Source organism: Myotis nattereri (genome assembly GCF_964212035.1).
Source record: "Myotis nattereri genome assembly, chromosome: 3".
Lineage (NCBI taxonomy): Eukaryota > Metazoa > Chordata > Mammalia > Chiroptera > Vespertilionidae > Myotis > Myotis nattereri.
The window spans coordinates 203,080,975-203,153,063 of record NC_138077.1 but is presented as its reverse complement, the minus strand read 5'-3'; the positions used below and the strand labels follow the sequence as shown (position 1 = coordinate 203,153,063).

At 44.8% G+C, this 72,089-nt stretch overlaps 1 protein-coding gene across 1 annotated transcript; it reads left to right on the top strand.

Annotated features, from left to right (window-relative positions):
• Positions 1 to 38,343: 38,343 nt before the first annotated feature.
• ZBTB40 (zinc finger and BTB domain containing 40) lies at positions 38,344 to 71,123 on the top strand (the record flags this gene model as incomplete). The annotated part of the gene is made up of 17 exons (XM_081085515.1): positions 38,344 to 39,028; positions 39,483 to 39,616; positions 46,510 to 46,702; positions 47,326 to 47,468; positions 51,753 to 51,945; positions 53,653 to 53,789; positions 54,147 to 54,348; positions 54,687 to 54,820; positions 56,590 to 56,758; positions 57,524 to 57,988; positions 58,767 to 58,973; positions 61,006 to 61,170; positions 61,988 to 62,202; positions 63,267 to 63,429; positions 64,319 to 64,405; positions 65,538 to 65,764; positions 67,375 to 71,123. 17 exons carry the CDS (start codon positions 38,344 to 38,346, stop codon positions 67,567 to 67,569), a joined length of 3,714 nt encoding a protein of 1,237 aa, XP_080941641.1. The 3' UTR covers positions 67,570 to 71,123.
• Between the last annotated feature and the right edge of the window lie 966 nt (positions 71,124 to 72,089).

Sequence of the window (72,089 nt, the reverse complement as noted above, 5' to 3'; positions counted from 1 at the left end):
ATTGGGTTCATTATAAGAAATGTATTGAACTGAGTAGGAATATAATGGAGAGACTTTTACAAAATTTGTCAGGAAAGTCCTTATTCCTGCAGATGTTGCATATTTAGTGAGCACAGTCTCTGTTCCAGGTGCTTTTCCCAGTGCGGGGATGGGGCAGTGAGCAGAGGAGACCAGGTCTCTGTTCTCAGGGAGCTCACATTCTAATGTGGGGAGACAGATAAACAAATAAACAGAATGTGATATAATCATAAGTGCCATGAAGTAAAATAAAGCAGAAGAAAGGAGGTAGGGAGTAATGGAGGTGCTCTTACAAAGAGAGAAGGCCTCTCCAAAACATGACATTTGAACATTCACACGGGGAATGTGGATATCTGCGGGAAGAGATTGCCACATTTGGAAACAGCTAAAAAGAGAAGAAATGCATTCCACCCAGTACCTCGGCCTCATTTTCAATCGACTGAAACAAAAAATAAAGACTCTTTGTAGTGCATCGCCTGAAAGTTGAACAGAGACACACTCAATATGAAAGGCAAGCCTTTAGTTAATCTGTTTTTGTTGTTATTGAAATCCTAAGTACCTCCTTTATCGCAGATGGCTCAAAACCTGCAGGGAAAGCGATGCTTTAGAAACACAATGCCAAATGAGAAACAAAAAAACCCCAGCAATGATAATGGCCTCACAAGAAATAACTTGAAATTGTGAGAGCAGCGCTCGATGAGATTAAACAGTCGGAGGCAAAGGATGCTAGCCCCTAAGAGGAAAGTATTCGCATGAATCGTCATACTGTTCCCACAAGGCTTCACATCAGACTCAGCGATTTTCCGTTTGGGGAGTTGTCAGCCAGTCAGTCAAGTAACACTAGGGAGTATCGATTATTTGTAAAACCAGGAGTTTTGTGGCTTTAAAGATGAACTGAGCCCAGATTTACACGTAAGGAGCTTCAGTCTTGCCCCAGGTTGACACATATTTATCATTTCTTTTTGTTTTATTTACTAGAGGCCCAGTGCACAAAATTCGTGCACTTGGGGGGAGGGGTCCCTCAGCCCAGCCTGTGCCCTCTCGCAGTCTGGGAGCCCTTGGGGGATGTCCGACTGGCTGCTTAGGCCTGCTCCCCCCGTTAGTTGTCAGTTGGACATCCTTAGCACTGCCACGGAGGCAGGAGAGGCTTCTGCTTCCTGCTGTGCTTGCCAGCAGCTTCTGGCTGAGTGGCGCTCCCCCTGTGGAAGTGCACTGACCACCAGGTGGCAGCTCCTGCATTGAGCATCTGCCCCCTGGTGGTCAGTGCACGTCATAGTGACCGGTCATTCTGCTATCTGGTTAATTTGCATATTAGCCTTTTATTATATAGGATTATTACTTCATTTTTTAATTGAACATTTTCTGTTCATCTTCAATTTCCAGTCACATTCCCCTCGTCCCATAGGCACTGTTCTCAGGTTCTCTGTCCATTTTATTTATACTTATAGCTTATAAATACACTTACATTTTAAATACATAGATATGCATTTATATGAACAACATATGATGTGCACTATATTTAATGTACTTAAGTGATACATTGCTGCATGTCTCATTCTGTTTCTTTGAAATCTATTAATATTCATTAATGTAGGTCTAGTCCTCTTGACTGTTGCATTCTATTCCATTCTTTCCATATATTCTATTTTATTTAGCAATTCCTTATTGAAGAATGGTTATTTCCAGCTCTATTATTATAAACAAGGCTGCAATAAACATCCTTGAACATCTCTCTTTGTATACTTAAAGAAGAATTTCTCTGGGGTTTATATACAAGGGTTTGCAGTATAAAGTGAGAATGCCCTTTGTCCCTACCATTAAATACCTCCAATTGGTCCCCCAAATTTGCCTACCCCTGCCAGTGATGTGTAAGGGTTCCCTTTTCCCCACATCTTTGGCAGTTTGATATTATCCCATATTGTATCTTTGGATTTAAAGTTGTATCCATTTCTCACTTTATTTTGCATTTCTCTGATTATTAGTCGTTCTGGTTTCTGGTTTCCTGGTTCTGTGAATTGTTTGCCCACATCTTTTCCTTTTCACATATTTACATAGAATTCTCCCCCTCCTTTTTTTCTTATTTGCCGTACATTTCCGATATTAAAGTCAGTCACGTATATTGAAAATGTATTCTCCCAGTCTGATACAGAACTATTATCAAAATACACAAAGAACTCTTAAAATTCAACAATAGGAAAGCAAACAACCTGCTTTTAAAATGGGCCAGAGAGTTTAACAAACCCCGCACCGAAGATACACAGATGGCCAGTAAGCATCTGAAAAGATGCTCCGCATAATATGCCGTCAGGGAAATGCAAATGAAGACAACAATGAGAGATACCACAATGCACCTATCAGGAAGGCCCAGATCCAAAACCCTGACAACACCCAATGCAGATGAGCATGTGCGGCAGCCGGAACTCCGATTCATTGCCGCCGGTGAGAACGCAACACGGTGCCGCCGCTTTGGAAGACAGATGAACCGTTTCTTATAAAAACTAAACATTCCCTCACAATAGGACCCAGCAATTGCGTTCCTTGTTATTTACCCAAGTGAACTGAAAACTTATGTCCACACACAAAAAAAATACCCTGCACACAGATGTTTAAGCAGCTGTAGGCATAATTGCCAAAACTTACAAGCAACCAAAATACGTTTCAGTCGGCGAATGGATAACCTGTGGAATAGTATTCAGCACTAAAGAGCAATGAGCTGTCCAGTCATGCAAAGACACGGAGGGAACGTACATGCATGTGACTACGTGAAAGACGTCAATCTGAAAAGGCTGCCTACTGTGTGAGTCCAACTACAGGACATTCTGGAAACGGCAACACGATGGAGACAGTCAGGACATCAGGGGTTGCCAGTGGTCGGGGCTGGGGGAGGGAGCGGTGAATAGGCAGAATACAGAGGATTTTAGGCAGTGACACTATCTGTATGGCACTATGATAGTGGACACACTTGCCCAGACCCATAGATATACAACACCAAGAGCAAACCCTCGTGTAAATGATGGGCTTTGGGGGGACAATGGTCTGTGAACGGAGGTACAGCAGTTGTAACACATGGTTGTAACATATCATTCTGGTGGGGGGTTTGATGGTAGGGAAGGCTATGCATGGGTAGGGGCAGGAGGCTATGGAAAATCTTTGTACCTTTCTCTCCATTTTGCTGTGAACCTAAAACTGCTCTAAACAAGTAAAAATGCCCTGTTTCAATTTGTTACACAAGGTGTGTACACGGCCCCAAATTCCACTTTAAATGAGTAGATTGTCTTGGGTGTAATTTTCTTATACGTTTATCAAGTTGGTTCTAACAGAGATGTAAGACTGGGCTGGTGTGCTGTCTACAGAACAAAGTAAAGGACAGAAACAGAGACGCACCAGGAGGATGTCCCAGTAGGTGAGAGGTAAAGGTCACTTGGACTTTGCCTGTGGACGTGGAGAGAGCATATTTAGAGGCAAAATCAACAGGACTCGGTGACTGGTTGAGGGACAAAGGTGTCTGACCTGACCCATGGGGCAGGGAATGGTGGGTGGGCTCTGCTCTGAGCTGGGGAGCCAGAGCGGAGAGGCAGGCTTGGTGGACTCTCCATCTCCGGGGAGCTGTTGACGCCGTCATTCTAAATGCAAGACTGCCTCTTGTCTCGGGGGAAGCTGAGGGAAGCGGTTCATTCACAGTATATGATGCTGGTAGAGCCAGAACCACTGAAGTGCTCCGGACTCTCATCGGCCGACAGCCCCTTTGGAGGGGCTAACTCCCTCTCCCTTCCTCTCTCTAAAAAAAAAAAAAAATCAATAAAATATATTTTAAAAACACACACACAAAAACAAGGCAAGCTCCCTCCTTCTCCGTCTTTTGTCATCCCAGATGGATAAGCAGGCAGCTGACCTTTCTGAGTCATTTGGCAAATTCCAACAGCATCCTCTCCTGAGACTCTCTGGTCTCCACTGGTCAAGATCTAAACACCCAGCTTCAGCTGGATCAGAGAAAAAGGGAGTGAAATCCTAACACTTAGAAAGCCAGGAAAAAGAATGCCAAGGCCCAGATACCTACTCTAAGAAATAAAAAGCATATGTTGAGCCTCTAGCAAAATCCACTTCTACAAATAACACCACCGCCTTGGGGAACAGCAGAGACATTTGACCAGGCGGCAGCTGTGCGAGGATGCTATTTAAAGACTCGGCTTTTGCAGCCCAAGGACGCTGGGCTTAAGATCTGATTGGAAGGCAGAGAGGAGACAGCAAAGACCGAGAAAAGAACCAGATTTGGGGAAAACACCACCAGGTGGTTGGCTGCTGATGTGACCCCTGAATGTGTTAAATGAACTCATTTTAATAAAATGCTGTCTATTCATGTCTGAGTAAATTAAATGTGTTAATTCATGGAAAGCATTCAGCACAGCATCCAGCATACAGTGCTCACTAGGGGGAAACTGTCATTATTATCATTATTATCTGTCCATCTACCTATTTGAGTGTATTTGCCCAGAGATGGAGAAATGCTCCCCTATAATGTAATGTTACCGCCAAGTGGTAGAATTTATAGTGATTCTGCTTCTAACTCTCTTGTGTGTGTTTTTGTTGTTGTTGTTTTTGGTAACCCAGGAATTGTTCACAGTGAACCTATATATTTTGTAAAAACCGTAAGTCATTATTCTGGGGTAAAAAAATTAAGGCTCTAGAGTTAGACTTCCTAGTTTTAAACCCCAATTCCACTGCTTAGCAGCTGTGTTACCTAGAGCAAATTATTATTATTTTTTCTCTGAGTCCGTTTCCCTCCTGCCTAGAAGGGGATAAGAGTGTGATGTGTGACCCACCTCATTGGGTGGTTATGAGCATTGGCTGAGATAATCCAGGTAAAGAGCTTGGCATGGTGCCCGGCAGAGCGTAAAGAGGGGTCAGTGATGACTTGTTAGTAGCTGTAGACGTGGTAGCGGCTGTGTTGCTTCCTACCAGGGCAGGGACCATGTCCTGTTCACCCCAGTATTCTTGGCATTAATAGTCACTTCAGAAATGGTAGGTTAGTTGGAGCCACCTCAGTCACTGTTTTGGGAACATTTTTCTCTCAAGGGTGAGAAAAAAGGGTGAAAAGTCCACAGTAACTTCCCCCTCAAGGTCAAGGATTGGGTCTTTCTGGCGATTAGTTAGAAGCAATCATTAATTCTCTAAAAACCTTGAAGAGATCCCAAGAGATTAAGTTCTCAGAGGGTCCAGCCAGAAGCCAGGGCCATTGCTCTCCATGACCCTGTGCTGTTCTTCACTGTGGTGCAGGCATCCCCATGGGAGTTTCTGGTAACACAAAACCACAAGTAAACAATGATGGAGAAGCTGCAGCCTTTGACCCATTGGCTATGTGTGCGTGTGTGGGGTGCACTGAGGGATGGTGTTCTTTTGTTGTTATTGTTGTTGTTAATCCTCCCCCGAGGATATTTTTCCATTGATCTTTTGGAGAGTGTGGAAGAGAGAGACCAAGAGAAACACTGATGTGAAAGAAACGCATCGATTGGTTGCCTCCTGCACATGCCCCAAAAAGGGCCCCGGCCAGGCAGGAGCCTGCAACCAAGGTATGTGCCCTTGACCAGAATCAAACCCGGGACCCCTTGGCCAATGCTCTATCCACTGAGCCAAACCAGCAAGAGCAGGGACGGCATTCTTTATGTCTAAAACAACCCTTCAGAAGGAGGGACTCCTTCCAATGTTCCCAAATGCTCCACAGCAAATGTATTTTTGTTTTAGATTATAAAATAAAATAAGAAATAAAAACTTTTAAAAAACCTACACTTTGCAAACACGGTCCTAGGAATTCAGTTTAGGCATAGTGGCCACATTTCTCCCACTTTCTCCTCAAATCCGGATAGGATGCAGAGTTTGGGTAAGTGGAAGAGGGAGGACAGATTGTACCCGTAAAGTTATCCCTGTTGTTTGTGACTGGTAAGCCTCAAGTCATCCACATTCACATACAGTATGTTGGAATAATACTGTGTTGTTGTTTTGTGTTATTTTTTAAATTTATTTTATTGATTTTTTTTTTTTTAGAGAGAGGAAGGGAGAGGGATAGAGAGTTAGAAACATCGATGAGAGAAAAACATTGATTCAGCTGCCTCCTGCACACTCCCTACTGGGGATGTGCCTGCAACCAATGTACATGCCCTTGACTGGAATCGAACCTGGGACCCTTCAGTCTTCAGGCCGATGCTCTAGCCCAGCAGTGGGCAAACTACGGCCATGCGGTCCATTTGAAATGAATAAAACTAAAAAAAAAAAAGACCGTACCCTTTCATGTAATGATGTTTACTTTGAATTTATATTAGTTCATACAAACACTCCATCCATGCTTTTGTTCCGGCCCTCCCGTCCAGTTTAAGAACCCATTGTGGCCCTCGAGTCAAAAAGTTTGCCCACCCCTGCTAGTCACTGAGCCAAACCAGTTAGGGCTGTTATTGTTTATTTTAAAATATTTTTTTTTGATTTTTTTTAGAGAGAGAGGAAGGGAGAGGGATAGAGAGTTAGAAACATCGATGAGAGAGAAACATCAATCAACTGCCTCCTGCACACCCCCTACTTGGGATGTGCCTACAACCAAGGAACATGACCTTAACCAGAATCGAACCTGGGACCCTTCAGTCCGCAGGCCTACGCTCTATCCACTGATCCAAACCAGTTAGGGCAATACTGTGTTTTTTTAATCTATTCATTTGACCAGTATTTCTTGAGCACCTATGTGCCAAGAAACACTGTAGGTGTTTGTTTGCTAAAGCTGGCAACCCTATATGGAGGGTTCTTACTAAAGGAGAATGCAAGGATAGTGGAAATAAATGATTAGGCGATTCAACAGCTATGTTGTGGCTCGAGTGACTACAAAAGTGACCGAATGTCAGCTACATTAAATCTGACTCAGAACGAGACACTGATGTGTGAGTATAACAGTGAATGTGATCAATTGGACAGTAGCAAGGTGGGGGTTTGTGTAGCGGTGGGGGCTTGCTAAATATTGGTGTGACTGTGTGGCAGTGAAAGTAGGCGAGTGGCAGTGACAGTGAAAACAACTGAAAGGGTGACAGCTGGGCACACAGTCCAAGTGCTAACGTTGTACCGAACAGCTTGAAGTTTGTGGTCATTGACAGTGTTTGCATATCAGACAGTGACGGTAAAAATGAGGGGCCACTGACAATGTGAATGATAGTTCTGCCCAGTGGATTGAATTTGTGATTAAAAACGGTGATGGAGTGGGAGTCAGTCTGACAATGACCGAATGTTGACACTGTGGAGGCAACGGCTGTAACACACAGGGAGCCCGGCACTGTACCGAGACACCTGGATTTGGGCGGCGTGACTGGCGGTGACAGAAAAAGTGGCTGCGTGTCAGAGGGACGCGCAGCGCGGTGGGCGCACGCGGCCCTGCCCTGATGAGTCTGGGGCTGTCTGCATCCGACTTCATCTGCCTGGGTCTGGGGCTGTCTGCATCCGACTTCATCTGCCTGGGTCTGGGGCTGTCTGCAACCGACTTCATCTGCCTGGCTGTGTGAGGCTGGCAAGAGGAGCGTCAACGTGGAACATACGGTGTGCGACAAAGTGCGGGAGACAGGAATTTAGTAAACAAACTGCCGTAAACACGTTTTCTCCAAAACCCTAAATGCTAAAATTGGGAGTAGAGGCGGGATAAAAAAGAATGCCTTCAAGGCACGATTGGTTGATGCGGGCCTGTTAGCCAATCATGTCTGAGCGGTGTCAAGCCTCTCCACCAATGAGAATACGCCCGGGGACAAGCCTCAGGTCCCGTCTCCGCCTGACACGTGAACGTGATGTTTTGGAAAACGGAGAGAAATCTTTTGTGTATACCTTTCCGCCATCCTCTGAAATAAGATCCTAACCCCAGGGCTGCCTCGGCGAGGGACGGTGGGACCCAGTTAGAACTTTCCTAAAAGGGTGCGGACAGGAGCGAAGACGAGCGGCGAGGCCAGCACCAGACTGGCCCCGGGGTCCTGGCGATGGTGAAGAGCGCATGCGTGACGCAGGCCCCGCCCCGGAGGCCCGCCCCCAGCACGTGACCGCGGCGCGCGGGGCAGGCCGGGCCTCCCCCTCCTCCCTGATATCCCTGCCTCGCCAGCCTCAAGATGGCCGCCTTGTGGCGTCTCTGGCGCTGTTGAATGGAGAAATCTTTATTGTTCCCTTCGGGCAGGAGTGTTCGTGTCCTCTATGGCGCTGTCAATAAAGAACGGCAGTTTGAATCGGTGCTGAACAGGTAACCATAGAAACGGGGCGAGGACTCAGCGTGGAGACCCCTTTTGTAGCTGAGGCTCGAGAGGCGCCCCAAATGAGGGGGTCACAGAGACCCTTCCGCGTGTCGAACTCCGCGGGCTCTGCCCAGTCCCAGCCGCCCCCCGCCTCTCCCCCGTCCCAGGTCGCGGACCCCCAGGGGCGGCCCACACCCGGAGCGCAGGCTCGGCTCTGATCTCCGGCGGGGAAAGGCGGCGGGTCCCGGCTGGGCACCCCCCGCGGGGGCCTTCTCTCCCCCGGGCCGGCCCTAGCCCCGCACCCCTGCTCCTCGGCGAATCGCGGCCTCGCGCTGCCGCTGCCGATCTTCTCGGTCCCTTCCCTCCCCCCCGCCAAGTCCCTTCGCCAGGCGCGGGCCATCTGGCCTAGGGCCAAATCCGTCCCCCTACGTCCCCCTCCCGAAACTAAGAATGGATTTTACATTTTTAAATGGTTGGGGGGCGGGGGAGAAGATATTTCATGAGTTGTGACAGTTATATGAAATCAGATTTCGGAGCCCATAAAGGGAGTTTCGTTGGCACACAGCCATGTTCATTGTTTATGTGTTGTCTATGGCTGCTTTCCTGCTGCAGGAGCCGAGCTGGGAGAGTCCCATGTTGCTTGACATCGATCGCTTGGCCCACAAAGCGGAGGATATCTGTCCGGCCCTTCACAGAAGGTGTGCCGACCCCTACCCTGGGCCCCTACCCTAGACACAAATGACTGGGTCCATGTTGTCCAGCGATTTCTCGGGTCACTTCACACCTTATGAGAAACTCCGTACACCCCCGTCCCTTGCACCTACAGCTGTTTGACAAAACACTATGACTTCCATTCTCTCTTCTGGTCTTAATGTCGTATTATTCAGAGTGGGAATTGTTTCCCCTAATTTAAATAACAATAATACCATCCACCCAGCTCCTACCAGTAGTCAGGTGGTTTATTTGCATTCATACTCAGCATTTTTGTGTTAACAACGCTTTATAAGCAAGTGTCCATGTTTCCACTTAAGAGGAGGAATCTTAGTTTCTGAGTGATTGAGCTGTTTAAGGTGGTCCTAGATCTCAGGTTGTATAGGTCATGCCTGGAAGCCCCCTGCCTGCTGAGCCATGCCCTACTGCTCAGAATTTCTTCTTTCAACTCTCTCCGTCTGGGACTATTGGTTCCCCCTTGGAATGGTATCCAAATTTTTTGTGTGGTTTATGTAGATTTAATTATAACCCCAAAGTGAAATATCTCTCTGCTTGGCTAAATCTTCAAACTTCTGCCACACTCCACTTTCTAGTTTAGATGCCTTTCATATATGGCAGTAGTTCCCAAACCTAGCTATTCATCACTAATTTATTTATTTATTTATTTAATATACTTTTATTGATTTCAGAGAGGAAGGGAGAGGGAAAGAGACATAGACACATCAATGATGAGAGAGAATCATTGATCTACTGCCTCCTGCACATCCCACACCAGAGATTGAGGCCGCAATCCTGGCATATTCATCACTAGTTTAACAAATGATTTCAGAATGTTATGTTTGCATGCATGCATTCATAAATCATTCATATTTGTTGACCACCTACTATGTACTAGGGATGATCCAAATCCCTGGAAATACAGCGGTGAGAGGATCAATGTGAACTTTGTCCTTCCACAGGATTTAAATTATATAGGGACTTGGACAAATGGTACACAAGTAAACAAAGATAATTTCAAATACAGCTGTCAGAGCATCATAACAGATGAGTAGTTAATATTAATTCCTGTGTTGCCCAGAGCTCTTTGAGCGTGCTTTATACTATGTGCTTGATTTGCTGGATTATCTTTTAGTCTTCACACCAACATTATGACATAGGTAGTATTAATACTACCATTTTAAAGATGAAGACACTGAGACTCAGAAGAGATTTACAAGGTTACATAGCTAATGCATAAGGGCCTGGGATCTGAACCTGAATGGATCACACTCACCACCCTGTATTAGTCCATCTTTTCCACCAATGTGGGAGGTCCTCAAGGGCAGTCTTTTGTATCAGCTGCTAGCCAGTGCCCACAAGCAGTCATCTGGTAAATATTAAATAAACAAATCCAGGCTGTTCGTTGAGCAAACATTGGGTGCCTGCTTTGTACCAGACACCATTGTACTAGACCCTGTGAATACCAGAGTAAGCAAGATGGACCTAAAACTGTGTCTGAGACGTGAAGAAATAACCAAGTTATTCCAAATGGAGGCAACTGCTAAAAGGAAACAAAGCAGTGCCAGCCTGCGAGATCCTTTTTACCAAGAGGGCCTTGGAAAAGTTTAAGCTGAAACTTGTTGAGTGACAAGGATCCAGTCCAGCAAGAAGGGAAAAGGGAGAGAAGTGGGAAGGCAGAACTTTCCAGCAGGTTTAAAGCCTATGAGCTGACAAGAACTTGGGGTGCTGCAGAACAGAAAGAAATGAGTGATTGTGCTGTGGTTCTCAGACATGTCTGGAGTCCCTGGCCCTGAACATAGCTTTGCTGCTGATAGAGCTGCATGCCAGTGGGCCAGTTACAGATTAGTTGTCTGATCTGCCAAATGTGGATAATGGTACCTCCTTAAAGAGTTACTGTGTGGATTAAGTTAGAGCACATGTAAAAATAGGTTCTGAGTTTTCTTGTTGTTATATATGTTGCCAAATTCCAATCAGAGGAAACTAATGAAGTTTGGCCCCAAATGGAAAGTTATGTAAAATGGTAAATAATTACAAAAATCCAGAAGAATGTTATAGACAAAATTGAAGGGATGTGTGTATGTGTTTCTGTCTTTTGGGGGAAGAGAAACAAATCTTATTTTTTCTTAATGTTCCTCTTAAGAGTTGAACTTTTCCAACTGGGACGTAATTTTTTTCAGCCTAATTATACAAATGTCTATTTAGAGCATTTTTCATCATTTTAGTGTTTTAAGCTCGAAACTGTTCCTCCATTGCACACATGACAGAGGCATGCTAGCAAAAATGATAGGCTTCAGACTCTAGTTGGAGGTCATTTCAAAATTTGTTTGCAAATGATTTGGGTTTCCTCTAAAAGTTTTCAAAATAATGTTACACTATTTTTAATGCCCTGCTTTAAATACGTTTAGGGGACTTTTTAAATAGGTAAAAATAATACGATGTTTGGGCTCATGAACACGGAAAATTACAGAGACAGTAATAAATCAAGTAAACTATATAAGATCAGCAATGTCAAGGTTTGCTTTAAACTGTATCCAGTAACCAGATGGCACTTGTCATCAGAAGATATAATCCAGCCCAGCAAATAGAGCACGGAACCGGACAGAGAGTGGCATGTTAATGCAATGTTAAACAACAAGCCCTGAATTAAATGGCTATTTTAGGGTTGGGTGGGACCTTCACATTTAAAGTATTGCAGTTTCACTCTGTGATTTGGGTCTGTGTTGGGTTCCAGTAAAGAGTAGGTGGTAACGCTGGCTTTGAAGGATAATATAAAACTGCAGGGAGAGCCAGGGCATACTGATGTGTTTTTCAATCTATTTTATTTCGGTTCAAAGCATCATTACAGACAGGCAGCGCAGGAAAAAGAGCCACGCTCTGACAATGCTCAGCTGCTTTAGGAGATTGAGGAAGACTGAGAACTAAAATGTGGCTTGTTTTCTTGGACTACCTGTCTGCAACGAGGCTTTGGACTGAAGTAAAATAGATTGAAAAACAAATTGGTATGCCCTGTTGCCTCATACCGAGTATTTACATTACCTTTCTGAAGTTCTGCCTGTGCCAGCGCCCTGGGGGCAGGCGGCGACCCCTCAGCCTCTTTCAGCTCTTCCAGAGAGTGAGCGCTTTGATTTTTACAAGGGCATTGGATTGGGATATATGGTTTCTGGATCTCCAATAGCCTGCCTTCTAACGTCATCATCTTGATAACGTGGAAAAAACAAGCTATAACCACAGAGAGGAAAAATTAAATAATAAGATCGTTTAAATTCAAGGTGAGATTGTCACTTTTTAAACATCATGCAGGATATGCAGTGTTTTATTTGCAGAGAGTATGCAGTTTTGAGACTCCTGCAGGCCTCAAGGGAGAGAAGGGAAAGGAAAGAAAGCTAACTTACCTTACACTTCCCTAAAGTTGTTATCCTCCAGATCATGCTGTCAAGTCCTCAAAATCATGACATCAAGTATTTCCTTTCCTTAGATGAAGTAAATGTGCTATAGCAAGGACTGTTAATCTGGTGTGAATGGCCCAGCTGCAAGGGATCCATGAACCCTTTGCATTTGCCTACAAGTTTGTGTGAATGTTATTTTTCTGGGGAGAGAGCCCATTACATTAATCAGATCTCAGTCCTTGACCCCTCAAAGGGTGCAGAGCCAACAATGAAATGTCACATCACCAAATGAAAGCAGTGATGAGACTCCCCCTGGAAACAGTTACTTTCTACAGTTGTATGGCCTTGATCTCAGAGTTTTGAAATTATCTTTCCAGCCTTGTTTCCTGCCTAAAGCAGTCAAGCATAGTTGAATGGTCTTTGTAGTAGAGATGTTTACCCAATGAGGTGCTTCAGAAATCCCTTACAGATCCTTGTTTGTCCTTATTTTACATGAGACTGGTGAAATGGGGACATATTGTCTTGGCAACCTTGTTAGCAGATACCGAATTTGTTTCTTCAGACAAGTGAAAGGAAGAGCAGTAGCAGCCTAATTGTTTGGCCCTGGGCATCAACTTCTTACCTATGAATTCAGTTCTTCAGCTAGGAGATGAGGGTTAGGAGGGAAATGGGGAGGAGGAGAGGGATAGAATCGGGAGGCAGAGACAGGAGTAAGGAGGAGAGGATGCCTGCCTGCATTTGTCCTGGAGTCCCTCTGTACCTGTGAAAGTAAAGAGTTTCTTTTTTTTTTTTTAAAAAATATTTTATTGGTTTTTTATAGAGAGGAAGGGAGAGGGATAGAGAGTTAGAAACATAAATGAGAGAGAAACATCGATCAGCTGCTTCCTGCACACTCCCTACTGGGGATGTGCCCGCAACCAAGGTACATGCCCTTGACCAGAATCGAACCTGGGACCCTTGAGTCCTCAGGCTGAGGCTCTATCCACTGAGCCAAACCGGTTAGGGCAAGAGTTTCTTTTTGAAAACAACTTTACTCAGAGCTTCTCTAATACTAAAACCTCTGGGAAAGTCAATATATAGATGTAATTTCTGGTTTTATTAGTACTGGAAGGGAAATAAGAGGAAGGAAATATCTTTTAAATCTTTATCTTAGGCTATTTTGTAAAAATGCCACCTCTGTAGAAATCTTTTGTAGGCCAGAGTTTGGTCCATATAGTGTTTAACAATTAGTCGCTTACATTTAAATATCAGATTTTACATCTGCCTGACCTTTGAAGGTATTTGGATGAGTGGCCTCTGCTACACATCCTAGAGCAGTGATGGCGAACCTTTTGAGCTCGGCGTGTCAGCATTTTGAAAAACCCTAACTTAACTCTGGTGCCGTGTCATATATAGAAACTTTTTATATTTGCAACCATAGTAAAACAAAGACATATTTTTGATATTTATTTTATATATTTAAGTGCCATTTAACAAAGAAAAAGCAACCAAAAAAATGAGTTCGCATATCACCTCTGACACACGTGTCATAGGTTCGCCATCACTGTCCTAGAGTCTGGTTCTTGGGACAAATAATAGGGAATATTTTATGAAGGAAAGGGCCCAAGAAGGATGAGGGAGATTAGAAATACAGTGGGGCCTTGACTTACAAGTTTAATTCGTTCCGTGACGGAGCTCGTAACTCAAATTACTTGTATGTCAAATCATAAAGTGAACGAGTGAGACACGTGATGCTGGGCTGATGTTGTGGCGTTCACTGAAACGTTCGCTGCGCCAACTAGCCGTCGGATATCTGAAGCTGGCTCGTAACCCGAATTATAGTTCACTACTCAAAGCAAGAAATCGGCCCAGAGACGGCTCATATCTCGAAAAACTTGTTAGTTGGGACACTCGTAAGTCAAGGCCCCACTGTACAGGATTACAAGTATTACAATAATAGCTGCTGAGGTTCCAAAAATTAGTTACTTGACTTTTTTAAATACAAAAACACAAGTGAACAGAATGTGACTATTTCTGACTTGCAGAAAATATTGCAAGAGTTAAACTAGTGGGTTAACTAGTTTCTTCTCTGATTCTCAGCTTTCTCGGCTGCAGCGTTACTGTTGGATCTTCCTTCTTGACCCGTTCAGCTCCTGTCCCACTAACTGAAATAGGATGTCAGGGGCTCAGGCAGCAGGGAACTTGCCACTTTCCTCCCACCTGGTAATTCCCTTCAGTTACTAGTCTCAGTAAATGGCACCACAGAGTTGCCCAAGGCAGAAGCCTGGGAGTCCTCCCACGCCCTTGCCCTTCTCTGAAGCCGCCACCCTCCTTCCACTCCCCACTCACAAAGAGCACACATGTATATCGGCTGGACGCCTGTTGGGTGCCCCCTTTCTCTTCTGGTTAAAGCTACTAGAATCTCTTGTCCTGGGTTAGTGCAACAGCCTTCCAGCTGCTCAGCTGGCTTCCAGCTCTGTTCTTCAATATGCTTTGTTCACTGTCAGTGATCTTTATAAAGCACAAATCTGAACATGTCACTCCCATGCTTGAGACTCCAGGATGGTTGTCTGCCCTTAGGATAGTGCATTTCCTTGGCTTGGCGTCTGCTGGCCTCGAGCTCTCTGGCTGGGCCAGTCTCAAGCCTCATCTCAGCACACTCTTAACTCCCCTGTCACTCATCTACTTAAGCTGTAGTAAACATTCAGTGGGTCACAGAACTTCATCCTCTGGGCCACACTGTGGGCTGTGAGGCTGCTGATTTCCTGGCCATGTTATTAACCCGGCCGGTGATGCTGTTAGCCACACTGACCACTAGATTACTGAATGTTGTCTTATTCTGTGTGGTTTCTTTGTCCTTAGACTATATGCTACTTGGGATATATAGTCAAATATGTGCTACAGGCACTTGTAATTATTTTCTCTGTGTGGCTGTGCCACCAACTTGATAAACAGGTTTATTTGTTTGAAACTTTAAAAATTGCTTTAAAAGCCTAATTCTTGTTGTTTTTGTTAATTCTCACCAGAGGATCTTTTTTTCCATTGCTTTTCAGAAAGAGTGTGGAAAGGGGAGGGAGGGGATGAGAGAGAGAGAAAGAGATACATTGATTGGTTGCCTCCTGCATGCTCCCCAAGCAGAGATAGGGAGTGAACCCACAACCCAGGCCCTGACCAGAATTGAACCTGAGACCCTTCAGTGTACTGCAGGCATTCTAACCATTGAGCCACTGACAAATGCTAATTTTGTTTTTAACTGTGTAAACAATTTGCATGTTTTAAACTGTGTAAACCATTTCCAAGTCAAAATTATATAAAAGGTGCATTTACCGAAGTTTTTATTTCATGCTTGACCCCTCTTTTTCCCTCTTGAATCTTGCTTTCAGTTTTGGGCTTTTGTCAGTCTGTTAGGTAAGAAATAATATATCAGTTTAGTTTAAATTTGTTTTCTCCTTTCTTGAGATACAGGATATCTGCCCAATGACTGTGGTATAAGTTGCAAGATATTTTTTTCCAATTTGTCATCTGCCTGACTTTGCCTGTTTTATTGCTGTACAAAAGTTTTATATCTGTTATTGTCATATTTATGAGTCTTACAGTGTATGTACTGCTTTAGACCAGCACTTTTAAAAATTTTTCATCTCATGGCACACATAAACTGATTACTGAAATTTACTAAAATTCTGCAGCACACCAAAAAAAATAGTTTTTGCCAATTGGATTTAAAAAAGGTATAATTTTGATTTATTCACACCAGATGGCTATTGTTGTGTTGTCTGTTGTGTTTTCTTCTGTTTGACAACCTAAGGGAAAAGAGGTTAGTGCCCCTGACTAAATAGTCAGTTATTGCATGTTTTAAAATTCTTGTGGCACCCCAGTTGAAAATTGCTGATTTAGATTTTGAGTTGGAGTAAGGAAGTTTGCCCCATTCTTAATTTATGAGGAATTATTAATTTTTTTTTCTAGTACATATGTGGTTTCATATTTTTTTAAAGATATATATATATATTATTGATTTTTCACAAAGAGGAAGGGAGAGGGATAGAGAGTTGGAAACACTGATGAGAGAGAAACATCGATCAGCTGCCTCCTGCACACCCCACACTGGGGATGTGCCCACAACCAAGGTACATGCCCGTAGCCGGAATCGAACCTGGGACCTTTCAGTCTGCAGGCCGACGCTCCATCCACTGAGCCAAACCGGTTAGGGCGGTTTCGTCTTTTTTAAAAAACTTCTAAGACTCTGATCCATCTAGAATTTTTGGCATTTAGTTTGAGAAAGGATCGATTTTGTCTTTCCCACTGGCCAGCCAGGCATCCCAACACTACTTCAAGTTCTTACCTTTTCTCCCCTGATTTTAGATGCAGTCTTTCTTGGATATAAAACTCTTGTATGCATTTGGATTTCTTCCTGGATTTTCCATTTTGTTCCACTGATTTGCTAGTTCATATGCAATCACAAAAGCATCATAATTTTAGAGCCTTTTAATTTGTTTTACGGTCTGGAAGGGCCAATTTTTTCATATTTCTCTTTTTCAGGGTTTTCTTAGCTGTTTTTTCTTGTTTATTCTGCAATATGAACTTCATAATTACTTTGCCTAATTTCAGGAGGAGACAACTTGATGGCATTTTTATTGAGATCATGTTAAATTTATTAGTCAGCTTAGGGAAAACAGACATCTTTATGATATTGAGTTGTCCTATCCTGTCTTTCCACTTGCTCAGGGTTACTTTTATGATTTTTCAGGAGTGCTTTATGTTTTCCTTATATAAAGTTTATATGCTTCTTGTTCAGTTTGTTAGACTTTCATTCTTAATTTTTAAAAAATTCTTAAGATTCCTTCTCAAACGTTTCAGAGAAGTTGCATACATCCACATACTCCAAACTTATTGCGTACCATTCCATGCACCGAATGGTACACAAGACCTGTAAGTCTGCACTCTGCAGCTGTTAATAGTATTTTGTTCTCTTTATCCCCACCCCAGAACTTTAAAAAGTAGCTTGTTGAGTTACCATTTATTGAACACCTGCAAAGTGCCAGGCACAGTACGAGGTGTTTTTACATAATTATTTCTTGTAATCCTTACAGCATCTAAGCAATAGGTACTATTATCCCCATTCTAAAACTGGAAATTTCAAACATACAAAAGTGAGAATAGCATTGTGAACTCCCATATACATGTTCACTGCATTTTACACTTGAGAAAGCAGGTTTTAAAAGGTTAAATCACTCAAAGGTTACAAAGCTAAAGACAGCTTTAGAAGCTAACTTGTTTTTAGCTCCTTATTAAGATTGTTTTTCAAAATTTTAACTCCAACTGGCTAGGAAAAAGCAGAAGGAAGACAGCCGAGAGCCACTGTTCCAAATTCAAGCTGCTGGTATTTTATTAGTCCCTCCTGATGCATATCACAGATACTCCCTCACTTTTGCCATTTGCAAACAGAAAGCCCTCCGGTCATTACTCCTCTTGTGTGCTCTGCTCACACTTTGCCTTCTCTTTGTCTAGTTTTATTACTGCAATTTGATAAGTTGATGTTTAAAAGACTGCCTCTGTTTTGAGTGCCCAGCTCCTAGCATGATGTCAGGAACATAATAGGAACTTGTAAGTTTAACAGCGAAACTTATTGCTCTTATACATTTAGCCCTGACATTGGTGTGGTACTATAACTTTTAAATGTTGCTCTAAAGGCCTGGCAGTCATTAAATTTGACCACCCAGACACTACTCTGCTGTCAGCTGCCCTCAGTTCCAGTCAGATTCAATCCATAGGGAGACTTTCCAAGGTCAAAGTCCAAAACAGCAGACTAATTGGCCCCTGGAGTTCTGGATTTTCTTCCCGAGCAGCAAATTTTTGAGAGTGAAATGTTGCAGGTCTTCCTTTGAACATTTTTGAGCAAATACTATAGAATCCAGAGGCTCTTTCTCAAAGTTAAAAACAATAAAGAAGTTATGCCTTTTACATTTTTTATTAGCTCCTTAAATTAACCCTCTTGTCATACTCCCTGGTGATGGATGAGAGAAAGATAGAGATGAAAATAATTCGCACTTCTTCAAAGACAAAAGAAGAAGCTTACAGCACTAGGAGGAGAGGAGACTGGAGTTCATCTGTGAAATGAACAGAGGTACTGAAGGTCAGCTGATCTGAGTAGTGGAGTAGGACAGTAATACAGGGAGCTGGGGGTTCATTTTCTTCAGTGCTGCTGCTACTTAACTACTGAGGTGTAAGGAAGGAAGGATTTTAAGCTGAAGGTGGTCTCTTCTTAGCTGTGCCATATGCTCCCCGAGAGCAGAGATTATGCTGAATTTCTCTGCAGTGTCAAACCACAGGTAAGGGCACTTGGCTGAACCTGGTAAAGACCTGGACACACTGTCCACTGATGAGGCTGGGAAATGGCCTTGGAGTCAGTCATGCTGGGGCTGCGTGGGCTTCATATTCCAGCTGTGTGGCCTGGGACAAGTCCCGGGCTTGAGAAATGTGTGTTTAGTGCCTTGTGTTGCACAGAATAAGTAAATGCTAAATAATGTCATCTGCTCTTACTTAAATATTACTTCTTTCATCTTTGCAGTGCCTCTGAACAAAGAAGTTACCAAAAAAGTAGGAGAAAGACTCTAGGATCAAGAGCTTAACTGCTCTTTAAATTCTCAAGGTTGGGCAAGGTACAGTGAGTGGGAAAGGTTCCAGCTCCAGAGTCAGACAACATGGGTTCATTTTACTGACTCTACCACTCCCTGGCTTTGTGATTTGAGGCGAGTCATTTCATCTCTCTAGGCCTCCACTTTCCCAGTTGAAAGTGGAGTTAATAATAGTAACTGCCTCACAGGTTTTGCAAAAATTATATAAGGCCACCCACACAAAGTTCTTGGCATGGTGCCTGGGATATAATAAATTTTGGTAAACGTTGGCTACATATTGTTAGGTCACTTCCTTAACCCTTCCAAACTATGTCTATCTCTTTCCCTTTCCAAAATGTCTTCCTCATTACTTTCCACTTAGAATATATAGCCCAGACAGGGGTAACAAGATCGGCCTCATTTCTGTCACTAGTTAACTAGAATGTCTTAAAAATACTTTACTTCTCAACAGTTTCTCATCTACAAAATGTGGGCATTGGACCAGGTGATTTCAGAAGTTCTTTGTATCTCCTCCTAATTTTCAGTGAGTTTAAGGCTTTGAATGAAATTTCTGATGATAGCCCAGAAATCTGTGTATAAGAGGCCTAATGCTCTTCATTCTCTCTTTCCTAGCTGACTCCCATCCCAGACCAGCTGTATGAAACTAGTAATGTGATTGTCTAGAAAATTATTTTCATTTAAAGAAGAATTTTTGTCATATTTGCCATATATAGAAGATACATAGATAACATAAAATGATGAGGCAGAGTGATTTTTAAAAAGTAAACTGACCATCCAACCTAAGAAATATCCTATATAATAAAGAGCTAATATGCAAATGGTCATCATGCCATCACAATCCATCACCAGGAGGCTGCATGCGCAGTGGGTACACATGGGTGAGGGGGGCTGTGTGCATGGCAAGGCATGCGCAGGTGGGCAGGGACTTGATGCTGCGTGTGTGCGGCATGGAGGTGGGTCCCAGCGCCTCCGCCTGGTGACGCTAGGGGTCCCAGTGGCTCCACGCAGCGAGGCCTGAGGGCCCCATGGCTCCACACAGCACGGAGGTGGGACCCCTAGCTCCGGCCTACCTCATTGTGGCAATCCATCGAGGAGCCCTGGATGGGTGGGCGTGGCCTACCTCTTTGGGGCGATCGATTGCGGGGCTCCCGCACTGTGAGAGGGCACAGGCCAGGCTGGGGGATTCCCCCTCCTCACCTCCCAAGTGCATGAATTTCGTGCACCGGGCCTCTAGTAAAAACATTTTGGCAGGTATATTTTTATTATTCCTTTTAACATTTAGTGAATGTTTAAAATGTTACGGGAAATGTCCTTTATGTATATTAACTCATTTACATATAGTAGTATATTATTGCTTGTAACTACCCCATGAGATAACTATTATTCCCATTTTACATATGAGGAAACAAGCCTAGAGGGTTAAGCAACTTATCTAAAGTTATTTAGGTAGTTAGGGGGCAGAGTTGCACTTCACTCCCTGGCTATCTGTCTAGAGCAGTGGTTCTCAACCTGTGGGTCGCAACCCCTTTGGGGGTTGAACAACCCTTTCAGAGGGGTCGCCTAAGACCATTGGAAAACACATATATAATTACATATTGTTTTTGTGATTAATCACTATGTATTAATTATGTTCAATTTGTAACAATGAAATTGGGGGTCACCACAACATGAGGAGGTGTATGAAAGGGTTGCAGCATAGGAAGGTTGAGAACCACTGGTCTAGAGCCCATGCTGCAAACCTTTACTGTAAGCACACAGCCTCTGGGGTCCCAAGGATTGGCGTGGTCTCCTTTATTTGCCTGAGTGCTTTGATGTTCATGCTAGACTAGTATCTCTCAGCTTAGAATTTGGCATTGTGTTGGTCCAGATTTATTCCCTGTTGAAGAAAAGTGTATTCTCATAATCAAGTTGGGGAGAACTCAGGACTCATCCACATTTTCAGGTCAGAGCAAAATGTCTGTTGGTACCAGTGACAAAGCCACAGGTCTTCATTAACTCCTAAGAGGTTGGATGTGAGAGCACTGAAGTGATGATTGCTTGTTGAGGCTCTTGGTGCAGGATGCAAGAGTCACCCTAGATGTGATGCAGTCACTGTCCCCAGTCACTCCTTAGATGAATGTGTTGCTTGGGAGATTTGCAGTTGGGCCTGTTGAGAGTCATCTTGGATGAACTATTGGATCAGAGCAGCATGCCCAGAACGGCAGAGCAAAGGCAGATAAGTCTCTCAAAGCCTCCTTCCATTTTAAATTGCTCGTTTCTCTGAATTTATCTGAAGATGAGAGGACACTAGCAGTTTGTTATGCCAAGCACTTTGATGTTTTGTATCATGGTATTTTATAGAATGACTCAAAAGAAGAATTCCATTCAAAATTGAGAGTCTGGAAAAAGAATAGTCGAATGTAATGGTTACTTTCTAGTGGACCTTAGTCTGCTATGTGTCTACCTCTTTGAGAATCTGTGGTGAGGTGACGGTGGAGATGATGATGATGACCAGCAGCTTATTGACTTACTGAGTATGTCCCTAGTGCTGGTGCTTTAAGTGTGTTGACTCATTTAAGCTTCTAACAACTCAATGAGAGAGGTACTGTTATGAGTCCTATTTTGTAGGGGAGGAAACTGTGCCCCACCCAGGTTAAGTAATTTTCCCAAGATTAAGTAATTTATTCCAAGATCACACAGTGTGTGGGATAGCCAGTGTAAGGTAGATGACCCAGATGGAAGTTAGAAGGCGGGTAATTTGAAATGAGTTGAAAGCTTCATTGGGCTTAGACTCCTGGAAGGAGGAGTTCTGATCTGCTGTAGATAGATGTTTGGAGCACCAACAGAAAAGCCCTTGGGCGGGAGCAACAGGAGGGCACTCCTTACATCCTCAGAGAGACTGAAAAATTAGCCCATGGTCACTGCTATTAGGTACCTGCACAGGGTTACCTCAAGGACAAAGCTGAGTCCGACTGTTCCAAAGAGAGACTGGAGCCACAGAAGAGTCCAGAAACTCAGTGATGAAGGTGAAAAGATAGAATGGCAGCTGGTGCTACCTATACAGTGTGCATTCACCCTCAGACTCTATCTGCCCAGTCTGGAGGCCAGGCATCTACTTCCATGGAAAATACGGATGCACCAGGCTTCCAGTGAATATAGCCTCTTCTGTGATTCTTAAAAGGCTTTCTGAGGATACTTGACCTCACTGCTTAATTTTTTTTTTTTTTACAGATAACTGCTAAGAGTAGGCATATTTCACTAGTAAATGAACTAATAAATTGACTTTTTGATTTATAGTTCTTCTCTTACGAATTTAGACAGTGTTATCTAACTTCCCCAAGTCCAATTAACTGTGAGACTTCTACAGGATGGGGTTTTTATATCCACAAGGTTGACAAGCAAACCAGACCTTAAGTCCAAGCCATCAAGGGAAGACTCTTGGCACCTAGCCAGTCAGATGGCCTGTTCCAGCAGCACTGTTTGCCAGATACACATCTCCATCCATCTTTCAGCAGAGACCGGCAGAAGAAACAAGGTGCCTCAAATGCAGGTGCTCCGTTCAGCATCCTGCAGTACATGTTTGTCTGTGAGAGGCCTTGAGGAATGACAGCAGTGAGCTCGGAGAGCCTGTCAAGGCTAAGGTAGTCATTAAGAGCCAGGCAGATCTGCATCTGAGCTCTGCCCAGCTTCATTAGCTGTGAGTCTTGGGCAAGTTGCATAACCTTGTTGGTCACTAGTTTCCTCACCTGAAAATTAGAGATAATGGTGGTATTCTACCTCACAGGGAGGGCCGGGGAAGTAAATGGGAAAGTGTATAGGCTGTGATTAACACAGCGCTGGACATCATTACCATCAGAGTAGCTGAGGTCCTGTCAAAGGCGTTGAAGAGATCCAAAGATGAGAAAAGACTAGAAACTGGTGGGTTGGGCAAAAAGATGTTTTAATGACCTCCATTTCATCCCAGTGACAAGGGAGGGATTCTTATCCCAGGGTTATGGCTAAACCTACAACACGGGACACTGGACAGATAAGATTAACAGCAGTTTATAAGCATATACACTTGGCCCCAGAGGAGAGCACAGCCGGCCGTGCTGGGGTGCGACTGTATTCAGGAGCAGCGGGACCAGGGGCTGTGGGAGGCAGGCTTTGTAACATAAAGAGCATTGAGTGCCCTCTGGCTCCTGCCAGAGGATGTGAGTGGTTATTTGAAAAATTGGGGCTGGCAGAGAACTAAATCCCACTGCTCAAGGATAAACAGGAACTGTACCTGGTCCCTCTATAAGAAGGTTATTTGGCTATAGGACCTCCTCCATGGGAGCAGAGCAGGTAGTGGAATTTGTGATTAAGCCCTTTGAGGCTCTCCTGATTTTACCAAATGTCAAGGCAGCACATAATATTGATCCTTAATTTTAGACTTGATACTAGGAAAGAGAATACAGGCCTTGAAATGCTATGTAGTACCATTTTCAGGGGATCTGAGTAGGAGGCTATAGAGGATAAGTAGAATTGTCTGATTCTGTGGGGGAAGACTGGTGGCACAGTGGCTAGGAAGGATATGCCACAGTAGATCATATATAATGTCATGAACCAAGATCTCTTTACTGTATTCATTTTAGCATACGTTTATTGAATGGCTGTAGCATCTTAGGCCCTTACAGGGCTTGACCAGGCTCAGTGGACCACTTAACTCGAGATCTGGAGCAATTTGACCTCCAGTTACTTGGGCAGGAACCAGGGAAGCTGAGCTAATCCTGGAGGACCAGGTTGCTGAAATGCATTTTAAAGGAGTTCGGGTTGGTGCCAGGCCATAGAGCTAGTCACTAAGGCCTGGTTATTGGAATCTTCTGTATTTTATATGTTTTATTCCCAGAGCTATTTTGGAGTTTGTTTTTTCAGGCTGGAGCCAAGGACAGATGGGAAAAAAGGCTTTGAGGATGAAGGGTTGCTTAAAGCATAATAATTAGGTTCGAAAAACAGATTTGGGAAGAGAGAATGTCATGTCCTTTGTGACTCAGAGAGGATTCTTTGAACCCACAGCGTTCGTATCACCTGGAGCTTATTAGAAATGCAGAACTCAGGCCCCACCCAGAACTTCTGGATCAGAATCTTTTCTTGGCAAGATCCCCCATGATTCTTACCCACATGAAAGCTTGAGAAACTGTTCTAGTGGACAGAGGGCATGAGCTTTAAGATCAGGTCTGCTGGGTTAAAATCTCAGTTCCTGTCTACTGATTTGCTTTGTGATCTTGGGTCTGTTCCCTAACTTCTTCACTATCAGTACTTGTTTTAAATTGGATTTGACTTTCTTGCCAGGTTGTTAGTATTAAAGGAAGTAACATGTAAAAAGTTCTTATAGCCCTAACCGGTTTGGCTCAGTGGATAGAGCATTGGCCTGCGGACTGAAGGGTCCCAGGTTTGATTCTGGTCAAGAGCATGTACCTTGGTTGCGGGCACATCCCCAGTAGGAGGTGTACAGGAAGCAGCTGATTGATGTTTCTCTCTCATCGATGTTTCTAACTCTCTATCCCTTTCCCTTCCTCTCTGTAAAAAATCAACAAAATATATTTTAAAAAAAAGTTCTTATAAACTTAACAAGGTACTTAATTATTAGTAGCTCTTATTAGTGGTTATTTGATGATTAATATTCTGGTATAATTTGGTAAAATATGAAGAGAGAGCAAAATGTCATTAAGACTAATTTGTTGTGAGACATGAATTGGTAATTGAGAACAATATAGTCTCTTGAGCCAGTGGGGGAGTTCCCTCAGAGCGAGACTGTAAGTATGCTTGTTAAGTGACCAAGAGTTGACAGCTATACTTCTTAATGGCTGCTGAGCTCTTGGAAGGGAGAATTATCTGCAGAAGTGGTAGCTAAGCCTTGGCATTCAATGAGGCTTTCGCATTACAAAGGATAGAATCATGGCTTGAGAATTGAGACTTGGGCTCTTTTTTGCCCCTTATTAACTCTGTGGCCCATAATAAGGCCTTTGGCATCTCTGAGCCTTAGTCTTCGAGGATAAATGGGATGATGAGGCACAAATCCCAGTATATAAGCAAGGTATTATTATTGTAGCATCATCCTTACTTGATTTCTGCCATAGAGCTCAGTAGACAGCACCCCAAATCCCCAACGGGGTGTTTTATGCCTGATTCAGCTGCTTTAGAATTTTGAGTGCTGAGTTCTTCAGAGCTGTGCTGGCTACCTGGATTCCCCAGTGACCAGGATGTACTTAGGAAAGCACACAGGTCGGTCAGGTGTTGCTGCAAATCTTAGGGACTGGAACAGGAGTAGACCAGCATTTGGGATGGGATGATGATGGTAGTGATGAAACATTAGAAATAACCATAATGATACATATGAAAAGATACTACCATAAACCCAAGAGTGTCAGATACAAAAATCTTCATCCCTTACACTATAAATTGCTGCCTTTCAGGCTGTCAGTGTAAGATAAGAGACCAAATGATAGCTGCTTTTGAACTTGAGAAATCTGGGCCCGCTAAAAGCTACAGTCACCCTTTTCTAACCTCACCAATCCTCCTTGCATTCTCAGAAATAATTGCTAGTGGTTCTCTTTTAACTTAACTGATTCCTTAGATACCTTACATTTTAAATCATCTTTTTGTGTGGAGCAAATGCCCCATTTCTTGTCTCAAAATGTGTGATCTTTGCTCTAATTATGTTGAGAGTGCCTGTTATTTCACCTGATTCTGGTTGTTTGTGAGATACGAAACAGCCATGGGGTTAAAGCTGACTCAGATCAAAGAGCAACTCTGTCTCTCAGGACCTCCGTTTCCTTCCTTAAAAAAGGAAGAGATTGCACTAAGGTCATTTGGTCATATGACAAGAGTGCGTGATAGATAAAGTAATGAACTGTTTGCTGAAAGCAGTGAATAGGGCTCAGCAAGGTCCCTTCCAGCTTTCTGGTTCCAGCAGAGACCAGGCATCAAGGAAAGAAAAATTTTTATTCAGGAGATAGGGATTATCAATAGCAACAGTAAGAGGAAAAAATGCTCTAAGCAGGTGAGGTAGCATCAAACCAGACCATAAGAGAAATGTCTTAGGCCCTGAGATAGATGTTCTGCAAGGAGAGTACAGAATTGTTAGGGAACCAGAATAGAGGACCCCTGATCAAGTATTAGAATGGCTTTTATCATTGAACTAGAGGCCTGGTGCACGAAATTCTTGCAGGGCGGGTGGGGAGGCATCCCTCAGACCAGCCTGCACCCTCTCACAGTCCAGGAGCCCCCAGGGGATGTCCAACTGACAGGGAGCAGGCCTAAGCCGGCAGTCAGACATCCTTAGTGCTGCTGAGGAGGCAGGAGAGGCTCCCACCACCGCTGCTGCACTCGTCAGCCGTGAGCCCGGCTCAGGGCTTCTGGCTGAGCGGCACTTCCCCTGTGGGAGCACACTAACCACCAGGGGGCAGCTCCTGCATTGAACGCCTGCCCCCTGGTGGTCAGTGCATGTCAGAGCTACCAGTTGTTCCACCATTTGGTCGATTTATATATTGGCCTTTTATTATATAGGACTAGAGGCCTGGTGCACAAAAATTTGTGCACTCGGGGGTGTCCCTCAGCCCAGCCTGTGCCCTCTCATAGTCTGGGACCCCTCGGGGGATAACCACCTGCTGGCTTATCCACTGGAGGCCTGGATGGTGGCAGGGCAGGCGGCGGCTCACGCTGTCCTGCCCCACCACCCTGGGTCACACATGGGAGGCCCGGATGGCGGCCCACGCTGTCCCACCCCACCTGCAGTATGCAAATTTAACGGCCATCTTTGTTGGGTTAATTTGCATACTCTTCTGATCGGCTGATGGGCATAGCGAAGGTATGGTCAATTAGCATATTTGTCTTTTATTAGTGTAGATATTGGGGTACAGAAATCCAGCATAGGTGGGCCCAGCCTCTGCTCCATGGAACTCCAGTTGTCCAGTTGTAGATAATATATATAGGATGCCTATTGTTCCTTCGCATTGCTGCTCACTTTTCCTCATTAGTCCATCCTACCTGCCACTGTTGTTTTTATTTCAGAAGCTTCTCCCTCAAGTAGATGTAAGTTCCTCTGCTCATTTTCTGGTCTCCCCAATCTAGTCAGCCTTGTCCTCCACACTTTGTCTTGGAAACCCACCCTAGCCAGCCCAGTGTCCATAATCATAATGGCACCTGCTTATCAGATACCTTTCAGTGCCTGTTGCCTGTGCACAGACATTACAGTGGGGCCTTGACTTACGAGTGTCCTGACTAACGAGTTTTTTGAGATACCAGCTGTCTCCGGCGGATTTTTTGCATTGAGTTGACAGAGTAATTTGAGTTAATGAGCTCCTTAACGAGCTTGGTCTCGGAATGAATTAAACTCGTAAGTCAAGGCCCCACTGTATTTTCAGCAGACGTGCCAAGTGTTCTCTTCTGGAACTGGTCATGGTTCTCCCTCAGTCTGTAGTTCTTTACCTGTTCACCCTTGCCTGTTGAAATTGTACCTAACTTGCACTTACCTGCTCCATCCCTTTCTCTTTCCTTGCCACTCACTGGGATCAATCTGTTTTCCCCTCCTCTTCTTTCTTTCCCTCTTCTTGTCTCCTGTGGATTGAGTCTTTTAAGAGTTCTGTTCTTTGATCATTTCAGTGTTGGGTCAACTTGATTACAAACTCCCTGTGGACAGGGATCTTGTTTTATTCACTTGGCTCCCACACAGCACCTAGCAATGTGCTGAGTAAATAGTAGGCAATTGACCCATAAAGTACTGGTTGTCTTAGGGGAAAATAAGTACAGTGAATGCAGGAGTAGCAGGTCCAGTTACTGAGGCACAGAAAAGTCTCTTACTCTTGGGTAGTGGCAGTGAGGGCCTTTGTTTGTGTGCTTTGCTAAAGATATTGCCAGCAATTGTGGATTTCAGAACATCTGTTTTATTAAACTAAGCAATACAGATCGAAACTGTAAGTTTCTATATTCCTCTATGTTCATTAAAGGGATTCTGTAGTTTCTACCAACTATGACTTAGTTGCTACTTTTGTGTTTTGTGTTTTGTGTTTTTTTTTCTCCTGTGACTGTTGTTTCTTTGTAACTTAAAGAATTTTCAAACTTCAATTCGTTTTTGGAAGAAGGCAGAATAAAATTGTAAATGAATAGATAGATGATAGATAGATAGATAGATAAAATATATCTGTGCTTTCTTTAGAAAGCTGGCCTCGTTTTCACTTTACTAGTATGCTGAAGTCCCATTTGTGTTTTGGGTCATTATGCAGCACATGGTTCAACCAATTAAGTTTTTTCAATGTATCTTTATTCTATATCAGTATAGTCTTTTCTTGAGACTTTAATATTGTTCCTTTGAGGAACATTCATCATTCTGATGCTCTTTTGTTGCTTAAATGTCTTCCCCCTAGGACCTTTGACAATTTTCCCAAGATTAGCAATTTTAGGAAGTGCTTAATAACATGATTTAAGTTGCCTCTATATGAGAATCTACAGGATTCCCTTAGAGATTTCCAACATGCAGTGTTTACACTATAGTTTCTTAACTCTGAAAAGCACACTTTTGTGACATTCTATTTATGCTAGATTTTCTCTCCTCCATTTAACATCTTTGCAAAGGGAGTTAGGGGTAAACTCACTAAAATATGTCAGAGGCCTTTACATTTTAGTTGTGAGATCAGCAAAGTATAACTTAGCCTTTTCGTATATTTCAGCAGCTCCCAAATCACTAGTGTATCCCTTAATAACAGTAGTATGTACCTGGAAGCGGTCTACAAAGATTACATAGTTTAATTGTTTATTTACAGATAGATACTTCAGCTGTCATATCAGATGGCTAGCTTCAAGTTTGGCTCAGTGGATAGAGCATTGGCCTGTGAACTGAAAGGTCCCAGGTTTGATTCCGGTCAAGGGCACATGCCCCGATTGTGGACTCGATCCCCAGTGAGGGACTTGCAGGAGGCAGCCGATCCATGATTCTCTCTCATCATGGATGTTTCTATCTCTCCCTCTTCCTTCCTCTCTGAAATCAATGAAAATATATTTTTTTAAAAACTATTTAATGAGAATGATTCACAGTTTCTCTTGGTAATAATAATAACAGCTAACACATGTAGTATTTATCATGTACTAAACACTTTTTACATGTAAAAACACCCACATTTCATTATTTTAAAAGCAACATATAGCTAGGTGCTCCCCGCCCCCCTTTTTAAAAATCCAAACAGAGAATCTCTCTGCCTTTTAATTTTTTGAGAAAGAGAGAGACATCAGTTGGTTGCTGAGAGAGACGGAGGGAGGGAGGGAGGGAGGGGGAGAGAGAGAGAGAGAGAGAGAGAGAGAGAGAGAGAGAGAGATATCAATTGGTTGCTTCCTTCACTTGCCCTGACCAGGAATCAAACCCAGTGTCTTTTGGTGCCTGGGATGACACTCCAACCAACTGAGCTATACCAACCAGGGCTCTCTGCCTTTTAACAAGAAATTTTAACCTGCCTTTTTAAAAATTGTAATTACTAATACGTTTGGAATTATTTGTACCATCTTAAGTTGTTTTTTTATTTATTACACTTTCTTTTTTTCAATTGCTATTGGATCAATCACATTTTTCTTGATTCCCTTTTATACCCCTTGTTTGTAAATATTTAGCTTCTGTTCCCTTTGCTCTTATCTGTTAACATACATCACTTAACAAAGGTTAAAGTTAGTCATTGTTTTTGTCATCCCCTTGACCTTGGAACATTTTAACTCTAGTCTCCCTTCTTTTGTCTTCTGTGTTGTTGATTTTTAACTTCAGACCAGAACCAGACTGCCTGAGTGTGGACCTTGACCTAGCTGTGTAACTCTGGGTAAGTGTAACCTCTCTTATCTATAAAATGGGGATAATAAGAGCATCTACTTCGTGGAATTGTTAAAAGGATTAAACGAGTCAATATAAATAGTGCCTGGCACATGGTAAGCATTTAATAAGTGGTAGGTACTGTGGTTATCATTATTCTACATTGTTTTTAACCTCCCCTTCCCATGCCCATTTTTAAACAGTCAGTGCATTTAGGTATACCAACACATTACTTAATTTCTTTTTTATTGAGGTATAATTAACATGCAGTCCAATGAGCTTAAGTTTTCTATTTTAACAGTTTTGACAAATAATCTACACTTTAATGACCATCCAAAATACGATGTAGAACATTTTCATTTCCCCAGAAAGTTCCTATGTGTGTCTTTCTGTTCAGTTCCCTTCCCCACACTACCCCAATAGCCTCCACAAACACTATCTGATTTTTATCACTGTAGATCAGTTTTGCCTGTATTTCTGTTACCTCTAAATTAAGTCATGTGGTATGTATTCTTTTGTGTTTTCCTTTGACTTAATATTTTAAAAATTTGTCTATGTTGTTGCCTTATCAGTAGTTCATTTTTTACTATAAGAAACCTCCACACTGTTCTCCCACATGTTTGTACCATTTTACACTCCACCAGCAATGTATGAGAGTTCTAGTCACTCCCATCCTCACCAACATTTGGTGTTATCAGTCTGTGATTTTAACTTTTCTACTGGATATATTTAACAGTTTCTTTGCTTGCTACTTGCTTTTGTTTTTCTTTCACATTGTATCCCTTCTTTCTGATTCTGTTTCCTTCCTTTGGTAATTCTTTTAATGACAGTCAGTGAGTCTTCTATCTTTGTCTAAAGATGATGTTATATCAAACTGGGTATAGATACTTGATTGATTGTTATTTTCCTTAATATATGAAAACTTACTGTATTTTCTTCTGACATTTGTTTTTATTAATGAGAAGTCTGTATTAGTCCAGTTGTCATTCTCTTATAAGTAATATCTTTTTCTCTTGGATTTCTTATAATTTTTTTCCCTGTGTTATTTTGAAGTTTTTATTCTGAAGACTCATGTCTGTCTTTAATTCTGGAAAATTCTCAGAAATTGTATCTTCAAATTGCTTTTCCCACATGTTTGCCATTGCCTCCATCTGGAACACCTATTAGATGCATGTGCATCCTTCTTATTCTATCTTCCATGTCTTTTAGCCTCTCTTTCATATTTCTGTTTCTTTAATCTGCCACCTTCCAAGTAATTTTCTCAGACTTCTCTTCCTAATCACTAATTTTCTCTTTAATTATATCTAATCTATTTAATTCATCAATTGATGAATTTTGGTGAGTTAATTTTTTATTCCTAAAAGTTCTTTTTCACATTTGACTATTCTTTTTTCATATTATCTTGTTTCATATGGCCTTCCTTTATTCCACCTGCTTATTAAAATGAAACAAGTTTAGGATTTTCCATAATATTCTGTAATTTTTATGGTTTTCAGTTCTTAGGAATGCTATTTGTGTTATTTCCTCCATTTACTGACTTTCCTTTTTGGTGATTCATTTCTTCATGTGACTTTTTATTTTTGCCATTTTGGGCTGATACAGAGAGCCTCCTATATCAATCTGGGCAAGGCACCTCTTGTTTGGTTTTCATTAACCCCTACTCCCATTTTCCTCCCCTGAGAGCACCCACTCTTATGTATATTTGATAAAATGTCTTTGGCTATATATGTCACTTTATGTACCATATAGTATTGTTTTGATTGTGTATTTTTGACTTATGTAAATGGTGTCATGCTCTAGATCTCATTCTGGTTCTTATATTTTTACTCAACACTGGTTATTTAAGATCTATCTATGTTTTGGTCTGAATAACTACTTGGTGGTTCTTTGTAATGTACTATATTCCATAGTATACATCATAGACACTTACATTCTTTTAGTGATGGACATCTAAATTGCCTCTCCTGCCCCTGCTACCACAGACAATACCCCAGTGATCTTTCTGGCTATGTTTCCTTATGTGAGAATTTTTCTAGGATATATACCTAGAATTACTGGGTCATAGGGGATATATGCACAGAAAATTTTACTAAATATTACCATAATTTTTTTTTTCCAGGACAGCTGTATCAATTTGTAAACCCACCAGTGGTGCCCTGGATGCAAATCCATGTTCCACCACACGTTACTGTGAGACCTTCGAGAAATTACTCAACCTCTTTTGGCCTTAGGCTCCCCATCAGTAAAAGGGGATAATTACAGCATCTGCCTCATCAAAATAAATGGTAGATGCTGTTGTAACAACGACTGCTACTATAGTCGTTATCAATTAAATAAGCTTCTCCTTCTCTGACTTGTGTAGTTATATAATTTGCCCATTTCCCATCTCCACTTGGATTTCAATTTTTTCCCTAAGATTTACAGAAATGTCTTAAATATTCTAGATTTGAGTTTTTGCTGCCTTTAAACTTTGCAAATATTATCTCCTAGTTCTACCATTTGTCCATTTGTTTATTTATGTCTACAGTGTTCTTTGACAGAAACCTTTAATATCAATGTAGTCAAATTTATCCTTTACCCTTTTTTCTCCTACCCTTTTTTTTTTGGCTTTTAGTTTAAAAAGTTTTTCTACCCTTGCTTCAAAGATACCCTCTGACATTTTCTACTGTTAGCTTTTATAGATTTACCTTTCACATTCATGTTTCCTCATATGGTTTGTAACAGTGAGCTCTTTTCTGTATTTTCCTTTTTCCCTGTGTGAGTCTATACCTAGGGTTATGAAAGTATTCTGGGTTTTTCTCTGCTGCATGTCAAAGACCAGCTTTTATGTTAATTTCTCTGCTCACAATTTCTGTAGGATGCAGGGTGTACATTTGGATGTTATACCTCTATGGCATAAGCCTACATTTTAGATTTCTTGTGGATACTGTTTCCTCTACTCAAGGCCTGAATAATTAGCAACTTTTTTTTTTAATTGTCTAAAGTTTTACATATGTCTCCTTTTTCTCCACTTGACCCTCCCCGCAACCTCACCCCCTCCAAGCCATTTCCACCCTGGGCAAGCCCCGACCGCCCAGTGTCTATGTCCATTGGTTATGCTAATATGCATGCATACAAGTCCTTTAGTTGCTCTCTAACCCCGCCCCCTACCATTTCTCTCTAGATCAATCTATTCTTGTTCATCAAATTATGTTGATCATTATATCCCACATACGAGTGAGATCATGTGATATTTATCTTTCTCCGACTGGCTTATTTCGCTTAGCATAATGCTCTCCAGTTCCATCCATGCTGTTTCAAATGGTAAAAGTCCCTTCTTTTTTATATCGGCATAGTAGTCCATTGTGTAGATCAGTGGTTCTCAACCTTCTGGCCCTTTAAATACAGTTCCTCATGTTGTGACCCAACCATAAAATTATTTTCATTGCTACTTCATAACTATAATGTTGCTACTGTTATGAATCGTAATGTAAATATCTGATATGCAGGATGGTCTTAGGCGACCCCTGTGAAAGGGTTGTTCGACCACCAAAGCGGTCGCGACTCACAGGTTGAGAACCGCTGGTGTAGATGTACCACAGTTTTTTAATCCACTTATCTGCTGATGGGCACTTAGGCTGTTTCCAAATCTTAGCTATGGTAAATTGTGCTGCTATGAACATAGGGGTGCATATATCCTTTCTGATTGGTGTTTCTGGTTTCTTGGAATATAATCCTATAAGTGGGATCACAGGGTCAAATGGGAGTTCCATTTTTAACTTTTTGAGGAAACTCCTTACTGTCTTCCAAGTGGCTGCACCAGTCTGCATTCCCACCAGCAGTGCAGGAGGGTTCCTTTTTCTCCACATCCTCGCCAGCACTAACTAGCAACTTTTATTGCTGTTCACTGAACCAGTGAGCAGAGATTTTTTAAACAGCATTTCGAGGAGGGATAGGTGTTTGAGGCTCTTTGTGCAAGGGTCTCAGTTCCAACTCTCTCACCTTCTGCCTAAGCTATATTGCCAGCCTCCCTGTTAGCATTAGTGCTTTCGCCTCCAAGCCCAGGGCCTGTGTTGGAGTTTGAAACCCCTGTGGGCCACCATGGCCTCCACTCCCACTTACTGTTTGGCTTTGATTTTGATGCCTCTTTCATTTCAAATGTTTGAGAATTTCCTTATTTTTTTTAATTTTTTTTTTTTTTTTAGCTTGGCTATATATTTTTAAAGCATTTTTGTTTTGTTTAATCCAGTATCTCTGTGGGAGAAAAGGTCCATTTACATCAGCTCAGTTTTGCCAAAAGTCTATTCTTTAATTAGTTTTCCTGTTACTTTCAGTACAATTTCAACTTTCAACATTGCCAGCTTACATTTATTAAGTAGCCCTTGATCACCCTTGAATGTTTCCTGCCTTAACTATTCACATTCTCCTTTTATTGGTCAAATTTATAACCATGTTTTTAGTATCTGTGTATTGGTAAATACATAATTCTGTTCAGTCTTTTTAACCTTGCTTGTAGACTTCAGTCTCCAAGTATTGGGGATTTTTCAGCTACCTTTCTGTTAATAATTTCTAGTCTAATTCCATTTTGGTCTGAGAGCAGAGATTGTATGACTTCTATTCTGTCCAGTTAGTTAAGGTATGTTTTATGGCCCACAATGTGGTCTATCTTGGTGACTTTTCCATGTGAGCTTGAGAAGAATGTGTAATTTGCTGTTGTTGGATGAAGCAAGTCTATAGATGTGCATTCTATCCAGTTAATTGATGGTGCTGTTGCCTTCAACGATGTCCCTATTTTTTCTATGCCTATTTTATTCCTAATAAGTTTCCTTGTTTGAGGTCTGCTCTACCTGAAATTAATATAACTACTTCTGCTTTCTTTTGATGAGTGTTAGTTAGTATGCTATATCTTTCTCTATTCCCTTATTTTAAATCTGTCTGTATACTTATATGAGTTTCTTGTAGACAGCATAGATTTGGGTCCTGTTTGATCCATAATGACAATCTGTGTTTTAATCAGTATATTTAGACCATTGACATTTAAAGTGATTATTGATATAGTTGAATTGATATCTGCCATATTTGCTAATATTTTCTATATGTTGCCCTTGTTCTCTTCTCCAGTTTTTGTCTTCCACACCTTTCCACCTTTTTTGTGGTTTTAGTTGACTGTATTACATGATTCCATTTTCTCTCCTTTCTTAACATGTTATACTTTTTTAACTTTTTATAGTGGTTGCCCTATAGTTTACAATATACATCTATAACTAGTTCAGGTCCACTTTGTACTATACTGCTTCGCAGATATGTAAGTGCCCTGCATTAATGAAATAATCCTAATTCTTCTCTCCCATGTCTGTATCAGTTTATCCTGCACGGGTCTCCATGAAGGTTGTCTGTTGGTGGGTTTCTGCTCTCAGAGACAGTGATTCTCTATATCTGCCTCTCTGTCTCTTCAGTTTTGGGGGCAGCACGTTTGCCCTATGACCTCACTTCTCTGGCTGATCTAAGAGTTGTTGATTTTTCAACTTGTTTAGCTTTTTATTTTGCTGTCAGGATAAAATGGTGACTTCTAAACTCCTTACATGCTGGACCAGAAACTGGAACACGGAAGTATTTTATTTCCATCTGCCAGTTCCAAATGTAGAAAATAAAGAAATAATGGTGTGGTTTCATCAAATTGCTTTCCATAAATGTGATATAAAGAGTGAAAAAGCACTATTTTTTAGAAACCAAAAATTGATGGATAAAAGGGAAAGAAAAATTAAGGCAAGAAAATATCGATGACTGAACTATAAAAGGCTTAACACAATTCTCTATCCTAAGTTTCAATTTTCTCTAAGAAAACCATTTCTAATCTATACCTTAAGAGCTTCAACTCTTTTACGTCTCATGTCAGCCTCCTCACTTCTTTGTCCTTCAGAATTATCAGCTGCTTTCTGTAAAATAAGTAGAGAAGCAGACCCCTTAGGATAGAACCTCAAGTTCGGTGCAGAGAATATGAATAAACCAACAGCTGACTGTGTAAAATGGTAAATCGTTCAATGTAAAAAAATAATGGAGGAGTAGAAAGGGCGTTATCCATAATTCTACTAACAAAGGCAACCAGTGTTATTTTGACATACGTCTTTCTATCCTATTATTTTTACTAGACTTTCTGCTTTATGTAAGTGAGGTTACACAATTTTGCTGTCATCATCAGATCCTCAAATCCAAAACTTAACTATCTTTTTCTTGTATTATCTGGATCACCGAACCAAACCAGGAACCTGGGAGTCACACCTATTCAGGCCCTAAATCATGACAGTTACACTTTCTAACTATTTTTGGCTGTCTCTTCTCTATTCTATTACTATCCTTGGTCAAAGCTTTCATTGATTTTTCCCTAAGCTCCTGCCATAATAGAGCCTGTCTCTAGCATTATTCCCCTCAAATTCTGTACAAGTCTTACTTAAAAATGCGTATTTGACCATGTGACTTTCCTGCTTAAACCCCTTTAAACCCGTCAGTGGCTCCTCATTGCCTGTAGGATAATTCCGAGCTCCTAAGCATGGCTTATGTCTCTCTCTGACCAGAACCCCTGCCTGCCTCTCCAGATTCATCTCCTGACACTCCCTATCCCTGCCTTTCCACTATCACAGAACTCCTTATAACCGCAGCTCCCAATCCTCCTCCCTCCATTCTCTGATGTGTTCTTACTTGTGTACCTCATGCAGGCTTCCCTGCTAGGAATGCCTTTTTCCCCCCACCTTTTCCCCCTCATCAGTATTTACTTATTTATTGACAGGTCAGCTGCTAGCTCCTACTCAAAACCTTACTCTAATTCCTGGACTCCCCTGTCCTCCAAACTGGGTTTCTAAGTGCAATCTCTATCCTTGCATTTTCTCCCATTCATTTATCCATTCCACCAACTAACCAACAATAATTGTGTTAGGCAGAATTTTAAGTACTAGGATATAGCAAATGATAAAAAAAATAAAATAAAGGTCCTTCCATAATGGACCTTACATAATAAACAGTTAAAATACAGTATGTCACTAAGTGATAAATTCTATGGTGAAAAATAGAGTAGGAGGGCTGGGATGTTCAGGGGTTGGAGAGGAGGTTGCTATTTAAAGAACACGATCAGAGAAGGCCTCACTAATAATATAGCCTTTGAGCAGAGACCTGGTGGAAGGGAGAGAGGGAGCCATGTGCAGATGTGAAGAAACTTTGAGGAGGAGCATGCCCAGTGTATTCCGGGATCAGCAAGGAAGGCAGTGTGCTGAGAGCAGAATGGTGAGGGGAGAGTGTAGATGACGCTGGAGAGCCAATGACAGCCGAATCATGAAGGGATTGTAGGCTTTTGGCTTTTACTGAGAGACTCCAAATTATGGAGGCTTTTTGCAAACAGATGACAAGATGACAGCTATGTGCTAAGAAGATCAATCTAACTACTGGGTTAAAAGTAGGGTAGAGTAGGGGGAATGCTAGGAAGGGGCAGAGACAAGCTAGGACACTGTTGCAGTCATCCAGATAAAAGGTGTTGGTGGCTTGGACTGACCAGAGTACAGCCAGTGGAGGTGGTGGTAAGTGATTGGATTTTGGATATATTTTGAAGGTGGAGCCAACAGGATTTATAAAGGATTGGATAGGGAGTATGAAAAGAAACAGGGAAACAAAGGTTTTTAGCCTGAACAACCAGAAGGACAGAATTGCTGTGAAGTGGGGAAGATGGCAGGAGAGTTCTAGGTGTAAGTTGAAGAAACCTGTCAGGCCTCCAGTTGGAGATTTGCGTGCCTAGTTGAAGGTGGGCACTGGGAGTTCTGAGGGGAGGTCTGAGATGGAAATACAAATCTGAAAGCTGTCTGCATTTAGAGGTTTCACACTTAAGGAATCAGATGAGAGAGAAGAGAGGCAGTGAGATGGCTGAGTCCTGAAGCACTCCAACTTGAGAGGTCAAAGTGATACAGAGGGCATCTGACCAGAGGAAACTGAGAAGGCTAGGGAGGTGCTAGGAGAACCAGAGAGCAGGGGCAAGTAGAAATGCACTTACTAGTTAGAGGGAGGCAGTGGTGACTCGTGTGCAATGTTGCCAGTAGGTGGGATAACTGTCAGGACATTGTGTTATAACTGTCTATATATTTGTCTCCTTCAGTTGGCTGAGAACTCATGGATAGCAGGAACACATACAGCTTTGAAAGCAGTGAGATATGGGCATGCCATTTAATGGCTGCTTTCCCTTCGGCTGGTCTCTCAGCCCCTTGCATTTCAGTCTCCTCTGAAAATGGGGAGGATGTAGTATCTTTCCCGTAGAGTTGTTGTGAGGCTTAAATAAGATCATGCAGGTGAAGCACTAAGTATAGTCCTGTTCATGCAGTTAAACACATGACAGTTATCAGCACTATTCATTTTGTATACCTGGCTCAGTGCCCCTTCATATTACGCAACGTTTGTTAATGAATGAATGAATTGCCTTTTTATTGGTTTTGTTTTAATATTTCATTCAAGGCACTTCCCTGTGTGTTGTGAAGTATTAACATGGCCTTTTGGGGTTTCTCTAGGATCTAGTGCTGATCCTCACAAAGCGGGTTCTGGAAGAAGAGGAAGAGACGGCTCGCGGCAGAGCCGATCCGATGGAGCTCCCCAACTACAGCCGGCAGCTGCTCCAGCAGCTCTACACACTGTGCAAGGAGCAGCAGTTCTGTGACTGCACCATTTCCATTGGGACCATTTACTTCAAGGCCCACAAACTTGTCCTGGCCGCTGCCAGCCTCCTCTTCAAAACCCTGCTAGACAACACAGACACCATCTCCATCGATGCGTCCGTGGTGAGCCCCGAGGAGTTCGCCCTCTTGTTAGAGATGATGTACACTGGCAAACTTCCTGTGGGCAAGCACAACTTCTCCAAAATCATCTCTTTAGCCGACAGCCTCCAGATGTTTGACGTGGCTGTTAGTTGTAAAAATCTTCTGAGTAGCCTTGTAAACTGCTCTGTCCAGGGTCAGGTGGTGAGGGATGTCTCCGTGCCACCCTTGGAGTCATTCAGGAAAGAGTCGGAGAAGCCTGAAGTAGAAATCCTTTCTTCAGAGGGTGCGGGAGAGCCTCCTCCTCCCCGGGAGGGTTCCACCCCGGTGAAGGCCGAGACGCAGGAAGCTGTCCCTACGGTTGCACAAGAGATGAGTGTGGGTCCTTCCCCTGCCCAGGAGCTTCAGGGGGATGCAGGCGCGCCAGTGGAGACTCCTCTCACTGCGGAAGTCTGTCCTTCCTCCCCTGTTGTACAAGCCTTCAGTGAGGCAAAGGAGGCCAGCACAGAACCAGGTAATGCACGTGTAATAGTTGTTTTGTAATCTATCCTCCTGTCATCAGTTACTGGATTCAATGACCTTTATGAATTTTTTTGTTTCATTGATAAATTTACCAAAGACCACTGTTAGATAGGATATAAAAATCAATACATTACTCCTACCAGGGCATTCTTCTTGTAAAAGTATCTGTGTTTGTGAGTGTTGAAAATCTGAAGCTGAACTACAGAGCAGAAAAGCAGTATTGGAATAACAGTGCACCATTTTTTATACTTCCCATTACTTTAACCAGGATGAGGATGGCACAAAGAAGGAAGATGTTAGAGACACAGTTTTCTATTCATTGCTCATTACTGGTGTGCTGCATTACTCACAAATGCAGTCTATGACCTGAAGCTTCTCAGCTTAAACTTTTAAAAATCATTTCAAGTAATGAATCACTGATTTTTTTTATTTTGTTTTACATTCAGAGTATGAGACAAAACACTCCCAGATGAATTTTCTTCTAGAAAATGAAAGTATCTTCTCTGACGCACTCTTGGTTACCCAGGATGTTTTAAAAAAACTAGAAGAATGTTCAGAAATTAAAGGTATACAGAAGGAGGTAGGTACTGAGTCTTACTTGCTAGTTTCGTGTTCTCAGGGTACCAGATCCACTTCTAACTTAGGACAGAAATGTGAAAATGCAAAATCCCCCAGAGTTTCAATTTTTTCAAACTATTTTTTTTACATTTATTCCCTAAAGGGTAGTGTTGCAAAAGTATTAGGCAAGATACTTTCAAAACAAAATTGTATTTTGATTAACAGGTGAATCCCACCTTATAACTAATTTTGATTCTTAAGTGATTATAACATTCCCTCCGGTACAAAAAGGATGTAATATAAACTTACCTGGTAAATTGTATCCAATGTTTAGGACTACAGTGGCCATTTTCAGCTATCCAAACAAGAATGGTGGACATTTATTGAACATCTAGTATGCTATGTTTGGAGCATGTGTTATCTCATTTAATCCTCACAAAAATCATCAAGGTGGATACTATGGTATTTTTTAGCCTTGTTTTATGGATGAGGAAACTATCTTAAGGAGATGCTGTAACTTGGCCAAGTCACAGAGCTTGTGAGACTGAGCAAGAATTCAAACTAAGCATTCTAACTTTGAGCTGTTCTCATACATGTTGAGTTAATACTGCCTCCCAAAGAGTAAAAGTGCTGTGTGTATATCATCTATCTATAATAATAAAAGCGTAATTAGACCAGACGACCTTCCAGACGAAGCTGGGACTGCGGGGCTGCAAGGGAAGACCAGGTCCCCAGTGCCAGAGCCGGTGCTGGCAGCCGGGGAAAGGAAGGCCTACTCTTGCATCAATTCGTGCATCATGCCTCTAGTGTATGTGTAAATGTTCAGGAATTAACTGACAAAAAGCTGCCAAATGGTAATCAGGCTCTGTTTCTTAGCCGACTTTTTTTTCTTCAATTCTCAGTGAGACACACACCCACCGACAGGATCCCTCACAACCCAATTCCTCACAACCTTGCAGGATTGATCCCAGGGCCACTTTGGAACTCCCCTTGCTTCCCCTTTCCTCAGCCCTCCCTTCCCAGAGGCGCTGGCAGAGGAGAGGGCACTGCCCCCCAGGCTTCCTCATCCGATTGGTGGGCAGTGTTGTGAGGTCTCCCATGCTGCTGTAGGCGTTTGGTTTTTGTTAGTTACTATTAATCCAATAAATAAATGCCTTCTAATATTTAAATGTATCCCTGATGCATAGTAAATTTTAAAAAAAACAAACACAAAGTCAAGGTCAAGTACTTATTTTAACCATGGTTAATCAACAGTTGGCTCTAAATTATTTTCTTAACAGATAAACTATTTACAAGACTGGGCTAACCCTGAGGACTCTCTTAGGGAGGGTTCAAGTTATAAAACCTGGGTATACTTTGAACCAGTTATGCTGAAGGACATTATGGTTTTATGTTTTTGCACTTGGATGTTCTCTTAACTGTTTAATGCATCATTTTATCACTAGTTTCTTACTTTGATAGCGAGCTATAGTCATACCTCTTTGCTTTTTCTCTTAAGGCTTCCTCTCTTAAGTTTGGATGCAGAGAGCAACGTCATCCCTTAGTCAGGAATACTGAAATGATTAATGATACCTCTATACTTCCTTGAATTGTGTCTTAATGCATTTTTTCCCTCTCACTGGTGCCTAAAAGTATCTGGCACATAAAAGGTGCTCAAAATATTTACAGTTATGGACTCATTTAATATTTTCCCCTCCAATTCTTGTCCTAATCTTTTGATGGCAATAGCATTACTGGTACTTTGAAAGAACACCGAATCACTGCTGGCGATCATTATAGGCTTATGTTATTACTTCCTCGGTTTTAGAGGTTAGAGTAAGAGCTCTACACACCATTTGGTGGTTGTATTTAAAATTGATTCTGTTATATTCTGTAATAAATCTTCCTGCTGCAGAAAGAAAAAGGAAAAAGATACTTCAGGAACATAAGATTAAATTAAATAAAATAGAGCGTTAGGGAGGTACTGCTTTCTTCGGCCCTGCACTTCTCTCTCTTTTTACTTGCTTTTAGACAGCTTTATTGAGGTATGATTAACATATAGTAAACTGCACATACTAGTTATTAAAGTATGCGGTTTGACAATTCTTGAAACCTGGAACCATCACTATACAATCAAGATAGTGAAGAGCCTGCCACTTCTAAAAGTTTTAGTTCCCTTGGTAACCCCTCCCTCCTCCTCCTTCCACTCGCCTATGACCAGGTAGCACTGATCTGCTTTCTGCCACTGTAGTTAATTTGCATTTTCTAGAATACTCTAGAAATGGAGTCATATAGTCTGAATTCCTTTGGTCTGGCTTCTTTCACTCAGCATACTTATTTTGAGGTTGCATGTTCATTCCTTTTTACTGCTGAGCAGTGTCCATTGTATGGATATGCAGTTTATCCAGCGCTGCTAGCCTGTGACCTTGAGCAACTTCATCTAAGCCATTGGTTCTCAACCTTCCTAATGCCGCTACCCTTTAATACAGTTCCTCATGTTGTGGTGACCCTCAATTTCATTGTTACAAATTGAACATAATTAAAGCATAGTGATTAACCACAAAAACAATATGTAATTATATATGTGTTTTCCGATGGTCTTAGGTGACCCCCTGTGAAAGGGTCGTTCGACCCCCCAAAGGGGTCGCGACCCACAGGTTGAGAACCGCTGACTAAGCCTTTATTTTCTAATTGGTAAAATGGGAATGTTACCACCTATATCTCAGAATCTTGGTGAAATTAAGGTTATTTATATGAAAGTCATACTAAAATGCCAGGCACATAAAAGGACTCAGTAGGTGTAACTGTTGTTTGTTATACATTAACACAGCCTTTTTAGACATAGTTGATCTTAAAACCCCCTTTTCACCTCATGCCTTTTTTTTTCTTTTTCCAAAACAAAACATTTTCATCTTAGCTCCAATGACATTTTTACCATCTTTCCCCAAAAACATTTCTAGGGCACAAAATAGATTCATAATTGTTTAATTAGATACATTTTATATGTTGTGAACATAATGGCTAATATTTGTACACACTGTTCTATTTACTGTGCCGCATTCATAATATACCAACTTCACCTCATGCCTTTCATATCCTGGTCCCACGGTCATTTACTCCACACGAGATGGTTTGCTGTCACTTTAGGAATAATTTGCGAGTCATGTTTTCAAATAGGTGCCATTCCCATCTTGGAAGTAGCTTCCTGGTCTGCAGGTGTAGTGTCTCATACAAGGCCGCCACCTCTACAACAGTTCAGTGTATATAAAAATCACTGAGGGCTTGTTAAAATGTACACCTCCAGACCACATTTCCAGGGAGGCTGATTCCTAGGTTGTGGTAGAACTTGGACACCTCCCTCTTTAACAACTTCCCTGTGGGATGCTGTTTGGTATCTCTCAACCACATTGGAGAAGCACTGCTGGAAAATTAATGGCTCACAGAATTCTTAGTGTCTGATGGCAGATGTCAGTGTCTCTGCTGACATTTCTTAAACTTTTGAGGGGTCACTGAATATCCATTTTTCCCAAGGGTTACTCTTTGCTTTCCTCTTGATTCAGCAGATATTTACTGAGCAACTGGTATGTGTCAGACATTGAGCTGGTTGCTAGGAAAACAAACCTAAGACTAGATCCTATCCTTATAGGATGTCCTAAAAGCAAAGAAATCTGCCTCGTGTGATTTGGGGGGGAATATACACAGAAGCCACCAAACTGTAAGACATCAGTGTTTAATCCTTGGACTGGCTGGCGTGGCTCAGTGGTTGAGTGTCGACCTATGAACCAGGAGGTCACAGTTGGATTCCTGGACAGGGCACATGCCTGGGTTGTGGGCTTGATCCCCAGTAGGGGGTGTGCAGGAAGCAGCCTATCAGTGATTCTCATCATTGATGTTTCTATCTCTCCCTTCCTCTCTGAAATGTATTTAAAAATTAATTTATCCTTAGATGTGTCATTGTAAGACTTGATTTAAGGCTTATGAGTGATGTTCTGGTTGAGGTGGACCAGCCTGTACCTTTCCTGAGAAACAGATCCAGGCTGCGGAGCTGGCCTGGATTGAGTTTAGGAAGGACACCATGAACCAGTGTCCTGATTATTTTATTTCCTGAGGTAAATGATGAAAGGTGGCAAAGCCATTCCCTGAGCCATGATTGCGGCAACATGAGAGGAGGGCGGGTTGTTTGAATTATGTGAAACCAAAGCCAACACTGATTACGGAGAAGTGCGTTGGGTGCTGGGATGAGGATGCGTCTTCTGCCCGTCTTTGTGTTCCGTCCCCTACCCATTAGAAAAAGCAGGAACTGACCTACGAGGCTTTCTGGCTGAGCGTAGTAAAATCTTTATTTAAAGGCAAACTCAGGCTTTTTTTCAGCTTTTACACTAGAACGTTTCATTGTCTTCTTAATTGTGTGTATAGCAAAGTGAGCCTTTCACTAGAATAAAGAGATTCCCTTTCTACTATTGATTTCCTTGCTGTTTGAGCCACTTTTCACCTAACGTTCTGGAAAGACTCCCAAAACTGAGAATGTAGTAGCATTTTTTTCTCCTTCAGCTTTGTTTCAAAGGCAAACAAGTCTTGTTACCTGTGAGAATCTAATGTTTCAGCCACATCACTGCTTTGGAGGTTTGTCAGAAAGTGCAGGTCTGTGCTGTGTGGACCGGTCACTGACAGAGTAGGCTGACCCTCTTGAAAAGTGAGTTAATAGGATTTACTTTGTAGGTCTATGAGAGATGAAAATACGTTTTTCCCCCAGATCTCCTCTGTGCTAATTATCCAGTCTAAGATATGCTGCATAGACAGAAGGGCTAGTGGTGTTGTAGCAAGGAAATTTCATTCAGGTAAGCATTTATTAAGCACCTACTATGTACCAATCTCTACTAATCATTGAGACCAAGCGGAATGCTGCAGGTTGTCTAGATACTACTGCACAGTGTTCACAGTGATGTTGAATCTGGAAGTCCAGTAGAATCCAGTCTAAATGGATTTGGTCACACTCAAAATCTGGGAGGTGGAACTGGGTAAAGAGGGTGCCAGGTCAGTGAGCTCAGTGTTGTTTTTTTCCAGACTCCTCTACTCACTTGCCATGTGACGTTGGGTGGGTGACTTCACCTCTCTGACTCATTTAACTGGTCTTGATCATGCTCCTGGGACTGATGTGTGGAGAAAGGAGATGGCACATGTGCACAGTCGGGGGTGGTCTGTATCATGACTGCTCTCAGCATTTAGGGGTGCCATGAGCAAATAAGAATATAGTGTAACCCAAACAAACCTGAAGGCTAACAGTTGGGAAAACAAGTAAATTCAGTTAAAAGAATTGTGTAAGGGGAAGATTAAATGTTTTATCACATATAATTGAGAGAAAGGAAACTGTCTCGTCTTTACTGTACTCACATAAAAATGCTTTGGTTACACATGTGACTGTGAATTTATATGAATTTACTAAGGTATAGTACCTTTAACACTAAGAATCAAAGGAGTGCCAAATGTTTGGCTAAAGAACAGAACTCTGTTTGGGTTCATGTCTTGGAGTCTGTTACATGGTAGCAATCAATGAGCCCCAGCCTGTAGCAATATGTGACACCCTTCTGTTGAGGCAGACACACTATTTCAGAAAAGAGCTCACTCCACTGTGGAGCCCCAGGCAGTGCAGGGGACTGGTGGAGTAACAGTTTATGAATGCTGGCTCTGGTACTGGTCCCCAGTAGGTTCTGGAAGAAAGAGCAGAGAGCAGGGCCATCCAGGCAACTCACTGCTCCCTCCTGGCCCTTTCAGCAGCCCACCCCTCCTTCTCTTCCCAGATGGTCACCCTAGCGTCACTGCTGAGCAATGAAGTTAACAAATGTTTTAATTTCACTGCTGAGTAGTTCTGCAGAGGAGGAGACAGCAGAGAGGATAATGAGAAGCACATCAGATGCCACCACTGATGAAAGCTTCTCTTCCCCAGTGGCTCCAGTGATAATGCCAGACAAATTGGATGCTGAGAAAGGTGGATTTGGGCTATTCCGAGAGCTTCGGGTGCACAAAGCTGGCCAAGTATAGAATGAGATAGCTATATGCCATTTAATTATGATGTGCTAAAGGAAGGGAAAATAAAGAGAAAGAAACATGTTTACTCAGGGCATTAGCGATGAGTGAGTCTCTCTTAGTTATCTATTGCTGTGTAACAAATTACTCTAAAGTTTATCAGCTTAAAAGAACAAACATTTATAACCTCACTGTTTCTGTGGGTCAGGAATCCAGGCCTAGCTTAGCTGACTGAGTCCCTGGCTCAGGGTCTCACAGGGCTGCCATCAAAGTGTCAACCAGGGCTGCCGACATCCTAGGGCTCGGCTGGGAGAGTGTCTCTCTAAGCTTAGTCACATGACTGTTGGCCGGCTTCAGAGCCACTTCCAAGCTCACTCACTGATTGTTGGCCAGAGAATTTAACTCCTTGCGCTCCGTCGTCAGCTCACAACATGGCTGCTCGCATCAGAGCAAAGACGGCACACACTTAGGCAAGGTGGAAGTCACAGTGACCTCATCTCAGAAGTGGCATCCATTATCTTTGCCTATTACCTTCCTTAGTTGTTAGGGCCAACCCAAGGGCATGAGTGCCTGGAGGCAGGGCTATTGAGAACCATTTTAGAGGCTGCCTACCTCAGGTCCCTACTGCTGTCAGGGAAAAGGCATTCTACAGAGAGTGTCGACCAGCTAACAAAAACCTGAAGGGTTGAATATGTGTGACTAGAGGGGATGAAGCATTCAATTGGTGTCTGAATCTTATTTATTATTTTTAAAATAGGGACAAGATAAGTTCATGGTAGTTACTCTAGTAACCGACGTGGAAGGCTGAAAAGGAGTGGTCAGAAAGTGCTGAGGGCCTTACTTGCCAAACCCAAGAAGCGTGGGGTTCCTGCGTCTGGCTCATCTCTCTTTCTGGGTACTTGTGTTCCGTAGACCATGATGGGATGTCTTGTGGGTGCAGAAGGACATTCAGCATTCCAGAGAATCCTGGATAAAGTAAGAGATGAGAGCCTGGATGTTCCGACTGTTGTGTCCCTGCTGAGGCTGTACCAGGATGCTAATCCTGCAGTGAAGACAGCACTGTCAGGTGGAAAGCCAGAGGATGGGGAAGCCGTGCAGCCAGGAGGTAGGAGAAACCCATCCACCTGGGTCGCCCAGTGTTATTCTGGGCAGATGCTATGAAGTTTGCTCCAGTGACTCATTTCTTCAGTGGCCTAGCTATTGTTAAGTGATTTTCACGTAAATTATACAGGTAACTCCGGAAGCTGCATGTTAAATATGTACAAGCTAAATTGGAGACTCCAGTTCTCTCCCCTTGTGTGCTACACTAGTCTGACACCTTGAGGTTGGAGACTGCCATCAGTGTTCTCTGCCCTTCAAAAAGCCACACACCCTCCTCGATGTGAAGAGCCCAGGGTGATGAGCTGGTTCGCTGACAGCACTTTTAAAGGCTGCAGCTTGTCTCATTGGGGTTTGGTACAAAGCAGTGGCCTTGCCAACCAGAAGTTAACCTCTGGCTGGCTCTGCGGCTTTGTGTTTCGACAGATAAATGAAACACTTTTCCTTTCATACAATTTAAACAGAATAATAAAGTATTTTCCTCTCCAAAAAGCGAGATTCTGCATTTGGGTCCTCGGAATAGGCCGAGAATCACTTTGCTATTCTGTTAGATCTCTCTTGACAAACCATGCTGTCATTTTCTTCAAATTGACCGGCTTCTCCTGTGCGTCTCTAACTCTTTCTCCCCAGGGAGCACAGGAGCGGGAAAGACCTTGTCCGCTCTGTTACTAGAACACAAAGAGGACCTGATCCAGTGTGTAACCCAGCTGAGACCTATTATGGAGTTCCTGGAAACAGCCACAGAGGAATTCCTGCCCGGCACTGAGAAAAGGGTAACTGTCGAGTGTCTCTCCTCCCTTCTGAATTTATAAAGCACTGTGTGTTTTTAAACTTCTTTTGCGGCCTGTAGCAGTTTTTGCCTTGCAGTATTTTTGTACATACTACATAGTAAGCCCCTTGAAGTTCAGGTTCTTGATTCATGCCTCTGTATCCTTGCAGCAACGGCCTTGTGCATTGTAGTTGTACATTAAATGGGTAGGTGTACAGTGGATGGATATTCCTGCTCTGATCAGTGAGTTTTTGTTATAAAATAGTTGTCCCAAGAATTGAAGTGTCTAGGTATATTTGTAATTATTATGACACTTTTTCCTCTTTAAAGAAATGATATACTGTTCATCTGTAGAAAACGGGGAAAAAAGAAAAGAAAGGAAAAAATTCAAATATCCCGCCATCCCATCACTCAGAGACGAGTGCTGCTAACCCTGCCTAGTGTGTGCTCCTCTTTTCTCATCTGAGTCTCCTTGCACGGGGTTATCAGACAGTTTTTTAACTGTTTTGTTTAATGTATTGTGACTACCTCTCCTTACTTCAGTATGGATTTTGGTAGCTGTATTGTACTGTCTAATGGACATACCATAATTCATTAATTCTTTATTGTTGGGCATTTGCTCCCAATATTTTGCTGTTGTAAATGATGTTTCAGAGAACCCCCTGGCACATAATCTTGCATACTTCTGAAATCCTTTCCTTAGAATAATTTTAGGAAGTGGGATTTTGAAATAGTATAAAATTTTTCAAGTGCTTGGTATATGTTGTCAGTTGCCCTTCAGGAAGGTTATACCGATTTACTCTCCCACCAGCCAGCTACTAAAATCCTCATACAACTGCTGGCATGACTTCTCAAGTCAACTAGATAACTGTATTTGGTGGTGTTATTGATTTCAACTTTGTGCTAAAAATATTTTTATGTCTGGAAGGAAGCAATAGGAACAGAGAACTTTTGTGGCATCAATTCTTTGTGGGAAATGGCTTAAATGTTTAGGGGAGAAAGTATTTACGAATCACTGGTGTGATGGCTAAGCACTGGATGAATAGTGAGACTGGATTCTAGAGTTTCTTTTTCTCAGTAATCTTGTATTGCTAATGTTTCATATAAAATGGGAATAATCTTTAATCTCAAAATTGTGTTTTGCAAATTATTTATATGTTTAAAATTTTAACTTCTTTAAACTTCTTAGAAAAAGATAATACATACACAAAATAATATTAAAATTAAACCCCTGTTTTATCCTTAGACTTCAGATTAAGTATAATTTCTGGCACTCAAAGTAAGTTGCTTATGCTAGAGGCACCTGATACCCTTAGTGATTCCATTCGATTACTCATTCAAACCTTTTCCTTAATAGCTGGATTGGATGTGTCCTCCGAACTGTTTCATTATCTTGGTAAAACAGCATTGATAGGGAGAGCCCAAACTCAGCCTCATTGTGTGCTGCACGGCAGACCATGCTGTCATTTTCTTCTGTCATTTTCAGTTAACTTGACAGAAAGGGCTGAAGCAGAAGAACTTAAATTAGTAATAAATTACAAAAAACACTTCTTAGGATTGGGGTTCCACCAGAGCCTCATTAAGCTACTCCTTTTCACGAAGATTGAAGCAAAATAATAAAGTAGGTGTGTAGAGGTGAATGTTGATCAAATAGCCGCAGTGACCCTAAATGGTTTGGCTCAGTGGCTAGAGCATCAGCCTGTGGACTGAAGGGTCCCAGGTTCGTTCGATTCCTGTCAAGGGCATGTACCTTGCTTGCAGGCACATCCCCAGTAGGGGGTGTGCAGGAGGCAGCTGATCGATGTTTCTCTCTCATCTATGTTTCTAACTCTCTGTCCTTCTCCCTTCTTCTCTGTAAAAAATCAATAAAATATATTTTAAAAAAACAACAGCAAATAGCTACAGTGTTTTACATCACGTGAAACCTGCACGCAGGCCTTCAGAGCTTTTTTCTGCTATGGAATGATGCCAATCACAGGCACCATGGCCCTTACCTGTATGTATCTCGGGTTCTGCAAGAAATGGGAATAGGAATATCTTCAGGATTGGAGACATACAAAAACAGTAATCATATAGCTGCCATGTACTTACTGCTTGCTGTGTGCCAAGAAGTATGCTGAGCACCTTTTAAGTTTATAAACTCTACCTTCACAGCAACTTTATGAAGCTATGGATATTACCCTAATTTTAAAGATGAAGAAACAGGCGCTTAAGAAGGTTAAACAGCTCACCCAAAGTCACAGCTGCTTGTAGCCAGTACTGGAACCCAGACTTCTCAACAAAGCACATTCTCTTAGCCACTGTGCATACTGCTGCTAATAATACCAGTAGCTACTGTCATTTATTCACAATCACAGATGTCCTAGGGGTTATGCTAGGCTCTCCAAACAGCAACTTCATTCTAGACGTCGTTTAAGGATGGTGCAAGAGGTGATACACTTACCTTTTTTGCATATGAGGAAAATAAGGTTCAAAGAATGAAATATCTTGCCCAAGCTCACATAGGCAATAAATTTTAGACCTGGGGTTCAAACTAGGCCTATCTGGCTTGAAAACCCATTCCTACTCTTAAAGTAACTGGTTTCCTCATTGTGTACCAGGTTATTGCTTCGAAATAAAGTGATAGCACTGAAATCAATATGGGTTTTAGATACAAGCCCTTAAACTTTAAATTATGATTCATTTAGTAGAAATCTAAGATACATTAGACCAGTAATGGCGAACCTATGACACACGTGTCAGAGGTGACACGCGAACTCATTTTTTTGGTTGATTTTTCCTTGTTAAATGGCATTTAAATATATAAAATAAATATCAAAAATATGTCTTTGTTTTACTATGGTTGCAAATATCAAAAAATTTCTATATGTGACACGGCACCAGAGTTAAGTTAGGGTTTTTCAAAATGCTGACACACCGAGCTCAAAAGGTTCACCATCACTGCATTAGACCTTAAAGAGAATGACTATGTGGTGTACTGGCAAGGAATATGACAACTTATTTATAATATATCTATTTAATGTATATAATATAAATTTTCCTTTCACATATATAAAACCAATTTTTTAAAGTATATTCTTACTGATTTCAGAGAGGGAGAGAGAGATAGAAACATCAATGATGAGAGAGAATCATTGATCGGCTGCCTCCTGCACACCCCCCACTGGGGATCAAGCCCACAACCCAGGCATGTGCCCTTGACCAGTATCTTACCCAGGACTCTTCAGTCTGCAGGCTGATACTCTATCCACTGAGCCAAACCAGGTAGGGCAAACCAATTTGTTTTTATAGCAAAATTAATTATTTTAAACTGGGAATTAATTTGATGGTAGCATACGCTGGTGTGCTGCTGTGAATGATGCTGGACGGTTTCTCCTGAGATCTGGTACTATCCCAAAGGAAAGCTCAAAATTTAGTTACTGTGAACCTGTAGATTACATACTGAAATAATCCCCTGCATTATCAGTTCCATAAGAGCCAAGTTATGCATATTGAGTTGTAAATCCATCAGAAAACAGTTCTGTTGTAATAGAAAATATCTGTAAGATAGATGTCATCTGTTTGATTTTTCATCCTTTTGCTTGGGCCCCGTGCACGCTTGACTCAGAACACACTTTAACAGGAAGAACAGATGAAGATATGGGTGATGAATGGAGCTGGAATATGAGGTGGTTGGGAATGAGAAGGATAGACAGCAAAGAATCCACCAAAAACTAATCCAAAAAATGTACTTTAAGTCTTATTTTGAAGGGCACAGACTAATATATAAATTATCTGGGTATTCAAAATGCTATACAAATAAAGTAAAAGGAAGTAAAATAATAGAATTGCATTAAAATTGCAACTTATACACTGTCGTGTACTTTACTAACCAGAAATTGAAAAACGCTGTAACTGTATTAATTAATTGCCAATCTGTTTCTCAGTCTTGGTGTCTGAACAAACTGAATCTAAAGAATCAGATTAGATGTAAGCTACTTGCTCTGCCATGTAGGCCCAGTGGAAGAATATTTTCACAAAATGCAAACTGTTGGAGGCAAAGAATGTACACACACCTGCCACTGAGAAAGATTGGTTTTCATAGAGCTATTTGTTGGGAGAATTCTTTGGATTTTTATTGAAGCAGAATAAGGAAGAGACTTTGACAAAAGTAACACCAGAGAGCAGCAGAGGGAGGGCCTGGAGACAGGGCATCTGGTGATACCAGCCGGCTGGCTTTTCCAGTGGTGCGACAGAGACTTCTAGAATTGCCAGTAACTGGTGTCTGGTTGATTGCTCGCCACCGCAGGTGATTCTGAATTGCTGTGAGAGCGGAATACCCAAGGAGACAATAGAAAAGTTGTTGCACAGAATGTCTGAGGAGAGGACCCTGACTGCGGAGAGTTTGGTAAAAGTCCTTCAGGCTGTGAAAATGGCGTTCCCGGACTTGGGCCTCCTGCTGGAGAATTTGCAGAAACTAGCCCCTTTGCCGAGCACCCCAGGTATTGTTAATTGCTGGCTCTCTGGACTGGAACCGCTCCTACAAAAAATTAAAACTTAAACATGCTTTAGTGCCATGCTGGGGAGCAAGATAATGTTAAGAAATGCCATTGCAAAACAGGAACTAGCTGTCACAAATCAGTGATCCTAATATTGCTGGAGTTAAGATCTGGAATCTGAGAGTCATTCTTTTCTCTTAAGCTCCCTCATGATGTTCCAGTGGTGCAGGGTTTCTTCAGGTGTGGCTTTCCCAGGATGTCACGTGTCATCAAATGGGCTCACAAGGCTCACGATTTTGACACATCATGTTGACAAATGTGAGCAGTAAAAACTCAAATCTTGACTTCCCCATTCCCACTGAGTACTGTTTGGTTCCAGCAGCCCTCTCCTGTCCATTCAGTTCGGGGCAGTGAGTCCATATTCCATCCTTAGAAAAACACCCACTCTCGCCAGTTCTCCCCTGTCTTAGAGCACTGGAAACTAGATGGTTTTCAGAAAAAGCATATTTGGGAAGTGAGAACTTTTTTTTCTAGCTTTTAAAAGTAATATATACTTATACAGACTTGAACAGTTTTAAAAATAAAGAAAAACCCTAAAACCCTACGATTTGATTATATCAATATTTACACATTGTCATATTTTAATCTGTCAATTATTTGTACAGTGTTGAGATACTCTACCAAACGGTATAATTTTTCTCAGTTAACAGTATAATATAAACATTCTCCCCCATTACAAAAACCTCCCTATAGTCCTGTTTTTTAAGGCTAGGTAGTTTCCATTCATAAGGATGGATATGATATTCATGCCCTTGTTTGGGTACACATGTAGCATAATGGTTAAGACTGTCAAGACTACTCATTTTGTAGCTGTGACCCTGAGCTAGAGACTTAAGCTTTCTGAACCTCATTCTCTCCCCTGTGAAATAAAGATAAGAAAGATACCTGTCACATTCGTTTTTGTGGCTACCATGAGATTATATATGTAAAACATTTAGCACAGTGCCTAGCATATAATAGGCACTCATAAATAAATATTCGTTATTGTCTTCATTGTCACAACCACCACAAGTTATACAGTGACAATACCTTGATCCCCAGAAGCAGAATTATTGGACCAAAAAGGAGAATAAATTTTTAAATATCAGCAAAGCTAATGGAAATGCCTGGTGGTGTTGATTTTCCTTTATTTTCAAATAAATATGACCTCTTAAAAGAGAGCATCTAGCAAATTGGCTCAAGGGGCATGTAAACAGAACGGTGGGTCAGCTTCACTACCACAGCCTTGGCTCATGCCTGCCTGTGTTTTGACCACCACATGGATCCTCTACCTCAGCCTTGATAAGCAACACCCCTTGAATCTGTTCATCTGAATCTGTTACAGGTGAAGCCTTCTAATTACTCCCTTCTCACCCCACTCCCTCCCCCAGCCCACTGAGCAGTCGCTAGCTTCTGCCACGGGGCACTAACTTCAAAGGCTTAATGGTCTGTGACCCTGCACACCGAGTGATGGAGTGTAGACTGAAGGACATCGGAGCATGAGCACATGCACGAGGCCTAAGCCAGGAGCTGAGCTCCTCTCCAGAGGAGACTGTGCCCTTGTGCTGACTTCTCTCCTCCTCTCTCATTTAACTCCCTGGTCCTCCACAGGAGAAGCCCCCAAGGAGCCGTGTTCTACCGAACATTATTGTTTTGCTAATATCCTTACAGTGCAAGCGAGCCCTGAAGATTACGGGACTGAGCTATTGAGACGGTATCACGAAAACCTCTCTGAGATTTTCACAGACAACCAGATGTTATTAAACATGATCCCGCACCTGAAGAGTTTAGCCCCTGGAGAAAGAGAGGTAAGAGAGGGGTCGGGGGAGGGGGTGTAAAATGAGAAAGTAGAGGAAAAGATGAATTTTTTGAAGGTATTTATATTTTATATGAATATACACACACAGCCATGTTGAGAAATGCTAAGGGGTCAGTAGAGGAGAAATAGAAGGTGACTCCGTTCCTGAGGCGGCGTGACAAGTAGGTTAGCTGTAATTTCTGCAGTAACAGGGGAGGCCCTCAACAGGAGGCATGAAGAACTTCGTTATGTACAGAACCTCTCAGGTAGAGAGTGAAGGTGCTGAGAAACTCCTCCCATAGGCACAGGCCCCGGGACGCAGTGGCCAGGAAGCCCCTCACGCGTGTGTTTGTGCTGCCTCTTGAAGGTCATGGAGACGCTGGTGAAACGTGACTCTGGTTCGGGTGGTTTCAGTTCTTTGATGTCAGCAGTTCTAGAAAAGCAGACTCTCTCCGCGACAGCCGTGTGGCAGCTGCTGCTGCTGGTTCAGGAGACAAAGGCCTGCCCGCTGAGCCCGCTCATGGAGGAAATGCAAAGGGAGCCGGGCGCCGGCGCTTTCTTCCGGGCAGGTAGGACCCGACCTGCTCGTGACCGTCCCCACTAGAAGTTACTGTCAGCCAATAGCAGGAGCTCTCTTATGGCAGCCTCCACAGCCCTCCCTTTAGAAATAAGGATGAGTCATTTTGTTTCAGGATACAAACCTTTTAACATAAAAGATGCAGTAAGTATTCTAAGCTTATATTGGGAATTATACTCTGAGTGCCATTTTCCTTGCCCACCCCTAGCTGGGAGACAAGTGACGTGTATTCTCATTATGAAGAGTTGAGTTGAGAAAAGGTTAAGAGAATTTCAGAGCCCAGAACGGTGCTCATCGTTTACTAATGGTTCTCAACCCCCTTTCTTCCAGTGACCACCCCAGAAAGTGCCGCCTTACGAACCATCCTGAGGCACCGCACAGTGATCCTGGAGGCCATCCAGCACACGCTTGAACTCAAGGGCTTGACCTCAGAGGAAGAGCGCCTGGCGGAGGCTGTGAGAGAGGTGTGGTGGGAATTAAAAACACGCTGTTCGGAGAGTCAGTGCCTGGGACCGCCTCACTCCTGGGGAGGAACCAACTTCTGCAGAGTGCCTGCTGTGTGCCGAGCCTCTGCCAGTCACACCTCTTCTGCTCTCCGTGGGAGATGATGTCATCCCCAGTCCACAGATAAGGGAACTGAGGCTCCCAGGGTTCAGTAGCTTGTCTGGGTTGCTCCAGCTGCTCAGAGACGTAGCAGAGTGCAAACCAGGTTCATGTGACAAACCTACTAGATTTATTCCATTTGTCTAAACCTCGGCAAACTCCAAGGGAGCCATGATACTGCTCTCTAACATGTTTTAAGAAGCAACTTCTTTTAGAGCAGCGGTTCTCAACCTGTGGGTCGCGACCCCTTTGGCGGTCGAATGACCCTTTCACAGGGGTCGCCTAAGACCATCCTGCATATCAGATATTTACATTACGATTCATAACAGTAGCAACATTACAGTTATGAAGTAGCAACGAAAATAATTTTATGGTTGAGTCACAACATGAGGAACTGTATTTAAAGGGCCAGAAGGTTGAGAACCACTGTTTTAGAGGAAGGAAACTTAAATGGTCTTATGTGCTCCATTCTGGCTTCTAGAAAGAGCCAAGATACACATAGGTAGAACAAAGCTTTTGCCCATATGGGGTAGCAAATAGTGCCAACTCATTTTCTGTAAGGCTTCTCAGTGTGGCCAGCATCCCAGAAAAACCAGGTGGGGACTCGGGGAGAATTCGTGGGTGTCCACCCAGGATCAGGTGTATCTGGAGTGGGAAGACGTATAAAGGAACAAAATTAAACACAAGTTCACCGTAGTGCCTTTTGATCCACGTGGGCATGAGCGGTGTGCAGAGGGCTGGTTTCTCACTGTCCACACAGGTGCCCGCCTCCCTTAGTCTGACTCTCAAGGGGAGGAAGGTGGCACACGTTTCTGTGGGCTTCAGAGGGAAGGTCCGTCTGTTAGACTCTCCCGGCGCCACACACTTCAGAGACGGGGCTTCTGCAGCTGATCAGTTGAGCCTCACTAATGAGTCTCCTGCCTGCCTCCAGGGACAGCAGGCTTATTTAGAGAGACTTGAAAAGAGCAGAAATAAAATATCTTCCAAAATGAAAATTCCGTTTGGCCATCTGTGGATGGTTTTGCTTTATTTTCTCAGTGTACGACTCTTTCTGCTGATAGCTCTCACATTCTGAAAGAGGATGGCTTTGAAAGAATGTTCTTGGCCTCTTTAAAGCCCCTTTCTTTAAAAAGCCGAGTTTCTTGATGAAAGAAAATGATGTTTAAAAGGGTGCATCTAAGTATCTAAAAATGTAAAGCCACTGATCATGCAGAATTACTTCCAGATATTGAAACAATTATATATTATGAAAAATTATTTTGATCTTCAAGGCAGAAACACCAACAACCAAATCCTACAGTTGTCCAGTCTTTTAATATTAGAGCTTGAGAAGTTTTTTGGGAGACGCCTGGTTACTGAGAGGGTATTTCTCATAGCACATGCTTCCTGCTTCCTGGCTGCACCTTTTGTGTCTGCACATTTGCCTTCCAGGTGCCTCCCTTTTTCACTTGTTAATTTCCATGTTTTTTGGAAAACAGGGCTCTCCACTACATTTATCACAGGCATTGTAAGCTTGTTATAGACGGAGCAATGCCTTCCTGAAATTAGCTTTTATCTTTTTTAAGTTGCAAATCATGTAGAAAATCAGTTGATACTAACCGCAAACCTTCGTCTCGTGGTGTTCATTTAGATTCTGAGCATCTCCTCTGAGACAGCCAGCCCTGAAGCTTCCCTGCGAGCAGTGCTGAGCAGAGCCACAGAGAAATCGGTGTCGGCCACTGAGATGTGTCAGCTCCTGTGCAGCGCCCGCCGCTGCTTCCCAGGCCTGCAACCTGTCGTGCAGGAGTTAGCTCACACTGGTGAGGAATGGGTGGGTGGGTGGGTAGGGTCCTGTCAGGCCCCCAGGGGTTTCCATATTGGAGAGAAGAGGCAGCAGTTCATGTGAGAGTTCATCCATAGCCACCTTATTTACTAGAGGCCTAGTGCACGAAATTCGTGCATGGGGAGGTGGGGGTGGGGGTATCCCTCAGCCTGGCCTGCACCTTCTCCAATCGGACATCCCTCTCACAATCTGGCACTGCTGGCTCCTAACTGCTTACCTGCCTTCCTGTCTGCCTAATTGCCCCTAACCGCTCCCCTGCTGGCCCGATTGATGCCTAACTGCTCCCCTGCTCCCCTGCTGTCCTGATCATCCCCAACTGTCCTCCCCTGCCGGCCTGGTGGCCTCTAAATGCCCTCCCCTGCCAGCCTGGTTGCCCCTAACTGCCCTCCCCTGCAGGCCTGGTCCCCGCCAACTGCTCTCCCCTGCAGGCCTGGTCCCTGCCAACTGCCCTCCCCTGCTGGCCTGATCACCCACAACTGCCCTCCTCTGCTGGCCATCTTGTGACAACGTCACACGAGGGCATGACGCCACCTAAGCTTTTATTATATAGGATTTTACATGCTCTCAGTACTTAGAAAAGTCATAGACATAGATGCAAAATGATACTCTTCGTGATAATCAAGTAAAGATGATATTGTTTCAGAGTTTTCTGAGGATCTCAATTAGTCTGCATTCTCCTCTAAGAAGGAAAGTTAGGGAGCAAAGGAGAAACTTAGAGCCCTGAGATTTCTCTCCTATGCAGGTTTCCTTACTCAGGAAAATGGAGAGAAGGACAGGTGGAAGGTGAGTAATAAATTTCACCTGGAAGCCAACAACAAAGCTGCTGCAAAGGCAGCTGAGCCCATTGAAGAAGACTGCCAGTCCCGGAAGCAGAACGACCAAGGGGAGGCTCGTTCCTTGCCAGAACAAGAGAAAGATACTTCTGCCTCCCCTGACTCTGCCAAGAAGAGCTTTGTGTGTAAGGCCTGTGACAAGAGCTTCCATTTCTACTGCCGCCTGAAGGTGCACATGAAGCGCTGCCGGGTGGCCAAGAGCAAGCAGGTGCAGTGTAAGGAGTGTAATGAGACCAAGGATTCTAAGAAAGAGCTGGAGAAGCATCAGCTGGAGGCCCATGGTGCAGGGGGAGAGGCTGACGTCCCCAAGAAGAAGAAAAAGAGGCTTCCAGTGACCTGTGACCTCTGTGGAAGAGAATTTGCTCATGCCTCAGGTACGTTCAGGAGGGCGAAGTAACTGGGCATGAGCATTCTGGATGCTGTGGTCTGGACTCCAGGCCTGGCTCCCGGTTGTATGCATTCAGGGCCGGGGATGGGCTTAGAAAACAGCAGGTCCCTACAGAGGCAGGTGGTGTTTCGAGAAGAGCATGAGCTTTGGAATCTGTTCTCTGAACTTTAATTTCCCCATCAGTAGGCAACCTGATTCCACCTACTTTTTTAGATTGTTATGAAGATTTAAGATAATATAGCTAAACACCTAGTACAGTACCTACATTTAAGTTAGTACTTAGTAAATTGTAGATGTTACTCATAATGATAACCAACTATTTTAATATCTGACTCTTAGGCTTGTATGCATCACTTGAATCTGGATAATAAAAAAGAGAGGCCATGGGGACATAGTCAGAATTGTTTTCCCTTGCCCCAGATGTTGGGTAAACCTAATGAAACATAACAGTGAGTTTTGTTTCACTCTTTCTGAGTGACTGGGTCCTGTTTTAGAGAAGGAGAGAGAGGATAGGAAAGAAAAACCTAGGACCCTTCATGCCTGATGGAACCATGAGTGGGACTGAGGTGACTTTCGGAGTGCTGGGCAGATGGGCAGCATGGCCGTGTGAGGTCAAAGCAAATATGACCTGGTGTCCGTGGTTCATGCTGGGCTTCCTCATGAGTCCTGGCCTGAGGCATGTTGGGGTGTACCTGACACTGGATACGAGGTAGCGTCATGGCACAATGACTGGTATCTCTCCGGTCCCTGGCCGGCCTCCCCAGGCATGCAGTACCACAAGCTGACCGAGCACTTTGACGAGAAGCCTTTCTCCTGCGAAGAGTGTGGGGCAAAGTTTGCAGCCAATTCTACCCTGAAGAACCACCTCCGCCTCCACACTGGGGACCGCCCGTTCATGTGCAAGCACTGCCTCATGACCTTCACCCAGGCCTCGGCCCTGGCCTACCACACCAAGAAGAAGCACTCAGAAGGTGAGGCATAGGGAATTTTTTGTTTTTTTATGTTTTTATTGATTTCAGAGAGAAGAAGGGAGAAGGAAAGAGGGATAGAAACATCAATGATGAGAGGGAATCATTGATCAGCTGCCTCCTGCACGCCCCACATGGGGATTGAGCCACAACCCAGGCACGTGCCCTGACTGGGAATCAAACCATGACCTGATTCATAGGTCACCGCTTAACCACTGAGCCACACTGTCTGGGCAAGAATTTCTTCATTCTCCTGACACTTTAATTGTGTGAGCTGCCTGAAAACCCACTTGGAATTAGGATCTATAACTCAAGAAGATTAAAAACAGAACAGAATGTAAAATTTCTAGGCACACAGAGGACTAGGAACACATGTGCACGGGCATGTAAATGCTCTGGTGAATGATTCTTAGGGGAGGCTGACTAACGCAGTGCTGTGACTTTATAGTCAGAATTTACATAAAGCCAGGAATTCCCTGGACTTTAAGGTGGACTTGGAGCATGGGACAGGCCTTGGTGGAGCACCTACTGTGGATCGGGCAGTGGCGGATGCTGAGTGACTAAGCTGGATCCTTTGCTCACAGAGCTGGTGGCTCAGCGTGTGTCTAGTGTAGAGAGAGTGACAGTGCAGTCACCGGTGGTGTGATACCCAACAATACCCGGAGATCCGGGAGGAGAACGTGGGGGTTTCTGGTCGGGTTGGAGGGGAGGAGCCTTCTCCAAGGATTCTGCATAGTTTGGAGCATTTATATGGAAGTGCTAATGCTGTCTGCATCTCGCCTGGATTGCCGTAGCCTAACTGTTCTCCTCTCCCCCTCCCCCGGACAGTGCTCTCAGTACACAGGCAGGGTGGTCCTTTTGAAACTAAACCATATCCTGTCGCTCTCTGCTCAGAACTCCGAGAAGGCTCTTCACCTCACTTCTCCTGACCACCCGTGTGGAATCTCAGGGACCCAGCCCTGTTCCCGCGTTATTTTTCTCCATGGTGCTCGTCATGTGACATATTACCTCCTTAGTCATTGCTTAGAGTGAGTCTCCCCGGTTAGAATGAAAGCTTTATGAGGGCAGTGCTGTTAGTCTTTTTGTTTCGTTGCTTAGCGATGGAAGACGCTCAGGAAACACTGAGCCCTGCTGCAGGCCCTGGGGACAGTGTACCTGTATACTCCCCTCTCGGTAAAGCAGACCATGAACAAATAAGTGTGTAATATAAATTCGGGTAGTGGTCGTTGTGTGAAGAGAAATAAGGCAGGGTAACCAGCAAGAGGACAGGGGTGGGGAGGGGCCTGTTTATTTAATCAGAAAAGGCCTCTGAGAGCTGAGAATTGAGTAGAAACCTGAATGAAGTGAGAGATGGAACCAGCAGAAGCTTGAGGAGAAAAGCATCCCACGCAGGAATGAGCTGAGCTGTTTGAGAGACCAAAGGAACTAGAAGGGGCTGAAGCAGAATAAACGAGTGAGTGCTGAGAGATGCGGTCAGAGAGGTCGCCAAAGGCCAACCTTGCAGGGTCTTATACACCAAGGTAAGGGCTTTGGTTTTATGCAAACTGTGTATTACAAACAGTGGCTTAAAACAACAAGAATGTATCATCTTACCGCTTAGGAGGTTAAAAGTCCAAAATGGGTCTTACGAGGCTAACATTTGTCAGAGTGAGAAAATAGAGAAGCCAGGTGACTTGTAACTTATAACTATAACCAGTGGGGAGAAGCTTTGAGTCTCACCTTAATGGCTGCTGCAGTTCCATACTGAATACGTTCAGGGGGTCCAGACTTGGGGGTTTCTGGACACCCAGATATATCTGTTTCCTGCCTGTGGAATGAGTTCTGCCATATTTGTGGTGGCCTGGTTAAAAGATGGGTAATCTGTGTGGTGAGAGCTCTGTCCTTGTTCCTCAGCGGGGAGACCACACTGACACCCGCTGTTTATCAGCTGTGTTTATGAGGCATCCTCTGATGGGATGGCTCAGGCTCTCACCCATCGTATTGCAAATTGCCTCATGTTTAGTGCCGGCTCTAATAAACGCATGTGTATTTCCAGGAAAAATGTACGCGTGCCAGTACTGTGATGCTGTGTTTGCCCAGTCCATCGAGCTGTCCCGCCACGTGAGGACCCACACCGGGGACAAGCCCTATGTCTGCAGGGACTGTGGCAAGGGCTTCCGGCAGGCCAATGGCCTCTCCATCCACCTGCACACCTTTCACAGTATGTACTGAGGCTGTGACTGACGGGCATTCAGCACAGACCTGGCCTTGAGAAGACATTTGACAATCATAACAGAATTGTCACTCTATCAGAGCTGGGCCCCAATCAAGGCCCCAGACATGTGACAGTCATAACAAATTTTCACTCTGCCAGAGCTGGGCCCCACTCTGGGTCGTTACCTACTTCAGCCATTTCCTGCTTGTGCACTCTCTAAGCCGTGACTTCCCTCCTTTGTAGAATAGGACTGAGACTAGAACCTACTCACAGGGTTGTTGGAAGGATTAAGTGGGTTAACATATACAAGGCACTGAGAACATGCCTGTCACACTGTGTCATTAAACATTACCTATGAAAGCGTTTTTATTATCAAGTCTAAAATGGGGAGCAAGGGAGCATTCCTCCTGTCATTCATACGACTAACAGCAAAGGAAATAGTGATGCTCTGGGGAGTATGTCGGAAATCTCTAGGGAGAAGTAGAAAACAGAAATGCCCACTACAAGCCAGGGAGAGCAGTACACCCTGCAAAGCAGTAAAACAGACTTTAACTTGTAAGATGTGAAGTGAGGACTTGCGGGAACTTTTTGATTGCAGAGATGGTTAATCCAGAAGCTGCGGAGGAATCCCACCTCCTGGGATGAAGCTAGGATAGTCAGGTGATCACTGTACTGACTTCTGGTCCTTGGAGCCTGTGACCTTGCATGACCTCTAAACAAAGTCTTGTACCTGGAACTGTGCACACATGGCCACCCACACCTCACTGACCACTGCCTGTGTTTTTTCCCACCCCTTCCTCATGGACGTCCCTCATGGAACCAGACATAGAAGATCCGTATGACTGCAAGAAGTGCCGGATGAGCTTCTCCACTCTGCAGGATCACCGCAAGCACATCCACGAGGTGCACTCCAAGGAGTACCACGCCTGCCCTACGTGTGGGAAGATCTTCAGCGCCCCCTCCATGCTGGAGCGCCACATGGTGACGCACGTTGGAGGGAAGCCCTTCAGCTGCGGGATCTGCAACAAGGCCTACCAGGTGACCGCAGGTTCCCTGGGCGCTCGCCCCTGTCCCTCGGCTTCTCTCCCCTTGGTCTGGTTTGTGGAGCACATCGTGTCTCCAGGTGGGTCGACTTGGCTGCTTCTCATGAAGATGCAGCTTGTACTAATGCAGATTCTCTAAGGTGATCTGGTGGGAGTAATACGGGAGGTGGGGGGCGGGGGGGCTCTAAATGAGCCGAGTTCTCACCCTCTGACCTGGGTGCTGCTTTCTCCAGGGCACTCACATTCTTTAGACTCTGTTGACCCGAGTGTGGAGGGACATGAGAATGGCAGTCGGGCTGTAACGCTGCCTAGAAGTATTTTGTTTAGGACAATTATTTTTAACTCCCAGGGAAGGGCTCTGCTTTTTACCTTAGAATTTGGTATGTAATTAAAGGGAAACTCCATAGAGAACTGAAAAGAAACCACACGTATGGAAACCTAAGAGCACAGGGAAGAGAAGGTCCTTGCTGGCCTGTGTAAGATGTAGCTTATGGAGAGAAGCCCAGCCGCCCATTGCCGTTCCACAGAGATTGGGATGTTGACTTCGTACCAAGCCTTGTGCTGGGACATTACAGTGCAGAGCTGAGGAAGGCCTGGGCTTGGTCCCTAGGAAACCGTGGGATTGTGGGGAGAGTCCCGGTGCTGCTCCGAACCCAGGAAGGAGGGGTCCTCTGCACCTGGGCACCGGGCAGCAGTGAGACACAGCTCAGGGGGAAGAACAGACACCAGGATTTGAATCTTGCTCCTGATACTTACTAATCGTGTGACCCTGGGCAAGTCATTTGACCCCTCTGTGCCTTAGCCTCCGCCTCACAGAAAAGATTCTAACTCCTCCCTCATGGGCTTGTGGTGAGGAGTGAGTGTCCTGCTGAGCCTGCCCCGTGGTGGTGCCTCTTCCCACAACACTAGCCTCTGCCAGGTCAGCACTCGGTGGCAGGGACGAGTGGAAGTCCAGACCCACCGCTGACATGAGAGCCGTTTCCCTCTCGCATGAGGGCTTTATGAGCCCTCCGCTTGCTGGAACATCCTGAAACTGAACCCTTGCCAAATTCTTTGCAGCAATTGTCTGGTCTGTGGTACCACAATCGGACCCACCACCCTGACGTGTTTGCTGCTCAGAACCATCGATCTTCTAAGTTCTCATCACTCCAGTGCAGCTCGTGTGACAAAACCTTTTCCAACACCATTGAACACAAGAAGCACATCAAAACAGAGCACGCAGGTGAGCGGTGCAGAGGCGGGGAGCAGAGAGGCTTAGGGATGTGGATCCTGGGTTTACCCCGAGCCCCACCTCAGGGCTAGAGTAGGGTGCGATGGTAATCACCTTCGTTCTCCCAGCACCCCTGAAGGGTGCCTTCCCTGGTGCCCAGTAACAGCAGCCTGAGTGGCAGTAGTTCTCCAACCCAGAGATGGAGGGCAGTGTAAGCTGCTACCAGCTTACACTCAGCCACAGCACACAGCAAGGGCGGCTCTGGTGCAGACAGGCCTGGGGGGAAATCCTGACCAGCACTGATCAGCTTGCATGCCCTTGTCAGGCGACTTCTCCTTTCTGAGCCTGCTTCCTTCTCTTCAGAATGCCCGTAATTAATACCCACTTTGCAGGTGAATTTGGGGATAATCACAACAGCCAGCAATTCTGAAGCATTTCCTATGTGCAGGGCACTATGCTAAGCACTCCACGTGTATTTTGTCCTTTAATCCTCACAACCACCTGTGTCTAGGCCAGCCGTGGGCAAACTATGGCCCGTTCGGCTGTTCTATCCGGCCCGCGGAGCCGAAAGAGCAGAGGGTTCTCTTGCTCTCCCCTCCGCTCCTTCACCAGCAGCAGTGTTAACATGGCAACGTCGGGAAACACGGCCGCAGCTCCTTCTTCTGAGTCCAGTTTAAGAACCCATTGTGGCCCTCGAGTCAAAAAGTTTGCCCACCCCTGGTCTAGGCCGTCTGGACCCAGACCTGGCGTCTTCACCACTAGAGTGCACGATATGTCATAGGTGGAAGGTTCTTGGCACTTGGTAGGTGCCTGCTCGGTGTTAGGCGTCACCCCCGCCCCAGCCCTGTCACTGTCCAGCCATAGGGAGCCATCCTTTTGTTCTTCCCTGTGTGCTTTGCAGATATGAAGTTCCATGAATGTGAGCAGTGTAAGGAGATCTTCCCCACGCCAGCTTTGCTTCAAGTTCACATCAAGTGTCAGCACTCAGGTCAGTGCCCCGGGGATGCGGTTGAGCTGCCCTGCCCAGCGGAGACACTCCTCTCCACTGTTCACAGCTGTGCAACCCAGGCCAAGTAGCCTCGCTACCTGTGCCTCAGTTTCCTCATCTATAAAACGGGGACAGGTGTATTCCTACCTCATCAGGTAACGGTAAGGATTGAATATGCCAGTAGACAAAATACACATAGGGGCCTGGCAGCAGTCAGCATCCTGTAACCATGACCTGGGATTGTCCTTGTTACTGCTATGTCTCAGTAAATCTAAAATGCCAGTTTAAGATGCACCCTTTAAGAAGAATGAACCATTAAGAAAGAAAAGCAGCTGCTAATTAAACTCTGCTTCCTTGTCACTTAGAACTTACCAATTATTCTAAGTGCTGTTTTGGACTTAATTTGATATAGATTTTTATGCATTCTTATGTATATATAAAAAGGGAAACAGAAGAAGTAAATTAAGGTCAGATTCCAGCTTCGCAGAGTAGCTTTCAACTCAGATTGTTGACGTGCGAACGTGCGTGTTATTCCACATGGTGGTAAACTGCCGTCGGGAGTGCTGGGTGGAGCACGTGGTGAGGCCTCTGGCTATGGTTTGTTGAGCACCATGGGAAACTGGTTTATTTTTCATTCCCGCTTAGGGGATGTCTGAGAACTCACCCCTCGCCTCCTCTCTCCTAAGCCTTTGGGTTCCAGTCAGTGAAAGACATGCACTGGTCCTGTCTTAGGAATTTTCTTCCAGGCCCTGGGCACACACTGTGCAGGTCCTGGTGCTGGACTTCATCTGGTTTCGATGTTCTTCGTGCAGTCGCTGACAGTGACGCCCGACTGCCACCGCACCCGTAGTGTCGTTAAATGCCATTGAATCCATTTCAGAGATGTTAATACATGCTTCCTAGAATTGATGACATACAATGTCGGCAGCACCTTCCCTGCCGCTGAGTGAACAGCAGGCATCCGCAGAGGCGGTTTAGTCTGGACCCAGGCTACTGAAGCTGTGGTTCACAGAGGCTTCAGGCCCACAGAACCCGGGTCTGCCTTTGAGCGTGTTCCTCACTGCACCTTCCTCTCCCTGCCCTTGTCTCTCAGCCGTTTCACCCACAGCTCATCCTTGTCTCCTGCCTCCAGGGTCGCAGCCATTCAGGTGCTTGTACTGTGCAGCCACCTTCCGCTTCCCCGGAGCACTGCAGCACCACGTCACCACGGAGCACTTCAAGCAGTCGGAGAGCACCTTCCCCTGTGAGCTCTGTGGGGAGCTCTTCACCTCCCAGGCCCAGCTGGAGGGTCACCTGGAATCGGAGCACCCAAAGGTGACGGGCACTGAGACCCAGGCAGCAGCCTCGCAGGTGGTGCAGGTGACTCAGACACGGGGGTGCTAGCATGGGGTTCCTAAGGCTTCTCTAGGGGTCTCTCCCTCCCAACACCAGCCTCTCTCTCTGGGGCTCTCAGAGGTCCTGTAAGTGATACAGGTCCTGTCAGAATCTCTCTGGACTTCTTGCCAAACAGAACAGAAAGTTCTAGTGTCCTGGTGGCCACATGCGAGATGCCCCTAAGTAGCAGGAGCCGAGAACAAGAATTTCCAAAAGCGGAACCACCTAGGCGGCTCTCCCGATTCACGCACTTCCCGCCTCTTGGGAGGCACCGTGGGATGTGGTGAGAGCTGCAGGAGCCTCGAGAGGTGGGGAGCTCTTTGTTGGGAGCTCCTTCACCCCGAGAGCTCCTCTGGCTGGCGCAGACACACGTGGGCACATGGGCCTTTCGCCTTTGCCGGGTGGGAAGCACCTCCTAATATGTGTTGAGGCCAAGCTTGCTCCCGCCCCCTTTCATTGTTCTTCTCGTCTTCTTCAAGAGGGGGGCAGAAAGGAAAAGCAGCTCCCCGCTGAGTACTGGCAGGGATTGGGGGGGCCTGGAGAGGAGCTGCAGGCTGATGGCACAGCCGTCCAGCCTCCGGGGCACCATCTGTGAGCCGTGTTCTACAGCCTCCAGGGTGCGAGGGCAAGGCAAGGGGCAGGCCTCTGGGTGACTCTCTTGCCTTATTCCAGAGGGCTCTGCTCTTAGTGTTCTCACCTGTTCGGATTCTTGGTCCGATGGCCTCGGGGAGAGCCCACTGCTGAGAGAAAGAGAAAGAACACACGGCTTGAAAACTACTCTCCGGCCGATTTTTGGTTGCTCATCACAGTTGGTCTCTCCACTCCCAGCAGCACAGAGACGTGGCTGAGCTGGGCTGCCCCACAGCTGCCCACTTTTATCTAGTGCCCAGCTCCCCACTCTAAGCTTGTTCTCAAGAGCCATGGTACCCATGCCCCGTGGGCACTCTGGCTTAAAATAGCAGGGGCATGAGGTCCCAGCAGGAACTGGGTGTACTCAGCACAGACTAGTTCTCCCTGCGACAGGAAGGCCATCTTTAACAGATGCCGACGTGGAAGGGGTATGTGGCTTGTGGAGGGTGGGAAGGTGCCTGCCTGCCAGCCTGGTGAACCAAATGAGTGAGTTGACAGAAGCCACACTTCATCCGCTCGCTCTGTAGCCATGGAGCCACGGGAGGCTCTTAGCCTGATCAGGTCCAAAAACACCACTGTCGGCAAATCATTCCAGTGTCCGTGGTTCTAGCATGAAGCTGACACCTTCGTCGCATTCCTTTCGCATGGCTCTTACTCTGCAGTGTAATCGTCAAGACGGGAAGGCCCAGTGTGAGAAGCCGAGCTGGTGTGTAATCAGAGTCCGGGCCCTGAGATGGCATACTGAGCTAAATTATAGCAATTTAACACACGGTTATTTAAATTGTTTGCCTGCCTCTCTTTTGCATCACTGGTGTGTAAGATTTGCCTCTTCCCATTAGGCACGTGTAATTGCTCTCCTCAGGTGAAAACATAAATATCATCATTACAGCTGAGATGGAAACCATGTAAATTCGGGGGGGCTAACGGTGGACCCTGCCCAGAGCCTCATGGTCTTTTCCTTTCAGGTGATCCAAACCCCGGAGCCGGCCGCCTCAGCAGAGCAGGTGATCACTTTGGAGGAGACCCAGCTTGCTGGATCGCAGGTGTTTGTGACGTTGCCGGACTCGCAGACGTCTCAGACCAGCTCTGAGCTCGTGGCGGTGACCGTGGAGGATCTGCTGGACGGGACCGTGACCCTGATCTGTGGTGAGGCCAAATGAGTGGCTGCCCATCGGTGAAGGGGGCTGCGCTTGCAGCAGAGAGAAAGCTCCACGGCGGGCCCTTTGCTCTCTGTCCCTGGCTGTCCTGCATGATGAGCATCTTAGCCCACTGGAAAATAGATGGAAGACTTGTCATTGTTCTCACAGCACCAACAGTGCCAACCCACCGCCCTCCCACAGGCTGGCCGTGGCCTCCGGGACACTGTCCATCCCTCAGCAGAGCATAGCTTCTGAAAGAGAGTTGGAAAGCCATGGGCAGGAGCTGGTGACCAGGCAAGCAGAGAGGTGCCAGGAGCCCGCAGCCCTCTGCGCAGAATGGCAGGTGTGGGGCTGCAGGTGCTGTCAGTGCCTTCTGCCCACGTAAGAATGAGAGAAAAGCACCCACGGACCATCCAGGGGCCCCCAGTCTTGAGCACACTTGGCCCCTTCCTCCCATCTCTCATCCCCCAGCTGCTGGTCATGGACAGGAGCAGCCTGTGAACAGCAAGGCCTCCTCTGCCTGGGACTCCCACCCGGGCAGTGCCGTCAGCCTTCCGCACGCGAAGCCTTGGGAGAGTTCCTGCTGGACGTGGTCAGTGGAGGCCATCGACTGCAAAGCCGCCCCTGCCCCTCCGGGAGCTTCGCGGTGCTCTGTACTGAAGGCTGAGCCTCGGCCTTCCCCGTGGCCCAATCCCCTTCCCTGTCAACGCCTGCCTTCTGCCCGACCTGGAGCCGTGCCCCTCCCTCCGGAGCATGTAATAGAGCTCACAGCCCACGCCAGGTGGAGCAGTGCCCGTGACCGCCCCGGCGCTGCCTCCTGCCACCGTCCTCCACGCTGGGTGTTGGCCTGCTGTCTGCCGCTTCCAGGCTGCCACTGCTTCTGCAGGTCAAGGATCCTTTGGAGTCTGAATCGCACCAGGCTTTTTATTTCCGTTCCTAACATGTAATCTGATAATTAATGGGTTGTGGAGTCCATTATGAAGTGCAATTAGATGGATATAGGTCCCCGCCATTTGGAGAGAATGACTAGCATTTATCTTCCTTTCCTCCATGCCAGGAGGTTGGTCTGCTAGTGCAGTGTTTACACACAGGCAGGCTCCCTGCCACCTCGGGGCTTGCCCCCCTGCAGAGGGCAGTGCCCAATGTGATCACTGGCCTTCAAGCTCGAGGTGGCAGAAGACTAGCCTACCCCTTTCCAAGCACATTTCACATCGCCAGGGGCAGGCAGGGATAAAGGGTCCACGTTGGTCACGGGACAGGCTTTTATTGCCACCACACACTGCTGGAAAGGCAGAGGTGGGCCCTTAACACTGACCAGTATGTTCGTGGGCCAGGGCCTGTGCAGGCAGTGAGCGCCTGTCTGGGCCCTCCACCCATACTCCTGCCTCCAGGGTGTCCTCGTTGTGATGTGCAAATCGCTGGAGCTGGTCAGCTCAGGGGTCTTCATTCTGAAGTCAATGATGTTTTCAAAGGCAAGTCGGCCTCAGAAGCCAAAAACTGACCAGAAGATGGTGCTCAAACCTTTGAGACTTCGCCTCCACGTGAAACCTTCACAGCTTCTGCCAAGCCTGTCTGTCTCCTTAAGGTTTTCACCTGTGAGCTGTCAGCCCGGGAGCGCTCTCCATCTGCAAGTGGCGAAATGGCACTGACTCCCGCTGACACCAGATAAACCCACGGAAAGAGTGGAGTGGCCTGTCCTTACAGCGCCTGAGGCCCAGCCCAGCGATGAGGACACAGCTCCTCAGAGCCACAGGCTGCGGCTGGGAGCTGCGTGTCCTCAGGACATCAGCCAAAACACGGATGAAAAGGAATTGCCGAGGGCCTGCAGGAGAGAGAGGTTTCTCCTTTTAAACAGTCTTCCGCATAAAAAAGGTGCATGTTTTAAACGCACGTTCGGATCCTTTCCGGTGCTGAGAACCCCTTTCTTAATTTCTGATGGAGCCGGGCTGTGGCAGGACACGTGTTTTCTCCCGTCACCAGCCCAGGCCGCCGTGCTGGGAGCTACACGGACGCCAGACGGACTGCTGCTGTCAGACTCACCGGGGCGCCCGCGTTGGGCACGGCCTTGTGCTCATTCTCGTCGGGGATGAGGAAGGGCCATCCCAGGTTTAGTCTCTGCTCTGAGGGGACCTTTGCAAGATGCGGCATTGGCAGTGACCTTACCCTCTCCCTCTCTAGAGATGCCAGGTGTGATTTTATTGTAGAAAAACTTTTCTAGCTCTAGCTGGCCATTTTATTCTTTCCCCCACTTCTGCCAGAGAGACCTTCTGAGTTACTGCCACAGAGGACACTGTTATCGTGGCCTCGCCCAGCTCACCGACTTGCTTCATGGCAGTGGTCTTCTCTGCCTCGTTGCTGTGGGTGCTGCCTATGGCCTCCAGCTGAACGCGGGGCATTTGCGGTGGTCTGGAGGAGTCCGTGGCTCCCGGAGCTCCCGAGACAGCTGGAGAGGACAGGCAGGCAGGCTGCAAGCGGGAGTCTAACTCGGTGGGAGTGATGGGAGCCACTTAGGGACAGGACTTACCATCCAGGTAAGTGAGAAGCGTGTAGATGGTTCAGGAGCAGGATGGCCGTAGGGAGAGGTCCCCGCCCCTGAGCAGAGCCTGAGGCCAGAGGGGCAGCCCAGGGGCAGAGAAGGTGTCTCCTCATCTCTTTTATAAAGCCCGTCTCCTGTCTCAGGAGTGTTGTGTTTGGGTAACTGAGGCCGCGTCTTCATGGTCTGCAGTGTGAGTCCTGGGTTCCCTGGAGAGTGCAGCCCTCCCTGGGGCTGCTTCCGACTCTCCTCCTGGGACAGTGGGACACATCCGCCTCGCCCCAGGGAGGGCCCGCGAGGGGCTGAGGATGAATGGGAGACCAGCCCCGTTCTCTGCGCCTGGGCTAGTGAGGAACTCTCCCAGGTCGAGATGAGGCGGCCCTAAGAGTTCCTCTCTCACCCAGGCAGTGTGGCACCACAGGCTGGTGGCAGACTAAGGAGGTGGGAGGGATGTGCCTTTAAATCTGATGTGACCAAGGATGGAGGAAACTGCTCTCCTTACATTGAGTGCTTCTTACAAGCAATGTTTCTATGACACTGGAGCTAGAAAGCTGGACAGTGATGGAGAAAATGCTGGCATGTCTTCATCAGTCCTCCCCAAAGAATTCAGCGGCCAGGCCTGCTCTGTGTGGCCCAGTGCATCCCAGGGACCGTGGGCAGTAGGAGAAAAAGGACTTGGGGTTGAAGGGAGTGTGAAGGCAAGTTGGTAACTGTTTTGGTTGCCATGGAAAACCTTGGGACTGGTAGGACTTGGGCCAAAGGCTCAGAAGCACAGTCAGAACTCAGAAACTTCTACACCATCAACTCAGCCTATACGCACAGAAACTACCTGTGCTTTGGTGATGACGTGTTGAGGAGAACTGTACCCCCAGGCTAATGTGATTTAGGGGCCTCCAAATCACAGAAATGTGTGTCGTCTCCCTCACCAGGCCAGCCCCACCCACGATCAGGACAAGTAAGCAGCACGCGATGCTGTATCGATAGGATTACAAACGTTCGTGCTCGCCTTGCACTAGGCTATAAAAATAAAATATGTACCTTGAAAAATGTGATGATTTAGATGATTTCTGGGGCTCTGGGCAGCTGTCGAACAGGCTGGATGGGCCTGGCCTCCTAGGGGCTCGGTGGGCCTTCAGGCCTCGCTAGCGGAGGTGGGTGGGGGCGCGCTCGCCTGCCCCGTGGAGTCTCCTTTCCCAAACGCTCTTTCCCAGGAGCCAGTGTGGTGCAGGGCAGACCTGGCTCACCCCGCTGTGCCCCGTGCTGACCGTGTGACTGGCGAGGCCCCTTCCGAGCTCCCTCCTCTGGCTTCATCTGTAAATGGGGGAACTATTATGTCTACCCCACAGACTCGTCGCATGGGTTAAAAACCTGGGCTTAATGAATTTAGTGTTGAAAATTAGTTGTTATTAATAAAGTCCTTCCCACAGGCCAGCCATTCCCTGCAGTTTCTAGCACTGAGGAGAGTGTTGGTTCCCTCACGCTTACGTGTCTCTTCCAATCTCTGCGCATCCTGAGGGATCCTTGTAACACCCACCACTTCTCATTTATCTCTGGAATCTCAACTGCCCCTGAAGCATAAAGGGCTGAGCAGATAACTGTAAAATAAGCAGAAACCTTTTGTGGTGAAAGCTGGAAATGTCACGTTGCTGGCAGCCAACAAGGAAACGAGAGGCAGACGCGGAGAGGCTGTGGTGGTCTCTGCAGTTAGATCCAGGTGTGAGGCCAGGGGCGGGGTCTAGCCTGCAGCCCCAGCTCAGGCCAGCATTGCCCACCCCACACGGGGGCAGGGGGACTCCTGGAGTAGCCCGCCCCAATGCACTTGCCCAGAGCCCACGGTGCCTTGAGAAGGAATGCCCTCCCCCTAAGCAGTGCTGGGAGAGGGGCTGGCGCTGTGGTTTCTAGACTGTAATCCTGAGAGCGGCCGAGGAGCGGGGAATTGCAGCATGCAGCTGGCTCCAGCGTGAAGGTGACCGCAGAGGGGAAGCCAGGAGGACTGAGCAGAGGTGGG